The sequence below is a fragment of the Emydura macquarii genome, unplaced genomic scaffold, assembly GCF_026122565.2.
Source record: "Emydura macquarii macquarii isolate MOO-44397 ecotype Brisbane River unplaced genomic scaffold, CSIRO-AGI_Emac_v2 contig_1483, whole genome shotgun sequence".
Classification (NCBI taxonomy): domain Eukaryota; kingdom Metazoa; phylum Chordata; order Testudines; family Chelidae; genus Emydura; species Emydura macquarii.
The window spans coordinates 1,187,441-1,243,806 of NW_027131620.1; the positions used below are offsets into that span (position 1 = coordinate 1,187,441).

At 52.4% G+C, this 56,366-nt stretch overlaps 1 protein-coding gene across 1 annotated transcript; it reads right to left on the minus strand.

Annotated features, from left to right (window-relative positions):
• Nucleotides 1-11,300: 11,300 nt before the first annotated feature.
• On the minus strand, nucleotides 11,301-43,748 carry TGM2 (transglutaminase 2). The gene is made up of 13 exons (XM_067553951.1): nucleotides 43,607-43,748; nucleotides 36,874-37,053; nucleotides 29,487-29,729; nucleotides 28,068-28,186; nucleotides 24,566-24,694; nucleotides 23,068-23,245; nucleotides 21,353-21,488; nucleotides 20,880-20,983; nucleotides 19,989-20,228; nucleotides 19,344-19,616; nucleotides 15,148-15,308; nucleotides 13,993-14,129; nucleotides 11,301-13,405 (listed from the first exon to the last, which is right to left on the minus strand). Exons 1-13 carry the CDS (start codon nucleotides 43,614-43,616, stop codon nucleotides 13,249-13,251), a joined length of 2,067 nt encoding a protein of 688 aa, XP_067410052.1. The 5' UTR covers nucleotides 43,617-43,748; the 3' UTR covers nucleotides 11,301-13,248.
• Nucleotides 43,749-56,366: the final 12,618 nt, after the last annotated feature.

Below are 56,366 nucleotides of genomic sequence, written 5' to 3' on the forward strand. Positions count from 1 at the left end.
AGATGGTCAGTTTGGGGCTGGTATTTTAATGAAATGTTTTCAGTGTTTAGTGCCTTTCCCCTCCGGCTCCTAATTCCACTTTGTACCAGAGCCAGCAACCGAACTGCACGGCAGACTGCAGGTGCCTGCATTTCACTGCTCTCTCCTGGTGTCCTTGAATGAACTCAATTGCAGTGTGCAGAGCTGTGATAAAGGAGTCTGCAGCAGCCAACCCTGTTGGTCAAGTGACCTTAAAGGCCCGGCAGAGTCTTTGTCACAGGGCGTCAGCTTTAGGTGAGACATGCACGCTATGAAACCCCCCTTCCCATTCGCTTTCTCCACTTCATCCGAATCTGCCAAACCTCCTTGCTTTGCAAAGTGTGTCATGCTTCTAGTCCCGGGTGGGTTTCCCCCCCATGGTTGAAGGTGATGCTAGACTCTGATTTATCGCTCCAGGAACCAGTTTGTTGTCACTCAGCGATAGTTCCTCTCACCTCCCACCCCAGTCCTGTCCTGGTGTTTGAGGGCTGGCAGCTGCCCATCTGCTCGGAGACACAGAGGTGCAGTTCTGTACTTGTACAGATGATTGCATTAGCTGTGGCCTGACGCAAATCACTTTGGGTTGAGGGTTGGAGCCGTCTTCGGTTTCAGCTTGTTGCCAGAGGCTCGTGGTATTGAAGGAAACAAATCTTTGTGTTCCTCAGTAGATGCCTCCTGCGCAGGGGAGTGAGAAACTGGATATCTGCTCACAGCCTGTCCTGTCTCTTCGACATGGAGCTTTCCTGCCTATAGCGAGTTGTATGCGATCAGGGTCTTGCTGTGCTGGCTGTACATCACCTTCCCTTGTTAGCCAGGGCTGCCCCTGGGAATTGCACGACCGTAGCTTGCCTGGGTTCAGTGGTACCAGTGGAGGATGGCAGAGTTCGAGATGCCTATACTCGCTGTCCTGGTTGTGGGTGCACTGTGCGGACAGGTAGCACGCCCTGCAAAGTGTGGATTGTCACAGCTACCCCACAGTGCCTTGCAGAGCTCCCTGGAGCAGGGGCAGACTGGCTAACTTAGCACTCAGTCTCATTTCTGGTTGGTTCAGTGAACGACTCTGCCCCTCATCAGGGGCTGTGTGTGTTGGGAAGGGTCGGGCCTTCTCTCCTGTGGCTCCGATGGAGTTGGCAATGTGCAAATGCCGGAGTATAGGCAAGACTGGTGCCAGCATAACGCCTGCTCCACTGGGACTGAGAAACGCCGCATCTCCATGAGCTAGAGCATCTCCTGTCACCATTCAGACTCTGCCCAGCAGCCATGTGCAATCTCAGCTCGGGGCTATCATTGAAGGAAAACATGTGTTGTCTCATCTGGGCACCAGAGAGCATTGATTTCCATGAAACAAAGCAGCCCAGGAAGGGAGAACAGACCCTTGGACTTCTTCAGGATTTCTCTTGGACTTGAGAACTAGGACATTTTATCTTGGGGCTTGTTGTTTTGGGTCTCAATAGCTGGTGCCCAGTCCTCTGGATTGTCAGAAATAGTCCAGCGTTCCTGACTGCAAGATGTACGTCCCGAAGATGAAACCCTCCCTTACCAACAGCTCCCTGCATTGCGGACTGGCTGGTCTCCCAAGGATAAGTAAGGATCCAGCGAAAGGGTCTCCCCCCTAGGTGGCTAGTTCAAATAAAGCGAAGGGTTTGGGATGCATGTCATGAGTCAATGGAAACGCTCTCGGTTCCTTGGCTGAAGGATGGATGTGGACCTAGGTCACTGGCAATTGCTGTGCAAATGCTTGTGATGTGCACATGACAGGTTCAGGGATGATGCATATCTTTCTGCTGGATTGGCTGGCTGGGGGAGCGCTCAGGAACTGTTTCAAAGGTCTGCATGCCACTGATTTACTGAAGCACATTCATAGGGATTGCTCCCTGCTGTCTCACTCTTCCTTTTGTGCGTTCATGTGTTTAATTCCATCTCTCACTCCTCCTTCATTCCCTTTATCTGGCTTCAGGTTTTTTAAAAAGCTATTTTCCTTGGACCAGAATAAAAGACCAAAAGGCTCTGCATGAATGCTAATCTGCAGATAGTGCTTTGCATTTGTATTTATTTTCTAGGTTTAACGTGCTTATCACTGCACCAGCTAGCCCAGAAATAATCCTCTGCTTGTGCACAGCACCTTTCACCTGAAAAGCTGGAGAAACTTTACAGGCTTCCATTAACGTTTGCTGCTCGAGGGAGGCTCGGTCCCCAGTTGTGCAGGGGGATTGTTACAAGTCAGGCTTAGAGCTTGTGTCTCATCTGAGAGCTCGACAGCTGCAAAGGTCTCGGCTCTTCAGGAACCCAATTGGCAAAGGGGTTTTGCAGCGATCAGTGCCAGATGGAAACATTAGACGCAGCAAGGGAGATACAGGAGGACTGAATGTACAGTACAGGGGACTGGTGAAGCGACATGATCTTTCACCTTTAAGCTGCTTGTTCAAATCTGGCTCCGGTTGGTAGTAACTAAAACCAGGGTTGTGTTATTGGTCAGTGTACAATGAGCTGGTGCCCTGAGACTAACTCCTGCGAGCTAGAAAACCCCCACCGGCTTAATTCTCCCCTTTGGCAGCCCTCGAGAGGCTAACCCCCACCGGGCCAAGGGTGCTGACCTCCACTCTCCTGCTAAATCCCTCCAGTGCAAGGTGAGGCAGGGTCAGTTTGTCCTGCTTCTGCCATTGCTGTACCGCTGGTGGCTGAACAGACGAGTCCTGGCACCAGGGCTATCCATCGGGCCCTTTCCACAAGCGCTGCATCTGCCTTAGAATGAGCCATGCTGGAGTCCGATCACCGCAGTGAGCGCCGTTGGGCCAGAGCAGAGGCTGGCGGTAATTGCGATTTGCCCCTTTCCCTGAGGATTCTAGGAAACCCGAACGTCTTGTGCCAAGCCAACATATTAGGCAAGTTTTACACGAGTCTGTGTGTGCTGGAGTGGAGAACTCCTGAGCCAGATGCCTTTGCTCTGCTCTTTGCAAAGGGTCTTCTCTAAAACACAATAAGGGGAAATGATTTTTGGAAAGTCTGTACCGTCTTTGGTTGTGCTTTTCAAAACCTCACCGTTGTTCTGGGAAGCAGTGATGCTAATCACGTGGGGGAGAGGCAAAAACTCTTCCTTCCGCGTTACAGGAAGAGCTGCTCAAAACTCAGAATTGCCGTTTCACAGGACACTTGGACATTTTCAAAATTTGTTTTCATTCCAAAGCAGAATGAAAACAATTGTTTAAACATTCTAAATGAATTGTTTTCCGGAACATTTTCTTGCAGGAAATGTTTTGGAGTTTTGTTTCAGAATTAAGATTGGAGTGTGAAATTTTTTTCATTGTTACATTGTTACATGACCTCATCATATGTTAGACTTGCATAGTTATGTCCTGTTATAACAGGATAGAAATAATAAAATAAAATATAATCATTGAAAGAGTCGAACAAAAATGAAGGGCAGCTGCTCGTTGAGATGTTTCAATCCGTGTTGGTTTCTAGATGAAAGATGCTCATGTCTGTGTTGTAATGAAATAGTTTGACACTGGCGCATTCAGCACGAAAATATGATAATCTTTCAGTATACTAATTAGAAGAGCAGCTGTCTTTAATACCCTTGCAAAATGATTCCAGGATTTCCAGCTGCTCCTCTAATCAGTACACCAAGTGTTTAACTTATTTTGTTGCTGAAAGTGTCAGTGTCAAACTGGTTCATCACAACACATACAGGAGACATTTTCAGTAAGAAAATAAGAGGTTTCAATCTGTTCTAAACAACAGCCACCTTTTAATAATGTTAAAATACGTAGATATTTCAACTATTATTGAGTTGTCATATGATGACTTGATACGTCATGACACAATGTAGTGCTCCTGACATCATGAAATAATGTAAAAAACAAAAATATAATTGAAAATAAAATAAATTGACACATTTTATTTTGAAACTAAATTTCATTTTTTTCCCAAACAGAAATTTTCAATAACTGTGGGAAATTGTCACCCTCTGCAACTTCATGAAAAATTTCAGTTTAAGCAAAACCGTAGTTCCAGCAGAACAGCCTATTGATGAAAACTGTCTGCCAGCTCTCATTACAGGCCTAGAACTTGGGGGAAATGAATGATTTGTCTAGATGTCTCTGTTGGAGTCTTTGGCACAGGTCCATATTGTACACATTGACATTCCTGTCATGTCAGAACAGAGCTAGCCCCAGACAATGTGGGGAGGGTGAACTAAAAAAGTGCTTTGGTTTTATCCAGAGCAGCAGTGCCCAGCATGCAGCTCAGACTAACCCATCCTCCAGAATTGTACAGCAGGGTTGCTGCCTCCCTTCGTCTTGATAAATTCATGGATTCCAAGGCCAGGAGGACCCGTGTGATCAGCTAGTCTGCCCTCCTGGATAACACAGACCATAGGACTTCCCCAAAACACTTCCTAAAGCGGAGCTTTTAGAAAAGCATCCAGCCGTGACTTTAAAATTGCCAGGGCTGGCGAATCCTCCACCACCCTTGGTACATTGATCCAGTGGTTAATTACTCTCCCTGTCAAAGATTCATGCCTTGTTTCCAGTCGGAATTCGTCCAGCTTCAGCTCCCAGCCATTGGATGACGTCCTACTTTTCTCACCTAGGGTGAAGATCCCATTATTAAATTCTTGTTTCCCACATAGGTACTTACAGACCAAGTCACGCTGTAACCTTCTCTTTGTTAAGCTGTGAAGCTAACAGCACCCCCGAGTAGGAGGGCAAGGGCTCACTGGGAACTGGCAGGGAGTTTCAGTTGTCCTGACCAGTTCAGGGCATCCCAACTCATTAATGTCATAACGTGTCTGAAAGGTGTGGTGTCAGAGACCAATAGCCAGCCAGTAACGTACTGATCGTTAATATTGTTGTGTGGTATATATACACAGAGGACAAATTCAAAATGATAAACCTGCTGGGAACGGTGGTGTTAAAGTGTGGCTGCCAGGCAGGGCTGAAGTTACTCCCCCCTAGACAAAGGAATGTGGTTCTGTCAGCTTGAAGGTACTTCCAAGCTAAATAAAAGACCATGGGAATACCTGTATGTAAAAGGTAAACACAGTCACCAAGGGGAGGAGATGGGGAGGAGACTGCGGGAACAGCTCAATTTGCATTTTAGCAAACAGCAGTAGGAGAAGAAACCAGTGTGGAATTTTCTTCACCATGAGACTCCATATCTCCTTTCTCACAGCTTGAAAGAACTTCACTTTGGGCTGGGGGAGGAGGGTAACCTGCAGAAGAAACCACTTCAAAGGTTCACTGGACTATAAAGAGAGGCAAAGGCCCCAATTTATCTCTCACCTGAGAAGACAAAGGAACCAAGTACTTTAGTCTTTGTGGGAGATCTATCTTGCTGGAAAGTAGTGTGACAAGAATCTGACCTGGAACCAGAACTGTAGCTGTCTTAGTCTCTTAGTCACTTTTTATTTACTTGAAACCATTTCTAACTCTCTTTTACTGTCCTGAACTCACTCATGTTCCTATCTACTTTTGTTAATAAACGGATTTTACTTTCAATCTGAGGGCTCTGATTGCACTGAAGTGATAGTTCACTCCAGTTAAAGTGATCAGCTATGTAGTAGAGGAGCAAACATGCCGCCTTCTTCCTCTGAATGATCCAGGACAGGGCTGCACAGTGCGGAGCACACAGTGTCGGGGAAATCTGGGTCAGGGGAGTGTTGGAGTCATCTTGCCAGGTATAACCCAGGCTGCTGGAGGCGAGAGTGTGGCTGAGGTGTAACAAGTAAGCTGCTGGAGACAGAGCTGTTGGTCCAGGACAGCTTATCACACAGCCACTCAGGGCATGCTTGTTTGCTGGCTGGAAGCATCCAGATAAGGGAGACCCAGCAAGAGAATGTTTTAAGGCCCTGGAGGTTACGAGACAAGTGCTGACACCCCGGAACGTGCCATATCCTAGCTCGATTGTGCTCTATGTCTGTCACTATGAGGCATAGTTTTCTAACCCTTTAATCAGTCTCGTGGCCCTTCTCTGAACCCTCTCCAAATGATTAACATTCTTCTTGAATGGTGGGCGCCTGACCTGGACCCAGGATTCCAGCCGTGGTCTTATGAGCAAGTACAGAGGTAAAATAGCCTCTCCACTCCGCCTCGAGTCCCCTGTGTATACATCCCAGGATCTCATTAGCTCTTTCAGCCACCGTGTCACACTGGGACTCCTGTTCAGGTGATTTATACAGCACGACCCCCACATCTTTCTCAGGCTCTGCTTCCCAGGTTAGCATCCCCTGCACTGCGGTCTTGGAGATCAAACCAGCTTTGCTCCAGCATCAGTTCTGCACTCAGGGTTAGCAATGAGATGAGCGCTACGACCAAACGAGGTGCTGGCACTTTTACTGCTGTGTTGTCTGGCTCTGCTCAGGGCAGGGGTGGATGGCAGAGCCGAAAATGCCAGCGGTTTGTCAGACCAGTCCCCATCATTGCTGGTAGCAGTGGAGCTGCTGAAAAAAGTCTGAGCCAAGAGACAGAGTCTGGCGCTTGCTGGCTCCTGGCCTGGAGCTGGGCAGGCTCAAAAACTCTCCCAACAGAAGCTGGTCAATAAAAGCAATTACCGCCCCCACTTTGGCTCTAGATTTTTCTCAGCAGTTGGTGGATTGCATTTGTGCGCGGCACAGACAGGCGCTGAACCGATGCAATTCATGGGCAATTGGGTTCCAGAGGCTAGGCCAGAAGGTTTAGGATCATGGAGTCTTGGAGGTCTGGGGCGGAGGTTTGTGGAAGGGGGGGAGAAAAAGGAAATGACAATAATCCCAGGGCCTCGGGAAATTCGTAACTGACACCAAGGTGCCTGCACCATCTGCATGGCCTGTTTTGTGTTCTCGCCCTGGGCTGCTCTACTCCCTTTTATGCCCTGCAAAGGCATTTCTAAGTTGGCATTTCCTTCCAGGCTGGTGACTGATACAGACCTCCAGAGCAGCTGGGTCAGGAACTGCCTCTAACTAGAGCAGTGGCGACTCCTGTAACCAAGAGCAGGATTTGCTCCGCTGCTTTCCCTGGAGCTGGCTGTCTATGAGCTTCAGCCATGTGTGCATGAACTGCCAGGGTGACCAGATGTCCTGATTTTATAGGGACAGTCCCGATATTCAGGACTTTGTCTTGTATAGATGCCTATTACCCCCACCCCAGCCTGATTTCTCACACTTGCTATCTGGTCACCCTGTGAACTACTGAAGTGTGAGTCCCCATATCGGGTGTTGGCTGCGTGTTGTCGCCCCAGCTCTGTGCAGATAGCCGACACAGCAAACCACGCCTGAATTACCCAATAAGACCAGAGATTTGTCTCAGTAATGAAGGCAGCAGGCCAGGTTTGTCACTGACGATACACAGTAAAAAGTACACTTAGTGCATGTAGGCCTGTGACACTGGGCTGGCTCAGAAAACAGCAGGACTTTCCGTTCCTCACTTGGCCAGACAAAGAGACTCCCTTTGAGACCCTCTTTTATACACTGATACAAACAAGTTTTATGTTGCCTCTCTGACGTGCATAGTGGCCACCCTTGAATGTGGCAGGACCCCACCCTTTCCTTCGTACAGAATGGTTCGATTCAAACATTTCTAGTTACTCTGTTGTTATCTTGACCTCGGACGGGGCAGTACCTCCGCGTTATCTTTGCAGCGTGAGCGTGCGCCATGCCTGGTAGCAGGATGTTCTGGCATGTGCTTTGCGTGTTCTGTGCCTGTGTATTTCTGCAATACCAGCTCTGTTCTTGCCACTTTCTGAGATTGTTGATTTCTGCCAACTGTCTTTTATAACAACAGGGCTTAACTGCTGCCCTGGCCCTGCCCCTGGCCCTGGCCCATCAGATGAGGCCTCGTGGCTTAGATTCTCACTTGCTGCTACACCCCACACGGGCGCTTGTCTCCAGGTCGGAGGTCTGCATTTTGCTTGTTGTCGGTTGCATTACGCTATGGTGCATGCAGTGCTTCTGCCCAATGGGGAGCGACTTTGAACTGTAGCTGGGAACTTCAGCAAGGGAGCTGCCATGCACCTGGCTAAGCATCAGCACGGGCCTGACGCCACTTACGAATGAATTGAATTTTTTTGAACAATGCACATGTTTGGCCTCACTGAGAGAGAAGAAATTCCCTGTGGACTTTTCTGTGGCCTGGAAACATGGGGAAGGGCAAAGGCTGGTTGCCTGCGTGTACGCTAGACCCAGCAGTGGGGTATGCAGAGGGGAGCACAATCCTGCCGGGGCCCCAGCTGTGAACCTGCTCCGGAGTTTCACACTCCTTTCCTCTGACCCCAGAGACCCACTTTTATTCTGTTGTGGTCTAATAGTAAAAAGTTCATTCCTTTTATTTCCTTGCGGCTTAGCTGCTGTTTTCTTCTCCCGAGCATCTGGGACATTACACCTCCCGCTAGCCCTGGAAGGTTTTAATCATTGGCCTGTGCTTTACACTTCTCTCCAGGGACAGGGGTGCGTGAAAAGCACAGCCGTGGGCATTGGAGGGGTTTCTAAACATAACTTCCCTGTAGACAGAACACGAAATACACAGATTTAGGCAAAATGATAAAACCCACCGTCTATCTCTGCCTCAGTGTCCCCACTGCGCTGGAGTGTTTGTTGGGCAGAGTCCTTCCAGGAGGCCAGGATCCTCCTCCCGGACATGGAATCCCTCCAAAAGCTGGTGGGAGAACCTCTCTTTTACAATCTCCAACCCCCTTTGTCAGGTGATCAAAGTCCCACAGCCGGGGGATCTGTTCCTCAGTTATCGCCCCGCTGAAAAGCTGGTTTGCCCGGGGCAGTAGCCATCTCTTCGTCCAAGTGTGCGCCACGTAAATGGACACGCATCACCGTTTAATGACCTTCCACGTGCTACCGCGGCTTGGAATTTTGGTTCAAGAGGGAGGTAAGGAGAGCAGGAAGGCAGAGGGCAGCTTTACACTCACGCTGGGGGTTGCAGGCTGCTGAGGACACATGGAGGGAGTCCCCAGGAGCACACAGAATTCAGAGGTTGTACTGACACAGAATTCCCAAATCATCACGAACGCTGAGGAGTCACTGCCATTCACAGGGCCAGGGGCTGCTTTGCAAAGCCAGCTGGGATCAGCGTCAGGCCTGGTCCTAGAAGACAGGTGGCTGTTCTCAGCTGGTCTCTGGCTAGGAAGCTCTGGGCCATAACGTGTGTATAAAACAGGGCTGTATCTGCACTAGGATGGCTGGCCTGTTACCTGCGGCTGGGGCAGCTCCACAGTGTTCGCAAGGCTGGAAGCTGCAGCATGGAGAGGATGCTGGTGTTCCTGCCACTGTGTTTTCTAACCCCCGACTTAGCGCAGTCTTGGTGGGCACAGGGTTAAAAATGCCCGTGGCCAGGCTCTGCTACAGCCCCCTCCACGGCTACCCCTGGAGAGAATTACAGGGCCCAATGCTCTCAGTAGAGGGACAAGCTGTAGACGTGGCGTGTGACATAAGAGTCAGAGCTGCCACAGAAAATACACGTCCCCACGGCAGCACTCACGCTCCGGGGGCAATGCTCCCACAGCACAGGTATTTAGCCTCCCTGCAGGCCAGGCTATGCTGTTATCACTCTTGCATAGAGACAGAGCCAAAGCACAGCGAGATCAAGCTGCTTGTCCCAGGCCAGATAAGGCAGCTAGTAGAGCAAGGCATTGAACCCAGGTTGCCGGAGTGCAAAGCAAGCAAGCAAGCACCCTACTCCGTGGGCCAGGCTTCTGCCTAGTAGCTGGTGGGTGGGAGCAGTGACCTCAGCCCAGCCTTGTGTGGTGCTTTCCTGAGCGTCTAGACCTGGGCTAACGAGCTCCACCACCTGGACATTGCCCCGGGTCCCTGACTGGCTGAGCCCTGCTCCCGGGGTCAGCAGAGGAAGCCATTTTGAGTAACTGCCTCCGGCAGGGGCGGAAAGGGAGAAGGCTCCAGAGGCAGGAACGGGCCTGGTTTCCTCCGCCAGCGTTGAGGGGGTTGGTCCTGTCCCCACAGAAGACACCAGCAGGTAGGGGACGGGTGTTTTCTGTTGCAGCTGGCTACTGTGGTGCATTTGTACGGCCCGGATCCGCGTAGCTGCTCCCAGCCGGGGCAGAGCGGGCTGGCTGTGGGGAGAAGGGCTTTGGGTTTCGCCACAGGTCTGGCACTTGTTCAGAGACGCATGAGCTTCGGAGGGTCCCACGCCACTGTCCCGACTAGTTCTGCAGGGCAGGCTGCTTCCCCGGGGAGCCGAGGTAGCCGGGGCAGTGGCTTGGGCGAGGCCCTTATTGAATTCCCCGAGGCCTGGGTGGGTTTGTACTCAGGGGACGAGGCCGAGCCATCGCCTGCGCGGCTCTGGTGACCCGGCGTTTCTCAGCGTGCTGGCCAGAGCATGGCTAGCATGGCTAGGGTGATCTGACAGTCGCATCTCAGAGGAAACCACACGTCCTCGTTTCACAGACGTCTCTACCAAGCAGGCTCGGCTCTTGCCTCCACCTAGCACGCTGACTGCACCCGGGCGCACGCCCACCGTCCTCACTGGCTGCTGCCGGCTCTGGAGGAAGGGAGGGAAGCCGGCAGGAGCAATGTCCCCCCCGGTTTTGTCCTTCGGTAATGTTCGATGGAAGCCGGGGGCGGGGAGGGCGAATGGGATGTAGAAGGAGGAGAAGAGCTTGTCTGTGTCAGCCCCTGTGGGCAGGGCGGAGTGAAGGTGCGTGTGTGTTACTGGGACGTACTGGAGCATTGCCTGGGCAGAGGGAAGGGTGTGTGTGTGTGTGTGTGTGTGTGTGTGTTAGTTACTGGGACGTACTGGAGCATTGCCTGGGCAGAGGGAAGGGTGTGTGTGTGTCTGTGTGTGTGTGTGTGTGTTAGTGTTAGTGTTAGTTACTGGGACGTACTGGAGTATTGCCTGGGCAGAGGGAAGGGTGTGTTTGTGTGTGTGTGTGTGTGTGTTACTGGGCCGTACTGGAGTATTGCCTGGGCAACCTTCATTCTGCACTGGCTGGTTTTCTGAAGTTTGAGATTTGCTCAGCTCAGCGTGCTGCGAGGGGACGACTGACCACCACGCGACTGTACCGCTGTGTTCACATACTTCCTTGGCTATGCTGTGAACGAGGCAGGGAGAGAGCTATTGAAGGGGGACTGAGAGAGTGGCTTTTTTGGACTCCTGTATGAATTGATGTAGAAAAAAACATCCACGGCCCCAGCATTTTACTGGGGGCATTAATTCAACTAGGAAGGACAGAAAAGAGCCATTTCATATGAAGTTTGGTGTCAAAACACCCCCGGTCCCACTGAGCTGTAACACAGACAGTCCCGGGAGCCTCCCTATGACACAGGATGCTGAAAACGCAGCAAGTCTCATTTTGGAAATGAAAAATGAACTCTTTATTCTGTGCTTACATCGTTACTTCACGTCCGTGTCCCGTCCTTTCCGCAGCACCCGGTATTTGCAGTGACATTAGTAGAAATGGTTAGAAAAGCGAGCACACGCCCCTCTCCGTACAGCCGAGGTTATATTGAAAACAAGCGGGTTTGCTCCCGTTATACAGTCCTCCTTCCGCCTCGCTGGTTTCAAAGGCACTTTCCCGGCATGGATAACTGGTGCAGAACAGCGCGGCCCTCCTGCAATACTGGTATAAAGTGTCTGCCTGCCTGCTGGTTAGTTCAGAAATTCTGCTCAGCTCCCAGGGGGAGTTTACAGCGGGGGCAGGAGAGGTTCTAGCCGGTGTCTAGCTCCAAAAGAAGCTTTTGAAACTGCAAACTTTTCAGGCCTGTTTAAATGCCTCCTGCTTTGCCTGGCTGCCAGGTAGGGCAGCGAGGAACGTCGGGGGGGGAACTCTTCCCACACCCCCCATTATAAATTTAAAGGGCCAGTGTGAGCATCCTGAGATCATGTTCCCACAGGGCAAAGCCACTGTTTGTTCACTGCTGAGTGCTGTAGCGGACACGTCCCATGGCGCTGCGCCAGCAGGAGCGTTGGATCTGCCAGGGGCACCCTGCTGCTCCAGAGGAGTCTGCTGCCAAATACAGCAGCGGCGTTAATCCCACAGCCACGAGATGCTCCTTGAGCAGTAACCCCCGCCCTGCGGCTGATGGAGGGATATATGGGCAGGGGGAAGGAACTGGCTGTTAGGACGCTGGGCTGGGTGGTGTGGGGAGGGTAATGAATACAGGGCCTGATACTCTCTAGGTCGCAGTGGTTGCTCCAGACCTGGGACGTGCTGTGACCAGCCAGGTTAAATCGCCAGCCTGTCCCCCTCATGCATTACAGTAGTGGGAGTTCAGATGGGTCTGACTGCCCGGCCGAGCCAAAATCGGCTGGCTGCTCTGTTCATTTCTCCAGCGGTTTTCCACTTTGTTCTCCAAGTGCCCCCGCGCCGATCAGCACACCGAGACGTGCACAGAGGGATCGAGGGGGGTGGATGATTGTCCAAAGCTATTGCCTTTGGCCCTGCCGGCTCCCAGGCTGCGCCGCAGGGAGGCAGGGGCTGGCGGCCAAGGCTTTGCTATAACCGCGGGGGACTGAGCGGAGGTGGAACGTGACCTGGGCTCACAGAGGCTTGAAGGGCCGCATTTTCAGAGAGCGCCTCTGAAGCTGTGCTCGGAGCACCTCTGGCCGGCCACACCCCAGTGTATGTCTGCGCAGCCACACAGGGAGGTGCAGATTCCCAGGCAGGCTTTGAGGCCAGCCTCACACCCAGCCAAGAGGCAGGAAAGGCGTGATGCCAGACTGTGGGACCTGGAGGGATTCCAGGGACGGGTGAGGAGGAGGAGCCTGCGTTCTCTGCAGCATGGCTCTGTGCCCTAGACTGGCCCGGTGCATTGAGAGGATCCCAGCTCCCTGGTAAATGCAGCTCCTGCAGCTGGGCACGGTAGGACAGGGAGCGGACTCCTACTTTGGTGTCCTCTCCAGCCAAGGGGGCCCTTGGTAATGCTGCTGAGCGTTGCATCAGATGTGTGGGAGGAGGGCTGGGACTCAGGCCCCCACTGCACCCCACCGGCTTTCTCGCTTGGCTGGGGTTGATATCCTCCTCCCTCTCGGACCGTGGCCGACGGGTGAAGTGTCTGATGCGGAAGGTGGGGGGCTGCGCCGTGCGCCTCTGGCAGGAGCGGCCGAGGCGCCGCTTTTGCAGCCTGCCCCTGGCGCGGTGCAGTAAAATCCCTCCGAAGGCAGCGAACGGCAGAGGCGCCGGGTGTCCCAGGTCTGGCTGTGCCGGGCAAGGCTGGGTCTCTTGCACTAAGGAATCGTGGCAGAAGCTCAGGTGGGAGCAGGGCCGGGCCGGGTGGGCACGGGTCAGGCGGCTTCACTTCGGCAGGGGAGCGATGATCACGTTGCGAAAGCCCTTCACGCCCTTCAGCTTGTCGCTCTCGAAATTCACCACGAGCTTGCGCAGGCCGGACTGCAAGGGCACCAGGTCCACCCTGGCCTTCGCCTCCTCCCCGGGCTCTACGGGGCTGGTGCTGTGGGGGGGGGAGACGTAAAATCAGCAAACCCCAGCACCAGCTGGCAATGTAACCCGCCCGGGCCCCGCTGCGTGCAGGCCTGGGGGCGTCACTAGCCAGGACTCACGCCGGACCCAGGCGTGCCCTGGGGGAGCCCATCTCCTGTGCAGCCATGTGGACACTGGTCCCCGGAGGCAGCGCCGCCCGATGGGGAGATCCTTGGGGAGCAGGGTTTGGGCTGGGGGTGGAGGGAGCGTTTCCTTTAATATCGGAAAACTGCTTCTGAGATGAAAGCGAGGGTCAGTCGACTAACCCCACCCTGCAGCTGAATGTGCCCAGACCCTTCCCCCCAGCTCCTGCTGGCGCTGCCCCCCACCCCGCAGCAACTCCTGCTGGGGCAGCTCGGCTGGAGCTGCTCTGACCCCCCCCAGCCAGCCTCCCTGGCCGTCCCTGCAGGGACGTTTGCTAGGTCTGGAGCAGCTGCGACCTCTCGCAGAGGTGGCGTCCCCGCTGCCTTGCTCAGGGCAGCCCCTGGCTGAGGTGGGACGGGGCCGCAGACACCAGCTCAGCCCAACCAAGCCAGCGGTGGGAGTAGAAACACCTACAGCTCCTGGATCTTCTGTCCTTTGGTCAGCCCGGCACCCTCCACAGTGAACACGCAGCCGTGCAGTGGGGTCGAGAGGGGGTTTGTCAGGGTGAGATCAGCCACCAGCTTCCGCTTCTGCATCGGTTCCCCTAAAATCTGGGTTTTAAAATAAATGAGTTGGATCCTCCGTGAAGTCCCTTTTGCCATTAGTGTGCGTGCACGCGCGTGTGCACCTGAGTGTGTGCACGTGCGTGTGTGTGCGTGCGTGTGTGCATGCTCCGTTCCATTGCCGTGTTAAAGCTGGCTTGAAAGTGAGCGTCTCATGTTCCAGGCCCCTCTCCTCCCCGCACTGGCCTGGAGTGAAGCCATTCGACTGCCCCAGTCACGCCAGGCAAGCGTCTGCTTATTTGCTTCATCGGCTCTCGTTAAACGGACCCGCTTACGGCTGTTCCTGGCCTGCAGCCTGGCTGCCTTGCTCGGCCGCTGTCTGCGCCTGGCCTCTGGCTGCGTGTGAGTCACTCCGGCGTGCGGCCATGCACCCTGCCTGTCTGACAGGGCAGCAGCTTTAAACTACCTGCTTTAACCCCCGCTGCTACCCTTATACACCGACCCCTTCCTGCCCTTCGCCCTCCCGTCGTCCGCTCTCAGCCCACACCTGGTCCGAGCCCGGCATCGCTCAGCCACGCTCCAGCATCCGCTCTGCAGGCTCACGCCCTGCCCTGGCCCCTGGCCTTCTTGGTGAGAAGCGCGGCCAAGCGGCTCCCGCAGCGGGCCCCTCCTCTCTCTCGCTGAGTGAGGTGAAACGGGAGGCGCTCGGCGCGGCTAGAAATGGGACGTGGCTGGCAGCTGGGTCTCGGGGTTTGGGCCCCGTGCAGTGTCGATGCTCGTGGCTTTTCAGTTCTGAGGTGGCCCCACCCCCGAACGCTGGCGTGCTCGGGGCCGCGGGACAGGCCTGCCGGTGGCATGTGCCGTCCCCGTGCAGTGACAGAGCCAGTCTGCTTGTGTGTGAGATTTCAGGGACCGCAGTTCAGCACCGGGCATTGGGGGAGGTGCATGTTGGAAGCTGCGTTCCTTCCACCGTTGCTGCCCGGCAAGCGGCCAGGAACGTGGCCCAGCCCCACAGCACCCGCCCCGGCGGGGCTGAGACGGGGCGGTGACCTTCTGACGCCCTTACCCTAATCTTGATATCCGGGTTCTTTATGTAGATGTCTCGGACCCCGAGGACGACATCTCCGGTCTGGTATTCGTGGAGAAGGGCCACCAGCTTGATCATGTTGTCTTGGGTCAGGCAGCTGCTGTACTTCTCATACAGAATGCGCAGCGGCACCGTCTTTTCTGGAAAGGAAGATGACCAAGATCAGGATTAGCTGCCCCCCAAAAACTCAACTGCCGCTGGCTTCCTGGCGCCCCAGGATCATTGAGCGTGGGGCTGGTCCATGAGCTAGTTGGGGGCCAGCTGTCTGTGTCATGGACATGGCAGAGAAAAGGGGGTGGTTTCCGGCCTGGCACAGCCGTCAGTGGGAGCAGCTCGGTGCAAGGTCTGGTTTTCCAGGGCTGTGATTGTCTCCAGAGACAAGCTGGTGCGACAGTGGCAGAGTACGAGGGTGATACGCAGGAAGGCTGAGGAGAGAAACTGGAAAACCTCAGGTGGCGTGTCCAAGGCAGCTGGCCTTTGGAAGCCGGGCGCAGGCAGGATTTGCAATGGGAAGGGAGCAGGGGATGATGCTGAGAGGCAGGCAGAAGAACAGGGCATTGGCTGGCTACAGCCAGCCTCCCAGGCCCCCAGAACGTGGGTCGGGGACGCTGTCAGGGCAGGTGCACCATGGTAATGACTGAAACAACTGCCATGATCCCTGGGTTATCTGATGAAACACAGGCTTGTGTTGTGCCTTGACTCTTCATGCATCACTTCCACTAATCCCCAGGGGTTTATATTTAGCTGCTGTTAACCCCTACACCTCTGGCCTTTTCCAGACACAGGCCTGCTAGGAGGACATGCAGTCTCTGGAAGGCTATAGACAGAGGCGCCGAGGGCCTGTGAGCCCAGCTGGATCTGCTGGGGCTGATCCAGTTCTGGGTCTGCGGGCTGCTTTTGGCGAGGCCGACAAAGCTGCACGTTTCCATCCTGTGTTGGGGCAGGCAGCGCGCCCTGGTTGGCGTCAGCCCGGGGCGAGCCCATGGGGCTGATCCGTGGCAGAGCTGCACCACCCCAGGAACGGGCTGGATGAGCTGTTAACATTGTGACTGGCACTCGGGGCTCCCCCGGGGAGGGTGCCGATGAGAGGCGGCCTGTTGAATGGTTACTCGCCCCTCACTGACAGAACACGGCGCACCGGGGATCCCGGCACAGGCAGGCAGTGAGGGGCAGGGGAGGGAAGTGTTACCACCGCGACGCGGCACGAGAATGAGAAACAACCACCCGGAGCTGCCTCGCTCGCTGGGGCAGGCCTTGGGAACGTGGAGAAATTTGCTATTTCACAACATACGTTTTGGTTTGCTGCCCTGAGAGCTGAGGGGACTTACAGGTCACCAATGGCCACGAGAGTAGACAGGCCTGCAGGGTCACTGGCAGTCATGCAAAGAATCCAGCTCTCCTGAGCGCCAGAGCCGTGCTTTCCCCACTAGTCCGTGCTGCCTCCTCCCACCAAGTGACCTGCTGGGACCACGGTTCCCCTAGCGTCAGGGTTTTGCAACTTCTCTCCAGGTCCCAGTGTTGCTGCTGGAGCTGCCACCGCCCCAGAGCAAAGGAGAACAACTCCAGAAGGGTCCAAAAGCACTTCCCAGGCTAAAGAGCTTGTTCTGGTTCTTTTTGTCACTGAGTGATGAGGGAGAGCAGAGGAAAATGATCGGAGGTTTAGCAAACATGCCCTATGGGGAAAGGGAAATGCTGAGGAAATCCAATTCACTTGGATACAGGGTGTTCTGTTCTCCACTGAGCTTTGTTAGTTTAGCATTTTAGATCGAGCAGAAACCTTTGAAAAGAACCACCTTATGCTAACCTTGCTGCATTAAGCATTTTTTAATCTAAAAGGCATCTGCCTTTTGACGGAATTTAGACCAGATGTAAAACCAAGGTCTTTAAAAAGCCTCTTGCACGTCTTGTCAGAGCCGGGGAGTGCGGCCCATGTATCCTGGCCAAATGCCAGCTGGAGTAAAGGCTCCCTGTGTAAGTCTCTGCACACTTTCAAATGGATATTTCAGGTCGTCTTCACTTCCTGTCCTTTACTGTTGGGTGGCTGCCATGCTCCACTCCAGAGGTAGCTACATCACCACAGGCCCTGATTCTGATCTCACTCTGATAGTTTTACAGCGGTGTAACTCTTTGACGGAGGTGGAGTTACTCCCAGTTTACACCAGAGAATCATAGAAAAGTAGGCCTGGAAGGGAAATCAAGAGGTCATCTAGTGAGTCCGTCCCCCGCGCAAAGGCATCTATTGCTTGGTTATGCCAAAGAAGGGAGCGGCTTGAGTCTGAATTTTCAAAATAAAAATGTATTAATGAGAGAGGATAAAGAAATAGTGAGAGAGCAACTTCTTCAGTGAGTGCAGGAGAAGAACCTAGGAAGAGGGATCAATGTGGAGACACCCAGCCCGTTTTTTCAGTAAGGAGAGAGTGCAACAGGCGCTGCTTTTCCTCATCTCCCTGTCCATTTCTGGCAGCTACCTGGCTGCTATTCTTTAGCCTTTCATCAAAGATTACAAATCCACAATGGCACATACATAAGCGGAAAAGCCGCATCGACCACAAAGCAGAAGCCCAAGAGAGCCAGAGCCGATAAAAGAACAGCCCGCCTGTGCGGCGCGTGGAGCAGACGGTGCTTTAGTGCAGCACGGCCATTCCAGAATCCTCTCTGTGCACTAGTGAAAGTGGCTAATGCAGCGTGAGGGCTCCCCACGAGGAGAAAGCTCACCCACGCGTCTCAGCTGGGAGCCGACCTGGAGAAAATCACACACTCTAGGTGCTGTTTATCTTGGTAGTTTGCTCCAGGGTATGATCGTACAGGATAAAACACAAAGGCTGAATTCTTGCACTGCGCCAGCCCACAGTTTGTTTGAACTGATGACCCAGATGGCTTGTTATATAGTCGAATGAAGGAAAATAACATCTGCAGGCTAAGACTGGCTGTGGCACGAACTGAAAAAGCCAGGAAACGGACGTTCAGAGTGAAAATCTATCCTCAGCTCACACCTTGCTTAGCAGGGCATGAATTCAATGCAAAGTGCCAGTCCTGACTGAGATTTGCATTCCTCTGGGTTGATTTGAATCTCAGCAGTAAATAAAGGTAATAGGTTGGGCCAAATTGTCAAAAACTGGCTCCAGCTTTGAACAAGCTAAAATCAGACTCTGCACAAGCAGACGGGATTTGCGGGAGCGGTCGAGTTATTGGATTGTGTCCATGCAACGTGATGCCTGCTTGATTTGCAAATTGTGTATGCAAAAGTGTGCATCTAAATGTAGAGGCTGGAGTGTGGCCCTTTTGACAACACGGTGACATCCAGGTTAGACCTGGCTGTGAGGTTCCTCTGGTCCGTGACGTCCTGTCGTGCTGCTGGCAAGTTTCTCCCTGGAAGTGTATTCTTAGCCAGCGTTTCTGCCCTATGCTGCCCACGAGCGCTAAGCTCACCTGAACCAATGGCGCTGTCACCACCAGGAGGAGATGGGTGAACATGAGGGCACAGCTACCTTGGCAGCTGGCCTGCCAGTGGGCAGACCTGGCCGTCCCAGCACACATTGGAATGACCATCATCTCGCTGCCCGCAGGCCCACTCATTTGCCTTGGCTTTCCCGGAATACTGACCACGAGACAACCCGAACAGGTGGGCAGTGGCAGGAACAGGGATTTTAAGAACATCCGATCTCCATCGGAAAAACGACCGTAAGTCTTCCGAGCTTCTTACACGCTCGGGTGCTGAGCACCTAAACTCCTGGGTAGATGTGCCCCATTCTGTGCCCTGCCTTAAAAATCAGGGCCTCGTACCAGTCCCTCTGCACCACACAGACAGTGCCCCCTCCACAGCACAAAACGCTCTTTGAGAAGGAGCTTGGCAAAATGCCAGTCCTACCACAATGGAGAAAACACTACAAGATCTCTCTGCAATCTTGCCTGTTGTTCAGACACGCCGTCGGATGCGCACAGAACGGTGAGCCGTGTAGCGCTTTGCAATAGATACAGCGAGAGATGGACAGATACCGAGCGCCGGGTTGTCAGCTGGGATAAATCACTGAAGTTCTGCTGGGTTTAAAAGAGCTCGGCTGGTTGATATCAGCTCAGAGTCTGACCCAGGAAGTAGAGAGAATGGTTTCTCTGCTACGTTCTCCCTGCTTTGGTCCCGGTATCACCTTCCTTCATTCCCGGAGGCAATCTCTTACCTGCATGGGGTAGGAGAGTGACATTCAGAAGATCCTTCATCCCACACTCAGGGCCCACGACTCCTTTGTAACTGACGGTTCGGGCACAGAATATGAGCCTGCACAGCCGCTCGGTCGCAGTGCTGTTGCTGATGACTGCGTAGACGTCAAAATCGCAGCCATTGTTCATGCCCTCGGACACCTTGATCTTGATGCTCACGCCCTTCTCCTCCTCCGTCAGGTCATTTTTCTGGAGTTCTGCTTTTGCAAACACTTCCCTTTCTTGGTCGGATCCTGCAATGTGTGAGAAGATCATTGTTACCAGCCCGAGTGCCCCAGCTGCCTTTGCCCTTCTCCCCAGAACCGTCCTGAGTGTGACCTCTGCAGCGTGAGCAATCAGATGCTGTATTAATTAGATGATTCTTGCCCAATCCTAACTTCCCCATTTTATCCCCCAGCCCTTGGCTTTCCTCTCGCCGGGCAGTGACCAGCTGCATCGTGCTTTGCCCTTCCTTCCAGTCCCTATTTCGTACGACCTCACGAGGTCTCCTCCAGTCCTATCTTTCTCTGATTCTAGGAACTCAGTGGGAATTAGAGGGATTCCTGCCCCCAAATTGGCAGAAGTAATGACCATTGGCAGCACGTCCTCCGACAAGCTGTGCGTACCCTCGGGATACTTGTAATTGTGGGTAATGTCTTCTCTGTTATCTCGACCCACACTCTTTGTGCTTATGTTCTTTCCTACGGTGGAGGTGTAGATGGTCTTCTTCCTGGAGCCATCCTTCTGCAGCACCCAATACACCACATCTGCATTGACCTCCGCAAAGACAAACGGGATGTCGTACTTCAGCTGCAGGTCACCTTCCTTGATGGCTTTGACTGGCGCTGGCCCGCAGCAGTATGCTCCTGGGAAGAAAGGACTCTGCATTATTCTTCGGTGTGCAGCTAGTGCTGTCAGTACACATGGGAGCGTGGGCTGGGTGAACCGTGCGGGTCAGTATCTGGGATGTGCTGGGCATGTGCCATACACCATCTGGACTGGACTGAAGTGAGTATTCAGTGATTGGCATCTGTAACAGGGCAGCCTGCCCTTGACAAGCCGGGAGGGCTGGAGAGCCGCCAGCTCTGTTCTGGAGACAAACCCGACAGGCAGGTGCTGGGAATCATCTGACCCAGCTGGGCAGCGCCTAGTGCCTGGGTCTGATGCTTCCCAGCTGGGGGAATATAAATGCAGGCCCAGCTCGGGCAGGGGGCTGAAGGGCCAGGAGAGGGATGGGAGTAAACTCTCTGGGGCTGCAGAAGGAGACAGCCCTGGGAACCCTTGTGAGAGGGCAAGCAAGCCCTGGGAACCCCTGCCGAACCTGGGGAAGGTCCTGGCCATTGCGCTGCCAGAGCCCAGAGGGCCCCACAACCCAGGCTGGGAGCAGGACTTGCATGTTCCATGTTTCTGTGTTAGCGAATACCCAGGGTCCGGAAGTGAGGGCTACAAACAGAGCTGGGCGTGGCCGATTGCCTTCGCAGGCTGGATCAGGGCCGCTGCCCATAGCATCTCTTTACCTTCACTCTTCTCCTGCGGAGTTGGATCCAAAACCTGCCATCCATCACAGCCAGGTGAAAGGTCGGGCCGGGTCATCCAGGACTCCACCCAGCAGTGGAAATTCCTGCAAGGAAAGCAAAGAGGGGCAGAAGGAGTTGAACGTCATGTCTTCTGCATCGCGGAAGCAAAGGGTGTCCAGCATCCTGCCCTAGGGGATCGCAGCATTCCAGTGCTGGCTGTTGGCAACACAGGCTCTGTCCTCCGCTCCTGGCAAAGGGCTTGCTGAGATGGACGTAGACAAGAGCCATCCCTGATATCACAGGGGGCCTCAAGCCTGCATGAGATCTGCCTGTAAGTGAGGGGGAGCATGGCCTGTGTCCCTGGGCAGCCCAGCTCCTGGCATACCATGCTCAGCAGGCGTCACGTAGCAGGGGATATTCCCATGGGCACTTCACCCTGAACCTCAGCCCTTCCCGCTGCGGTTGCCACTCACCATATCATGTCTTTGGTTCTCTTCTGCTGGTTGCCCATTTCATCGAGGAAACGGTCAATGACCAAGTTGCGGTTGGTATCGTGGGCAGAGTTATAATTGGTCACCACGCGGCTGGGAATTCCCAAACATCTCAGGACTGAGGAGGGAGCGAAAGGGGGAGAGGTGAAGCCTGGTGCATTTCGTGGCTGCATATTGGAATCCCTTGCACCTGTATCGCACTTTCCATCCCCAGCGCCCCGAGTGCTACCCAGTCACGGAGCCTCTCAGCCCTGCTGCAGGGCCAGGGCGCGTTGTCCTGGCAGGTGGGGAAGCCCAGAGAGGCCGTGTCACTGCCCAAGGTCAGGCAGTGGTTGTGGCCACAACAATCCCATTTTTTTTTTCTTTTTGCTAAATTGTCATGCTGTCTGGGCTCCCCGGGAAGCAGCAACGATGGTGCCAGGCGGCCAGCGGCTTCTAGTCTACCCATGCAGAGAGCAGGTGCGCGACGTGGCACCTAGAACGCCAGCCCCTGGTTTGTGCTAGCGCTCTCCCCACGGCGCTGCTGGAGCTGCAATGAGCAGTGAGTCAGTGCCAGAGCCCAGACTCGCACACGTGGGTCTCCTGACAGACAGCAGCTGAAACACAAGGAACAGCTTCTTCCCGTCCATCAATAGACAGCACCCTCTCTGCCTCCAGCTTGGACCCAGAATTGCTCTCTTCGCCTACACCCAGGGGATTGGACGGTGACAGCGTAGTCCACTCCCTCTCTGAGGCGGTGCCAGAGCGCCGGCCGGTGGAAGGGTCAGGAGCGACAGCCTGTCCAGCCCTGACACTTCACTAGCAATAGGGCACGAAAGAGACTGGGCAACTGCTTTACAGGGATTCCGGGAACGGGGAGAACTTAGCATCCACCATCTCCTAGCTGCTGCTTGCAATAGGTGGGGCACCTCTGGGAAGGCGCCGCTAGTTCTAAAGATTTGAAGGCCACCGGTAGGGGTGGATGAGACTCAGAAATCCACATATGTGTCTAGCTATTTTCTTCCTCTCTCTATGCCCAGGAGAAGAAAGCCAAACCCTACTGCACTTTTTCCATGAGACAAATGAGTGTAGGTGTGTCTTGAAAAATGTAAGGCCTGATTCTGTTCTGATTTGCACCAATGTAACCCCCGCCCATTGGTAAAGTTACCTTTGATCTAGACTGCTGAGAGACAAGACTCTGTCTCTGTGTGTGCAAATGGGGGATGCCAGGGAATTTTCTGTGAATCATTTCACTAATGTTTCTCGACTGTCTGTGTGGATTAATTACATTATTTTAAACTATTCTGTTCCATTCATGCAGTAAATTGCACTGCTCCCTGTGGCAGGGGGTGTTATGCGCGCGCAGGGGGGAAGAAGAGAGAAAATTAAAGGAGAAATCAAGGTGCTCTTTTCTCATGTTTGCAATTTCCTGACAAATGAGACTAACAGAGAGTGTAATTGCGAGGAAATCAGCACAGAGCTGATTGCAATCACCACAGAGCTGACTCTCTCCTGCTGACTCTGTGAGGTGCAAATCTGGTTTCCCTTGTGCTGCCTTTGCACTGGCTTAACTCCATTGAGCTCAGCAGAGCTACTCCTGACTTACACCCATGTCAGGTAGGTCAGAATGCCCCCGAGGGGGAGGTGCATGGGAATCGGATTTATCCAGTCCTGTGAGGAAGGCAGGAAAGTCTGCAGCTGTCATCGGGTCCCCTTACCTGTACATGCCACCGCAGCAAAGACCCAGCACTGGCCATATCGGACTGGCTGGCATCCGTAACTCCGCCACCTCCGGAGAATGTCCACGCTGCCTATCCAGGCCATGGGGCTCACCCCATCATCGTACCGATTGTCCCAGCGCCCTGCCAGGACCCCCTGATCATCGTTGCAATTCACCTGCACAACAGCAGAGAAGATTCCCGGTGAGCACAGTGCTACTGCACAGGCCGTGACGGAGCCGTCTGGGCCCCAGAGGGGGAAGGACTGGACTGAAGAGAAAAGAAGAGCATCTATATGAGGTCCTAGGCACCCCAATTCAACAGCACAGTGTCTCCCTCATTCACCCACCTGGAGCTGGTGAACAGCGAGCCCAGACGCCCAGGCCAATGGAGATGGGACACGTCATGAAACAGACACTTGAGAACCTATCAGCCAGTGAAGCCAGGGCGTGAAAAGGGCAGCCAGGAGATCGGCTGCTCTGGGTGTGAGCAGGGACCGGATGCAGAGATCAGTGGAGAAGCGGTTTCAGGGCTGATGAGCGGTTGGATGGATGCATGGACTGGCAGAGGAATCGAACAGACCAGTGGAAGGGGGGCTGGGCGGATTCATGTGTAGCTGGGGTGGACGAGTGAGTGGATGGGTGGAGATTTTATCCCTGAGAGGAAGGAGAGCCATGCGATCCCTCACCTTTGTCCCCTTGCCTGCTCTCTGCCTGCTAACCCGTCTCCCTGGGACTCATCCCACCTCCCAGGTAGCTTCGCACCATCGCCGTTTACCAGGAAAATCAGCCTGCCTGTAGCACTGGCTGTTGGCAGCCCATGCAGTGGCATGGACAAAGGAGGGCACCACAGTAATCGCAGGGGGCACCGAACTGCTCCAGCCTCGGGGCGGCGGTGTCGGGGGCAGGGAGAGTGAGCTCCGACTGGGCCGTGTGCCCTCCCCCCCCAAAGGGGTCAGAGCTAAATTTCCTTGCACACCCCTGAGCCCTTGGTCTTCACCTCTTCCACTGCAACCGTGGTAGCCCACAGCCGTATGCACGTTATGCACGGTGATCCCATTGGCAGGACCGCCGATTGGGGGTAAGGCCCCCCGGGGGGAGAGAAGGGCCTGAGACAAACTAGCCCTTTTACCCACCCATGTTAGCGAGGGCCCCCAACCTGGATGGCTCTGTGACCCCACGTACCAGGCGGGCACTCCCGGAGTGGAGCGCACCCACCGCTGTGGGTGAGGGGGTTCAGCTGTGCGTCGATGTGAAAAATTGCTGGGGTACCCCGGCAGCTCATCTGCACCGAAGGGGCCGGGCTGGTCAGGTCACTGGCGGGAGGGCGGCGGAGTACACGGGCTGACGCTGGCTCAGTAGGGCTGCACTTGCGGGATGTGGTTTACCAATGAACTGTGGACGGGCGGGTGGAGAGGTGGAATGGCCCCTGGGTGGGTGGGTCGGCCAGAGCATGCCCAGCTGCCTGTTGGCTTGCCCCAAAAGCGTCCCCGACTCACCATGGCGCTGACGACCCTGCCGATGTAAACGGGGTTGTTGCGGCGGGAGCAGTCTCGGTTCTGGTCTCTGAGGAATTTGGGGTTTGTATCCAGCAGCTGAAGGCAGATGTCCACAATTTCATCTTCAAACTGGGGCAGTGGAGAGGAAGACGGGAGAAAAGAGAGGGCGCCCACGTCAGCCGAGGGGTTTGCACTCTGGGTCCTTCCTGGGGGCTGGGAGCTAGCCCAGCATGGTTCATGCAGTGGGACTAGGTTTGGGAGGATTAAAATGAGCTACATCCTAGGGCATGCGACGTGGCTGGGGCACACAGTCCCTCCCTCGCCTCAGGTCTGTCTCACGGTTCCTCTGTAAGAAAGAGGACACAATGGCCAGGGTGTGTGAGCATCCTCCATAGCTGATGGCTCCTGACCCATACCCCATCCCTTTACGCTGGTGGCAGGAGTTTACCCCGTGGCGTGCGGTCTGTGGCCAGTACCCACGAGACCTTGGACCAAGACAGGGGTATCAGGCGCTGACTGTCTCCCTGGTTCAAACCTCGGTGAGAGTGCACGTCCCTGGCTATTCCTCCAGAGCCGGTTCCCTGTTGTGTTGGCACACGGCTCCGTGACAAAGCTCTTGAGAAACGCTCGGGGTGTTTACTTGGGGAGGCAGCTTTGGGGACTTTGAAGGAGGAAGCGAGAGCCCGACGGGCTGAACGTGACCAGTGCCCTGTGAGAGCAGGTCTGCAACGGAGCGGGCTTGGCACGTCCGAATGGTTCTCTCTGAAGGCCTGGAGCTTGTCCAAAGGGGAACTGGAGGGGAGCAGGGAGGCTGAATGCCTTAGCTCCATTTGTGCAGATAAGGAGCTGGTGTGTGCAAAGTTCAAGGCTAAGAATGGAAAATGAAATAGTTGGCCTCCCAGTCTCCAGGCCGAGTGGAGACTCCTGGCAGGCAGCTGGGATGCCTCTTCTGCAGACAGCAGATGAGGAAAGCAGGGCCGTCGCAGGGCACCAGGCATCCATGGGAACCCAGCGCTTATCCCCATCCTCATCACATGAGTCACAAAACTTCCTTGGAGAGGCTCAGATTCCCCCAAGGCAGCGGTTCCCAACAAGGGACACGCGTTCCCTCGGGAGGACACAGGTCTTCGGGGGCACGTCAGCTCATCTAGATCAGTGTTTCTCAACCTGGGGGTTGCAACCCTCCAGGGGGTCAGAGGAAGGGTTTAGGGGGTGGCAAGCAGGGCAATTGCCCAGGGCCCCATGCCACAGAGGGTCCCGCAAAACTAAATTATATGCTTCAGGGGTACAGGAGTCTGGAAAGGTTGAGAACTACGTCCCAAGGGATTAGGGTGCCTCTCGCCACTTTAGGAGCCTGAATCCACCATTTGGATACCACTGACACCTCAAAACCATTGCTCAGCTGCTGCCCGACCCTCCAGGTGCCTAAATCTCCTCGGCACCCACTTTTTTGGTCTAGGCTCCTAACCATGTGCCGGTGGGTGCCGCCCCGCCCTCAGCTCAGAGCCTGGCTCTGGAGGTCCTGAAGTGGCATGCCCTGCCCATCTTACCCGTAGGTCCCAGTCCCTCAGGCATGCTCTGAGCCCCGCAGACGAGTGGGGCTGTGTGTCCCCCCCCTTGGCAGTCGAGTGGCTACAGTACTCACCTGGGACATGGGGGACCCGTGTTCAAGTCCTTGCTCTGCAGCAGGAACTTGAATGTCAGTGGCCGGCTTCCCACGGGACTGCCTGACCCGCTAGAACATTGGGTCTCTCTGCAGGTGGGGCTCGGTTCTTGGCTCAGAATCCCCAGGGGAGGGAGGTGCCTGTCTCGGGCCGGCCAGCCGCTCCCGCCACCTCCCCTGCCTGTCCCTCCTGGCCGGCTCAGGCAGCTCCCCACTCCGCTGGTTTCTGAAGATCACTTAGGTTTTGTCGGCACGGCAAGGCAGGCTGTGAATCTGCTGTGCACCGGCTTGTGTGGGCAAAGCCCATGGCGTCTAACTCCCCCTGCATTGCACAGGGAACCTGGCCACCCAGCCTGGGGCTGAGCATCGCGCCAGGCAGCCCCCGGCCACCTTGGAATCAGGCGCTGCAGTGCTGAGCACTGGTGCGGCTCTGGGTGGGCGGGAGTGACAGCTGCTCTTCTGCACCCAGGCCGGGAGCCAGGGCCGCTGGTGGCACAGGGTGGATCCCGTAACGGTGCAGGCGGCATTAGCGGCGCTCAGGGGTGCGGCAGAGATGAATGCTAAGAGGTAGCAGCCTGACACTCTGTTTGTTGGAAAGCCAGGGCTGCCTCCAGGGAGGGGCTGAGAAAGCTGCAGCTCCATTGTCTTCCTGAATGCTGGGGAATGGCAGGTCACGCAGCCCCGCTCGGAAGCAGCCCCAAAGGGATCCGGAGCTCATGTGCGGGGAGGCATTGCTGGGAGCCGGCTGCACTCCCAGCCCCAGTGTGGCCAAGGGCATTTTCAATGCAGACGTGACGTGCTCCTGACCAAAATACAGCCGGGCAGAGCTTGTGGCGCGGGCAGCCCTTTATCAGCACTGGCGCTCGGGAGCGGAGCTGGTTATCTAGCGAAGGCCCCTCCATATGTTTCCCCAACAGAGGTGTTTTTGTCATGATTATGGAGAGGCCTGGCCTGGCCTCCCTCCCAGGCCTCGTTGTTTAAGGATTTATGGGCTGCTCCCGGGTTTTGAACTCAGCATTTTCCCGTCTGGACATGAGATTTGAACGTGTTTGCCTCTGGAGCCAGGCGGCGTGAGCTTTCCCCTGCGGTGTTATCGGCGGACACAGAAAGTGACACCTGCCAGGCACGTGGGAGAGGATGTGCTGGGGGAACAGCGAGCTCTGTCCGGTGTCTTCATGGGCCGGAGCGTCTGACCCACCGAGTTCACTCAGCGCCGCGCACGCGAGACGAAGGGGCATTAGGCAGGCCAGAGCTTTGCACTGGAGACCTCCCGCCTTTACCACCCAGCCGCTTCTCCGCCTGCCCTCGGACCGCTCTCCCGCGGGCAGGGGGGGCACCTGGCAAGCAGAGGCTTCCATGGGCCTGCTTGTCTGCTGGCAGAAAGTCCCTGACAGACTTTACACCAGTGGCACAAGTTAAAGCTTTAGTTTATGCTGGGCCCCCACTCAGCTGTGATCGGCCCCCAGCTGTCTCCAGAGCAGAGCCTGGGCACGGGGAAGCAGCCTGGTGTGGTCACGGCGTTTGTTTGTTTCCACACTAGCGACTCTTCCCAGGATCTTCCCATCCCTGCCCCTCCGATCCCCCTCTCCTGCCCGCTAGCATCTCGGGTTGTCACCCTTCAGGGGGAAGGAGGGGTGCTGGGCACCCCACTCCCCTTGGACGGCAAGACAGACGGACCAGCTGCACTGTGGCGCTACTCCTGGGAGGAACTGCATGTGTGTGTTCCCGGGGGGGGGGAGGATTCCAACCTGGGCCCCAAGAGCCTTTAACTGTCTTACTGAGCAGGACTGCAAATGCAGGGCCGGACGGTCAGGGAGGGAGTCAGGGCTGGAGACTCACCTGCCCGAAATTCCAGGGGCTAGGGACGATATACTTCTGAGATCCCTGGTAGATGAGGCCCTGCTGAGTCAGCACATACTCAGACCGCTGGTCTTCGAACTCAAGAAAGACGGCGTCGTCTGCGCGGAGAAGGGAGAAGACACAGTGAGACGCTCGCTCGGCCCATTCACCAGCAGAGACCGGGCAGCCGCAGCCCTTCTGGGAAAAGTCCTGCCATGATGGTCAACCCCAAACACGAGGAGTGACCCTACTGCAAGCTGCAGAGCGTGGACCCTTGCTGGAGCAGCACGGAGCCTAGGACTCCTGACCCACGGATGCAGGAAAACCCTTCTCTGGGCTTTGTCCCATTGCTCGGACCCCACTGGGCCAGATCCGCAGCTGGCAGGAATTGGGCAGCAGAGGGGAGAGCAGTTGTGTATTGGGGCCACTGTGAGGATGGCAGCTGGTTCCCAAGCGCAGAGCTGAAGGAAACGAAACGGAAGATGCTGCAGGCAACGTTTTTCATGGAATTTGGTGAAAAATTTCAATTCAATTTGATTTGAATTAAAAGGTAAAATGCGGGGTTTGCTTTGCTTGTGTGCCCTTCCTCCTGGCCCTTTTTTTCTCCCCACTGGAAAGGGGAGAGGAGAGAAAAAGGGGGCGGGGGGACCCAAGAAAATGAAAACTGAAAATACTCATGTGGATTAGATTTTGTGTTTCAGTAAAACACCGGGACCAATGTGGCAACACGTCGTGTGTCTTTGGTTCATGACAAGAGCTTCCGAGCAGCCGCGGCGTTCCCTGGGGTGGTGGCCAAGTGGCGCTTTCTAAACTCCTGATCTCTGGAGACTCAGCACAGCACGCTTTGGGATCCAGGAAGTTAGTCATTTTAGGGCCTGTGATTCACTTGGGTGACGTCAGGCCGAACTCGGCTGGGGGCTATGGTGGGGGCAGCCACCTCACAGCAGTGGGGGGATACAAACACGGAGAGGGCAAGCAACCTGGCTGGTCACTTGCCCAAGCATGGCCAGACATTGGCCCCTCCTGCCCCGTGCTGCTGTCTGATCTTTGTGCCAGGCTGGCTCGTTAACAAGCGGCATTCAGAGCGGCGTGTTCTGCCCCATAACCTGTGCCGTGCGGGCAATGGCAGCGGGGAGCGCAGGGCGCTATTCAGCCCGAGTGGGGGAGCGGGTTTGCTGGGGGCTGTGGAGAGGGATGCTACGCAGGTTCCTGTGGTGTGGGAAGGGGAACCCGCTGTCTCTGGGGCTGCTGGCTGCTAGGGCAGAGCTGAAAGGGATTCTGGCTCAGAGCCCAGATCTCTAGTTGGCTCCCACGCCAAACCTCGCCACAGCTCTGGGCGTTTGGAGCTGGGGTTCTGGTTCAGCCCATCCCCGTTTCGGAGAGGGCCCTGCAACATAAGGGGATGAATGAAAACCTCACCTGGACACCAAGGGTTAAAGAGCAAGATGAACTCCCCGAGCCTGGAGCTGGTGCCTTGGTCCCCCGTCGAGGCCTCCAGGGTCAGGCTGTAGCGGCCGATCCGGGCATCAGGAGGGGAATAAATCAATACGGAGAGAGAGGCTCCGTCCTGATGGTCCACGATCGCGCTCCATGCTGACTCCTGGAGCGCGTCGGAGATGGGGAAACGGGACTTGGTTCCTGACGTCTCGATGGGGCACGGCCCTGCCAGAGCAAATGGTCTCGTTAGCATCCTTGCCTCTGGCCTCTCACTCTGATAGCCCTGGGGTCCTACGACAATACCTCTGGGGCCACGGGGAGGACAGTGCTCCTGGAGTCCCACCCGTGTGAGTGCACCACCAGGGGCTATTCCAGCGTCCCATACTAAACCCAGCGCCAGGCTCCACGGCACAGCCCCTCACCCTTTCTGCTCTTTAGACATGTCCCGCTGGCCCCTGTTCTCCCTGCATTGGCGTCTAGGTAGTTGTGGTGTCCTGAGCTGACCAGCAAGCGAAGGGCAAGTGAGGCCGAGTGGCTGGTGTGCTGTGTGCGGGTGACTGCGCCTCCTGCAGATGATTCTCTGCTCCTGTTACGCAGGAGCCTCTCGATGGGCCATTTGATTGGGTGACAGAACCCCTGGTTCTTTCCAAGGGTGGCTGACACAGGTCAGTGAGGTGTCAGTGTGGAAAGCAGGCAGCTGGGGCCCGTTGCTGCTGCTGACTGGATTGCTATGTGACGTCCTGACCCCTGCGTGCTGTGATGGGCTGTTGTCTCCTGGTACTATGGAGAGGCAGGGGCCCATAGCCCTGGGTAACCTTCAGGCCCAAGGAGATGGACTGGTCTGGAATTTTGAAGCTCGCTGGTGCAGTGTGCTTTGCATTGTCTGCGTGTGTTGTCCTAGCCGCAGCTGTGCACCTAGGACCCTTTTCCTGGTCTGCCTTTTCCCTCTGCTGGGATTCTGCACGTGGCTGTCTGCCTCTGCTGCTGAGAGATGGATGGGGCATGGCTGGCGTGGCCACACCAATGTACCTGAGCAGCTGCCAGGCACACACCCTGGGGAGCCCAGCAGTCAGATGTGGGCTCCCCGGCCTGTCTTGCACTTGTCAGCGCCTACGAGCAGATCCCCAAATAACAGTTTTGGGATCTACAGTGAGTAAATGCCAAGGAAAGCACTCTGAGAGCAGACAGCGTGAAAGCATCTCCTGCCGGAGGCACCCAGCCATCCCATAATAACGCACCACAACTGAGCATCACCAAGCCCCTTTCACACTCCGTTTCCATGTGTGGACTAGAACTTCCAAGTTCTCATTCAAAGCCAGCGTCTCTGGAACCGTGGGCTGGTCCCTTTGCAGTAAAACACACCACGGCGAGCCGAGAGCCCGCACCCCTGGGCCCCATCTGCACTTCCGGCGTCTAGCGTGACACCGGTGCTCCCTTGGAAGGAGCGTGCAGCAGTGTGGACAGAGCCGTTCTTTCTCTCTGCTCTGAGTGTGTTGCTCCAGGGAGCCCCTGAGTGCAAGGAGAGGTCCTGGCAGTCTGGCTCCAAACACTGCCCCTCCCAGAGAGACAGAGCAGAAACTGATCAGCCCCGGCCCTCAGAGCTCAGCTGTTACTCCCTGTGACTCTGCCCAGGGGCCCGGCAGCCACAGTGACTGGCAGATTTCATGTCAAGCGATGTTCTGTGGGCAGGCTTCCTCCCACACAGGGAACTCTGTGTTATGCTGGTCCCTGGCCCACACTCCACAGTGCCAGCGCCCCGCCCTTGTTGTGAAGAAGGACCTCATGACCCGAAATAGACATGAACTAATGAGAGTGACACAGTTTCTCCTGCTGGCTCCATCCGGGAGGCCGGGGAGAGCTGACCTGGTTTGTGCAGATGCAGCTGACTGAGCTCTGAGAAAACCAGGAGCGCACGGGCAGAGAAGCATTTCCCTTCTCAGCCCTGCTCCTTACTCCTGTCCCGAAGGAAGCCTCCTCCCCAGACAGAGGGAAACGGCTTCCTGCCCTTTCTCCTCCTCCCCCCCATTCCCACAAAGAGCCAGGGGAAAGGTCTGCCTCCTCTGACCGAGATGCTAATTCAGGGTTGCAAATAGCCGTGGGGCAGGGATGGAAGGCCGTTATTGGATCTGTCACACAAGATACCCGACTGGAACTGTCCAAACAGCTCTGCTTTAAACACACCCACTGTCTGTTTGCATTGAAATCACCCTCCTCCTGCGCAGGACAGGGCTATTTCAGGACGATTAGCAATCACTCAGGGTGGAGATGACTTGGTGGCAAAGGCTCAGGTTTGGAATACATGGACTCCCTGGAGCCCTGGGTTTGAACCTGGCAAGGTAGACACAGCCCTGTCATGCTAACCAGACAGGTAAATTGCCGTCCACGCAGCTGAGCCCTGATCTGCTCTGTACAGATTTTAAAGAAGCCCTAGCACTTTTCTGTGAGAGTAGCCATGTTCATCCCTGTGTCCTTGGCTAAAATTTCAGCTCCACCCCAGAGGGAACTGCATTCAGTGGTGCTGTATGGACATACTGTCGTTTGTAACATCACTTGGGATGAAAGACACTAGGTAAAAACCAGACTGATGACCAAAGGAAACGGAGGCAGCGAGCAGCTGGTTGGTGGCAGCTGCGTCTGTGTCCAGAATGGCCTGGGTCACTCTGGCAGGGAACGTGACTTTCAGCGTACGTTTGCAGAGCACTCCGCAGGTGTGTATCCTCTGTGTGTCTGCAGGGAGTGAGGCAGAGTTTGGAGGGTCCCAGGAGGTGTGAGTTCTGGGGGTCGGGGTGAGTGCGCCGAGCCTGGTGTGAGGGTTGTTGATTCTGGGCTTTGAGCCAGTTACGTCTGTTTGTAGAATTTGATGCTTACACAAAAGAGGAATGTAAATAGGCAAAAAATACCAGGGCAAAAAACCATTTCTAGGGAAGGGCACATTTCCAAGGGCAGCCTTTCGTAAATCTCTGGTGCTTCAAAGAAAGGCGAGGCCTTCTAAAAGGCACAGAATTGCCCACCTGGGTAGATGCATGGGAGGAAAAAAATCCCCTCCTGTCCCCTACAGGATGTTGGTTTGTGCCCTGAAGCCTGGTTGATGAACTAGATCTTGTGTGTGTGGCTTTGAGACAGGCCTGCACCAAAACTCCAGCTCCAAACACCCCTGAACTTTACCTCAGGATCCAAGCGTTGTAGCTGGTGCCTGTCTCAGTGCAGGTTTGTCTCAGCCCTGTATAATCTCCCCTGCTCCTTGGGTCCACCCTTAAAAGCGTCAGCGGTAGTCATAGCCCTGGCTCCTTGGGACACAGAGGTGCGGCCCATAGTCACTGACACAATGGTTTCTTTTTAATATCCAGCCCCTGTATGTGATTCAGTGGCCTCCTGTATCCATAAACCGCACAGGCTGACTCGTGTAGGGTTCTTATGTGTTCTAAATGTACTGGCTGTTTGATTTGGATGAGGCACAGTGGGTGTAGCTAGGACACTGCTCTGAACGTCAAAGACAACAAACTCCCCTCCTCCAGGGCTGTTCAGAAACGTTCTGTCTCGTGCAGCAAACACAGGGACACTAACCTTTCTCAGCCAGCCTTACAGGACGGGTCGTACACGATAAAAACCTGCCCTCCCACAAGGATCTGTTCCCAAACGCAGCAGGAAGACAAGCTCCCTGGGGGAATTCCTCGTCCTATCAAAGCCAAGGGCAAAACTCCCATGACCTCAGTGGAGTTGGGATTTCACCATCTGTGCCTAACCTTTTGGAGGCTCATCTAGATTCAGTGACTTCTCTGGAGAATGCAGGGTTTTGTGGTTTTTTCCCCCTACAGAGATGCTATTACATACTGGCAGGGGGCTCAACCTAATTTTGCATCTCAGCTCTGAGGCTCTAATTCCTCAGACACCTAAAATGAATCCTGTGTCCTCCTGGCATCTGCTCATGGGGATTCCTTGTTCTTGTGTTCCAAGATGGGGAAATAAAACCAGCCAAGCCAGTGGTAAAACCAGAACTCGGAAATAAAACCAGCCAAGCCAGTGGTACTGCCTCCTTCTCTGGGCTAGGTCTGAAGCTGGAGCAGAAGGTCCCAGAGCTCATTCTCCGTCCCCTGGGCCAGCCGGTGCACCTCCAGGTAAAAGTTTGTTGGTAAAAAGGATTGGAAAAATAAGTGGCTGAAACTATGACTAGAATCTGTGCTGCATTGCAGGGAGCTTTCTCCTCCCCACCCCTTCAGCAGCTCTTCCCGGCCGCAGGCGCATGGTTCTCTGCTTGGAGGTGGGGGGCACTGGGAATCAGGGAAGCCACACAGGGTGCGTCTGCACATCAGAAACACCCTGCGGTGCTGAGTCTCAGGCAGGGCCCAGGTCACCTGCCTTGGGCTCGTGCTGCTGGGCTAAAAATTGCAGCGAAGCAGATTGGGCTCAGAAACTTGGCGCGAGGGAGGGTCTCCGAGCCTGGGCTCCAGCCTGAGTCTGAACATGGACATGGCTATTTACAGCTCCCCAGCACAAGCCTGGCGAGCCCACATCCGTTGGCTCGAGACTCACTGTAGCGGGGGTGTGGGGGGTTCTGTGTAGACGGACCCATTGTGACTAACTCCCTGAGAAATTCCATACGCACTCTGGGGGAGGTCAGGACCTTTCCTGCCTTGTGAAGTGATGCTGTATTGCTAAGGAAGACGGGTGTCGGCCAGCGGACAGACTTCCTTGCTTTGTTCCCCTCCCCAGCCCTCTTCGCTTCTCCTTGTAAGAAACCAGCTGCCTGATGTTCAGAGATAACACAGGAGCCAAGATCTAAGTATCTTTCCCCCCCTCACCCACTCAGGCCTGTAACGGCCCAGCTCTCGAATAACTAACTCTGCTGTGTCACTGCGGATGGGTGGTGTTTAGCTGAACCTGAGTTGGAATATTCAGGCAGGGATCTGTGTAGGCTGCTACAACGATGGACGGCTAAAGGAGTCCTTCTCCGGCGTCTGAGTCGCTGTGGGCTGGCGTGGAGTTCGGTCCTTGCTGTAAAATCCTGTGTGGAACCTGCCACCTCCATCCTAGCTTTGTTCTGTGTGTGCGCGTGTATCAGAGGGGGGGAAAGGAAAGGAATCGCAGCATCCTAGCGGCATTCTCCCCGATAGCCACTTCAGGACTGGATTGGTGGGGTACCCAGCCAGTGAAAGTCGGATCCGGTGCGGGGAGCAGGCTAAGCAATAGAGTTAGCCCATCCTAAGCACTCACAGCGGGGCTGGTCTTTCTCACTGTGTTATACAGTCACCCGGGCAGGACCCAGCTAAACAGTCTGACCCAAAATAAATCTCCTGCCAGCTGTCCCTCTGCTGGGCTTCTGTCCATAGGCAGACCTGGGGCTCCTGCTCCACTGTGCTGGGAAAGGAGTTCAGTCTGTCTAACCCTGATCCCTCCAACACTCCTGCACCAGCACAGCTGGCCTCTCTGGCAAAGGCCCTCTCTTTGGAGGTCGAATTTTACTCAGCAGTTGAAAGATGGAAATTCCCTAGATAATGGCCCAAACCCAGGAAAAAAAAATGGGCCCAGGCTTTGAGACTGCTCATAGGGCAGTTTGCCTTAGGGCAAACCCACATCTTTCTAGGCTGGGTCCACCACCATTGTTCCTTCATTTCTGGTTTATCCCAAGATTGGGGATAGATGTGCTTTACCCTGAGCAGAGGGCATCTCCTTACCGAGTCACTAGAAGGGAACTGGGGTCTTTACACAGAATCAGTCCTGGCCCGCACACAACGTTAGAGCAGTTTAACTAAAGATGTGATTTTTATACTGATTTAGTTAAAATGGTGCAGCTTTGTGTGTGGACACTCTCATATCAGTTTGGACCTGGCTTATATCAGTTTAGCTTGCACGGGTAAATGTACAGGTGCAAGCTAAAGGCACAGAGCCAGTTTTAAACCATTTTATGAGAGCACACCTACAAGTTGTATGATTTAACTAAACCAACTTACATTAAACAGTTACAGCTTCCACGTGCAAACAAGCCCTTCACCTCCCTTCTGTGCCTCAGTTTCCTATCTGTAAAATGGGGATAACAATGCTGCCTTTTGTCATGCTGGTGAGATGAGGCTCAGTTGATTGATATTTATTAGCTACTTAAGATTCTCAGGTGGAAGGTGCTATGGGATATTACTTTATTATTATACGTGTACTGTAAGTACTTATTATTTTATTCTGAATTCCTTAAAGTACCATAAAATAGTTTGTGGATGAAACTTTTCTTTGGCTTCTGAAATCTTCTGGCCAAAGTACCTCATATTATTTGTAGTGCTCGTACATTTTCCCAGTTTTGGTAATGTAAATCCCAGTTGTGAAATGACTGCTTGGATTTTTGGAACGCCTCGGTAGGAGTCTATAGATGCCATGGATTCCAACTCAGACGTTCTAATGTAATAGATGGGCAAAGACCAAGTCTGTCAGCTCATCTGAAATAATCCACCAGTAGCCTTAGCACAGTCTGCTTGACTTGTCTTCATGCCCAAATGCTTAAGAAGTGTGGAACGTGGCAAAAATGCACATTATTGGCGATGTGGAGTTAGCATTACACTCAAGCAAATAAAACTCACAAATACTGGGGTTTCTTTCTTTCTTTCTTTCTTTCTTTCAACTATTATTATTTTGCAGAGTTTCTGCTTTTATATCTTTCTGGCTGGGACCTTGAGGAAAAACCACCTTTGACCCCAGGATCAGTGCCAGGGAAATGTTACTTTGATGTTGGGAATAACATGACTGAGATAACAGACTCCTGACAGGAAGAGGAAGCCATCCTCTGAGAGCTCACAGTGCACCAAGGGCTTTTCAACCAGCTGTGTGAGTTGTAAAAACAAGCAAAGGCAAATCATGGGGGAAGCAATTAGTTTTCTTGAACAAAAACGTGAGGGCTGTTCATGGGCTTGCTTATCTGTATGGTGACAGGCCCCGGGATGGATGTCTGAAGTGAGTGGGGCGGGTTGGCCTCTTCCTGAGGTGAGGGGTGGAGAGATGAGGTGATGGGGGTGGAAACTGCGGATGGCTTGCCTATAAAATGATTGAGGGGGAAGCCTGTCTGTGGGGTGACAAGTGTGGCAAGTGCTTCTTTGAATGGGCTGGGGCAGGGCTGGCTCTCTCCATGATGACTGGGGTAGAAAGTGCCCTTCCCAGATGTGGCTGGCTGGTTCGGGTTGGCTCTGACTGAGGTGGCTTAGCTGGGAATGGCCTCTCTTTGACGGGAGGGAGGGTGGTGTGTCTGTCTCTGAGGTGAAGGAGCAGGACGACTCATCTCTGAGATGATGTGACAAGAGTGCAAGTTGTGTGTCTCTCTGAAGTGAGGGGATGGAGATGGCTCCTTTCCAAGGGGACTGCAGTTGAGTTTAGTGAATAGCTCTGGACTTACCTGTCTCCACGGTGAGAATAAGTCTATCCACTCCTTCCTCGTAACCCCTTCCCTGGAAGAGCAGCGTGACGGTGAAGGACTGTCCTCGCCTCACAACGAGCTGCTGGCTGCCCATGTCAGCCGTCATGTGGTTCTGACTGTTGCTTTCACACTCCAGGTTGCATTCTTTCAGCACCAGATCTGCAAAACAAATAGCACCTAAAGCGCTCTTCCAGGAAGGCAGCAAAGATACGGCACAAATTGACCCAGCCTTCACCCTCTCCTCCTTTGATTCCATTTACTGGTTCAGAGGCGGGGCACCAAAATCTGATGCCCTGACTGAGAAGAGATCAGTTTTACTCTGACAGAGCCCTTGCATTTGCCTTCACTCCCATATGTGTCTCATGTACACACACGTGGCCAGTTGTTGTTCTGCTGCATTTAGGCAGTGCAGGTTGCATCTCCATGCATGAGCAGGGAGCATTGAGCCCCAGGCTGAAGAGGGGATTCACTAGTTGGGAATCCTTCACCTTGGTGTATGTTGGTGTAACACAGACTGGATCTAGCCCCCTTATCCCCCACCCACCACCACAAACACACACAGTCATGAATAGTTATCTATGAATAGTTAGTACAAGTTTAGTTGATCAAGGTGAAAGTATTGATGTAATATACATAGACTTGTACCTTGTTACCACGTGACATTTTGATTAAAAAACTAGAATGATATAAAATTAACATGGCACACATAAAACGGAATAAAAACTGGCTAACTGATGGGTCTCAAAATGTAACTGTAAATGGGGAATCATCATCAAGAGGGTGTGTTTCCAGTGCGGTCCCTCAGGGACCGTTCTTAGCCCTACACTATTTAATTTTTGTATCAATGACCTGGAAGAAAACATAAAATCATCACTGCTAAAGTTTGCAGATGATACAAAAATTGGGGAATGGTAAATAATGAAGAGGACAGGTCACAGATTCAGAGAAATCTAGATTGCTTGGTAAATTGGGTGAAAGCAAACAATATACATTTGAATATGGTTAAATGTAAATGTATACATCTGGGAACATGGAATGTAGGTCATATTTACATGAAGGGGGCTCTCTTCTGAGAAGCAGGGACTCTGAAAAAGATTTGGGGGTCATGGTGGATAATCAGCTGAACATGAACTCCCAGTGCAATGCTGTGGCCAAAAGAGCCAGTGTGATCCTGGGATGCATAAACAGGGGAATTCTAGTAGGAGTAGAGAGGTTATTTTGCCTCTGTATTAGGCACTGGTGCAGTTGCTGCTAGAATTCTTTGTCCAGTTCAGGGGCCCACAATTCAAGAAGGAGGCTGAGAAACTGGAGCGGGTTCAGAGCAGAGCCATGAGAATGATGGAGAATGATTAGAACGCGTGCCTTATAGTGATACACGCAAGGAGCTCAACCTATTTAGCTTAACCTTCTCTATGTTAAGACTTGATCACGGTCCGTAAGTACCTACATCAGGAACAAATATTTAATACTAGGCTCTATCAGAAAAGGGTCTAACATGATCCAATCACTGAAAACTGAAGCTAGACAAATTCAGACTGAAAATGAGGTGAACATTTTTGACAGTGAGGGTAATTTACCTTAGGAACAACTCACCAAGTCATGGTGGAGTCTCCATCACTGACAATTTTAAGATCAAGATTGGATGTTTTTCTAAGAGATCTTCTCTGGGAATTATTGTGGGGCAGTTCTATGGCCTGTTCCATGCAGGAAGTCAGACTAGATGATCACAATGGTCCGCTCTGGCTTCGGAGTCTCTGAGTCCATGCACACGCAACGTACATACAGACATATGTACCCTCCATATACCTCCTCTGCATTCTAGCCTGTAAATGGCTTCAGTGAAACCTGTCTGAACTCCTGGAGTATCTGACCTTTTATTAAAGAGGCCAGAAGAAACATCCTGTGTACTGTGCATCATCAGGGTTGACTGCCTCAGCTGTTAGGAAATAGATCGGCGCTTCCGACCATCGCCAGAGCTCCCAGTAGCAAACTGAAGCTAATTAACTAGTTAAAAAGTCTGCATGTGGGGGAGAGAGAAGCAGAATCCTTGGGGTCTGTGGGCCAAAATCTCTCTTGGATCATCACTGGGGAATGAGTTTGATAATCTCCCCCCAACAGAACAGCTCCTCTCCCCTCTCCCAGACACAGACAAGTCTGACATAGCCACAATGGCTGTGGCTCTGCGTGCTCAGGGCAGCCCCGGGTTGGTAGCACCAGTAGAACTTACACGGTGCTCTTCGTGCATTGATGTCAAAGAGCTCGGCGGAGACACGCACGTTCCGTTCCCCGTTCTACCAGTGAGTGAACCGAGGCGCACAGAGAAAAAAGGCTTTGCCTAATGTCACGCAGCAAGTCAGCGGTAGAGCAGGGAGTGGAACAACGGGCCATACCCCTGGCACCATGCCGCTGCTCCTAATGATACGACAGCGGAGAGGACTGAGGTGCATCACCGAGCTGTGTGGGGTCCTGTGAGTGGAATTACAGAGGGCTCTGTCCATCAGGATTTCAGTGCAGGAGAGACTCGCACAGGGCCCGCAGCAGAGAGGGCCAGCGCTCCTAGCTCCGAGAATGCTTGGTCTTGGATGTTCCCTGTGCCTGCCTTCGGTCAGGCTGACAGGAAGTTTTGCGTGAGGCTTTCCTGTTTCCGACGCGGTGACAAATTGGGGAGATTGACCATAGTCTGAGTGACTGGCCCCAGGCACTCTGCTGGGCATGCAGAGGCACCCATGTAAGCAGGGCCTGGGCGAGAGAGCCGATGATAATCAGACAGCACCATTCCCTGTTGTTTCAGCACGGTCTGCCGGAGGCAGTGCAATATCGTTCATCATTGTTCAAGGCTAGCGACCCGTGAATGCATTGCAGTCAGGCAGATTAGTTGCCAGAATAAGTGAAAGTATTTAATGTAGGAGAACACATAGCTAGTTCAGTGCCAGACTACCTGAGCTGGAAAACCAGGGCCTGATTTATGGAGGGAGAGCTGACAGGCTGCTCAGCTCACTGCTGCTTTGGTCCCGTCCTCTCTCAGCGCTAGTTCACCGAGGGAATGCTGGCCGGGAGGAAGCTGCAGAAACCCGCTTCTGTAAGTTACCCCTTGCTAGAAGGAATGGTGCCGGCTGAAAAAAGGAGGCCCCCTGACCCTGCTGCGTCCAAAGCGAAATGCTTCCTTGCAATGGCTCCCTCAGGCTCTTGTTTACAGATGTGCCCCCAAAACCTCACCACAAAGTCAACCCAACAAGGAAGAAAGTGAGAGAAATAATTGCTTTCCCTGGTGGGAGGCGACCGTGATACGGGCTTTGTAAGACTTACGCTCTTTAGATAGATGGAGTTATGGAGAGTTGGCGTGCCCATAATCAAATTGATTCCATTGGGCTGGCGAGCTGCAGGAGAGGGACCAGCGTATAACAAACTGAAGGGAGAAGGGAGAGTCCCATTTTGCACATCTCCCCCTGATTTAGCAAAATCTGCGCCATGTTACATTTGTGTGGTCTGACACCACGCAAGACTCCTTCAGAAAGTGTGGGCCAAGTCGGAAAAGGAGAGGAGTTCTAAAAAATGATTTTTGGCTCCAAAAACCAGCCTAATCTGGTAACTCCAAATTCGCTGTATTCTGCTGGTCTCAGCGAGGACTGGTGTCTTTGATCAGTAACAGCTAGCTATAAATGGATGAGCACATACACGAGGATGTTTTGCAGAGCTCTGCCAGCAAGCCTGCATGCTACTCACTGCCGGCATTACAATGTTCACAAGGCCACGAGTGGAATGAAAGGTTGGCTGAAGTATCTTAACGTTCCATTGCCATTTCCCCTGGGTTTTAAAATCCTTTAACGTAACAGGGACACCAGTTCAACAGTCATATTTTTGCCCGCCAGACTTTTATTTCCTACGGTTATAACCGACTCCTAGGAGAGCTGACACAAAAGAGATTAGAAGAGGTTTTCACGTCTGGTTTCTAGAGTCGTGTTTGCTTTGTGCATTGGACTCTGGAGCTAAGATAAGATATAAGAATGGCGAGATAAGAATGGCCACAGGACTTGCCGCATTCACAACAAACCATATAACTCCCTTTTCCAGCCCTGCTTTCCCTAGACACACTTGTACTTTAAACATACACAAACCGCCTCTAAACTAAGCTCTTCCTGGCTTGTAGGAGAAGGAGAGACAGAGAAAGATTGCCAGTATCTATTTTGATTTTGAAAGACATGGGAGGTGAGTGGACACACCATGAGAGGGGCCATTTAAGCACCAAGACCGGAAGAGGAGCTCATGGAAAACTTCAGTTCCATCTTCTCTTAGAAACAGCACAAACCGACAGCCCAGATATGGTCCCTCAGGGAAGAAAAACATCAGAAGCAACATTCCCCGGAGATGGCAGTGGGCACCATTACATCGACCTCAGTAGAGTTTTCCCCATTTACATCCACGCATAATTTAGCCCAAATTCTGATGTAAGGCATCATCTGGAGGGAAGGATTGGGGTCTTCAGATTCTGGGCTCCAAGTCCTGCTAGGCTGGCCCGGCACACTCAGCTGGTTCCGGGAATGGCAGGGAAGCAGAAGGAACTTGTTTTCTTTAGGGTGCAGTCTTTTCAGTGCCGTTGCTGGCGGTGCCTCTTTTGGTTTTGTTCATTTTTATTTTGTCTTGGGACTCGATTGAAAAAAAAACGGGTCTTGTCACTGAGACCCCAGGGGGCTGAGCTGAATTAACTTGGGTGACTGCACTGGTGGTGTTGTTGTTGTGGGTGTGAGATGGCTCGCATGTGCCTATCTGCACCTACATAGCCATAGGACTTGGTCCCTTGCTTTAGCATAGTCTAAGATGCCATATAATGTTGTTGAGCCTATATTGCCCTGTCTGATTGACCACGCTGCCCATAGTCTGAACAAAGAGGGCTACACACTGATCAGAATCTGAATGGGAAATATTATTTCATAAGAACAGCCACACTGGGTCAGACCAGTGGTCCATCCAGCCCAGCATCCTGTCTTCCCACAGTGCCCAATGCCAGGTGCTTCAGAGGGAATGAATAGAACAGACAATTATTGAGTGATCCATCCCCTGTTGTCCAGTCCCAGCTTCCAGCAGTCAGAGGTTAAGGGAGACCCAGAGCATGGGAGTGCATCCCTGGCCATGTTGGCTAATAGCCATTGATGGACCTATCCTCCATGAATGTATCTAATTCTTTTTTTGAACCCAGTTATACTTTTGGCCGTCACAACATCCCCTGACAACAAATTCCACCAGTTGACTGTGTGTTGTGTGAAGATGTACTTCCTTATGTTTTGTTTCAAATCTGTGACCTATTAATTTCACTGGGTGACCCCTGGTTCTTATCTTATGTGAAAGGGATAAATAACAATTCCTTATCCATCTTCTCCTTACTCATCATGATTTCACAGACTGCTATCATATCCCTCTTCAGTCGTCTCTTTTCAAAACTGAACAGACCCAGGCTTTTAATCTCTCCTTGTATGGAAGCTGTTCCATACCCCTAATCATTTTTGTTGCCCTTCTCTGCATTTTTTCCGATTCTAATATAGCTTTAAGATGATGTGACCCAAATCGCATGCGGTATTCAAGGTATGGGCGTCCCATAACATGATATTTTCTTTATTATTATCTATCCTTTTTCCAGGGGTTCCTAACATTGTTAGCTTTTCTGACTGCAGCTGCACATTGAGCAGTGAACTATCCACAGTGACTTCAAGAATTCATTCTTGAGTGGTAACAGCTAATTTAGACTCCATCATTTTGTATGTGTAGCTGAGATTATGTTTTCTAGTGTGCATTACCTTGCACTTATCAATATTGAATTACATCTGCCCTTTTGTTGCCCAGTCACCAGTTTAACGAGATCCCTTTGTAATGCTTCATAGTCAGCTTTAGACTTAACCAGCTTGAATAATTTTGTATCATCTGCAAATTTTGCCACCTCCCCACTTACCCCCTTTTCCAGATAATTTTTGAGTATGTTGAACTGCACTGGTCCCAGGACAGATTCTTGAGGGATCCCACTATTTACCTCTCTCCACTGTGAAAGGTCAAGTGAAGAAAATATTCTTTCCCCAGCGAAAGATGGCACAGAAAAGCCAACTATGTGTCAGAGGGATTTCTAAGGCTTAGAAGGGTTTTTTTGAATGGCTTTATTTAGATAACTGTCTTTAAAAATAGGGTGAGACTTAAAGCAAATATTTTTAGAGCAGCTCTCTACAGAATCCTTTTAAAAGGGAGCTTGTGATTGAAAATGTTTTAAAAAAATGTAGCTCTTTACAGCCTGGGTGTTATTAAAACAATAGCGAGTTACTGCAGTTATGGTAAAGAAGAAAATTAACTCAAAAATAGTTTTCTCCTGGTCATAACAATCTTCTATTTTAATTTTTGGCATGTCTGATTACTCTGCACTTGAGTCAGGAGTTTGCAATTCAGTTTCAATAAGTTCCAGAAATACAAGCAAGTGCACTTGAAATAAAGGATCTTGCTTAATGTTCCAGCCTGAGCTAAATGAACAAACTGTAATGCTACTCAACTTTTAAAGTGGAATTTATGCCCACAGACACATACCGAACTACTGATATCTATACACACCCTTACACAGATCCTTTGCAAAGTTCTCTATAGCCAAGCAAAAACATTTTCTGATTTAGAAGAATTATCAAAAAGTTGCCAGGTTTTGCTGAAACGCAGTCGCTAGCAATGTGCCATGCTGCAGCTTTACCTTCTGCCATGGTGTCCAGCAGTGGAATCCTTTTTGTTCTGCTTGGTCTCTGCTTGGAGTGCCTTCAGCTATGAAAACAGAGCTGATGGTTTATCTTCTCCTGCCTTAACTAGTTGGTCTCTCCCTTTATAGAGGCAGACACAGCCCACACCCCCTCATCTGGGTGGATGTTGAGCAACCTTACTGAGAACTAGAAAAACCCATTCTGTTTGCAGGAAAAACTAAGTCCACCTATTTTTGAACCTCTGAGCATGGATTTTTGACAAAAGCAGGTCTGTAATCGCTCTATGCCTCAGACACATGGAACATTTTTTAATAAGTGACATACACAGAAAGAGCCAGTGTGGACGTTTCAGGTAAATAGCCCCCTCTAGCTGGTCAGTGCTGTGAAATTATTTCCCCAGCTTCAGAGAAGGAATTCCTAGCGACATCCTATGAAAGGGGGGCTCATGGATTACCTACGGGGCTAGTCACAAACCTGGGGCTTGGCTCTCTCTCTTACTTAGCCATTCTTCCCCCCCACTCCGCACAGCTGTGTGTTCTCAGCCATGGAAACACCCTTGTAAATACATTGGGAGGATACGGGCTCCCAAAACCTTGGATTCCTCATGGCAGAAACCCGCCTCCACCCACCACCCAGAGGCTAGTTGGGGGAAATGGCAAGGCAGAGTGAGGAGCTGGGGCTGAACTCTTTTCAGACTGTGACCCCACATTCTCTCCATCAGCTACAGCCCAGAATCCTTTGTGCCTCTTTCTGTGGCCTTTGGCCAGTGGAAATGGGCAGCTCTCGGTACCCAAGGAAACCCATGTGCAAGCGGTGAGCCAATCTGCGTCGCAGCTGAAGAGAAGAGAAGGGGAGGGGAAGGCTCGTGACCATTGGTGCTGAACCCTTGGAGGAAGGGAGGGCACTAACCCCAGAGTCGTGCCCCTGAGGTGAGGGGATGTAGGTTCAACATTCCTGGTTCCCCAGGCGTGGTTACTCCTGCACTTCGACTCTCAGTATCAATCACAAGTGGCAGCTTCAGGGCCCCTACGTGAACAGAGATTGCAGGACCCATTTCTTGTTGGGTAATTTCCACCCCTTTCCGAACCCTCTCCAGGTCTGGCCCTTTGGGAACCTGCTCCCCGCTCCCCGGGGCTGGGATAATTCCCCATGAATTAGTCCTTGGGGGCATTTTGCCTCTTTCTCTGCTCACCAGCCACCTGGGACCAGATCACCACTTTTCATTTATTGCTGTCTCCCTCTCATTTGCACGGGGAGGTAGTTCATTCCTGATCCCAGCATCGGGGAGGGGCCTGCTCCAGGCCAGGAGAGACCCCATTTTGCCTCTGGAACTGGAAGATGTGTCCCCTATCTTTTGCTGAAAGGTTTCTGACACTTGATGCTTTCCACTCAGCGCTATTGCCCACAATGTCTGAGCTGCCCTGTAATGGAAACCAACCCGGGCCGCCCTAACTTCCACAAGCCCCTCCGTGCACTCGGCTGATTTGCCATTTGCGAGCCGCATGGCAGATAGCCTGGGCCTCCAGCAGAAGCTGTGCAATAGAGGGACTACTTTCCTCATCCTCCAGTGGTGGAAGAACCCCACTGTCACAAAAGCTGTGCTGAGTCAGTGCCTTGCCCTTTTCTACACTGGTGCCGACCGCTGACCGCACTGCCACTGCAAAGCGGAAAAGTGACTGAGTTGCAGTCCATGAATTGACCCGGGCGGCTGCAGAGCCCTGGCATCCCGCTAACGGGCTATCTGCTAGGTGGCAGGTGGACGAACGCCGGGCATGCTCTCCCGTGAGGTTGGGGGGAAAGCTCTCCTGCCAGGGAGAAAACAGAATGACTGCTGGATTCAGTAACACGCCAGGATCTGGGTTGTTTTCACAGCGGTGTGTGGGGTTGTCCATTGAGAAAAGAAACCCTTGCTCTAGTGTTCGATGCAGCGTTCAGGCCGTGCAGTGGAGGAGCAGCCCCTGGTAGGAGATTCACTGAGCAAATGAACTCGGATGGATTTAGGGCTCAGTCAGTTCAGGTTTTTGTATTCGCAAACAGCTGATTGCAGCTGATCATTCCGGAGACAGGGCACTATTCCGCCGCCCCTGGCCAAGGGCAGGCTGGGGCCTCTGGAAACGAAATTTCCCAGCTCATGAAATGAAGCAGGCAAGAGGAACCCAGCACGGATGTAATGTTCCAAGTGCCCAGCTGTGGCTGGGACGAGCCAGGTCATTCATCATAACCCACAGGAGGGGAGGCAGGGAACAAGGTTAATTGTGCAATAAATCCTTGCTGAGTGGAAGCCTGGTGACCAGCTGTGTTTAATTCCAGTGTCCTGGTGAACCAAGTGGGGGAGCCATGTCTTGAGCTGCATTGCTGATGGACTAGAGGAGGAACACATGACATATGGGCTGCACTTTTCATCCTGTGTGATGTGAATCAGCCACCTCGAGAGTATTTGCCTTGTCTTCCCATCTCGGAATGGACCAACTAATCATGATACATGCGCCCTTGGGCGGCAGAGCTCATTCAGCGCACATGGAAGGACAATACAGGGTGGTCCTGAGTCTCCTCTCTGATACGCCGGAGTAACAGCATTAGCTTCGAGGGGCTTTCCTCAGCACAAAAGCTGATGGAACAGGCACCATGTGTTTTATGTTACAATTAAGTGGTTTATAGGAGGTTCAAAACCAGTAATTCCCAGTGAGTGAACACAGTGAATAGGTCTAGTAAACATCCAGCTATATGACTGCAGTAGTGTACTCAGCACCCTCTGCATCTGCTTTAAGTCACCACCCTCACTGGCTACGCGTCTCCTAGAGGGCATGGTAGTAACACAGGGTCATTGTGGGAGCTGTTTCCTGGGACATCGTTGGGATTAGAGAATTGACTGATTATTAGATCCTATTTCTGGATGCTCAGCTGCCTCTGATCTGAGCACCTGCCTGTCCAGTGTTGATGTGATTTACTAGTGGTTTGAAATGTCTCACATTGCACTTTATCTCTTTGCTAGGGCTCCTGTTTGTCTCCCAACTCTTTATTTACCTCTGTTGCTGAGCCTTTTTCTAGTTGCGCTCTTAGGTAGTGGAATCCACTCCTGCGTGATCTTAGATCTTGCACATGTTGTAACATTGGGCCACCTTTTCAAAGCATTCTCCAAAAATGCACCCAAAAAGCTGCAAGTTGAACCCATTTATAGAGTATTTGTGTCTGAAAGCACCCGATTTCTCTTGTATGTGGCCATTTGTGTACGTGTGTACCAACTGGCACACACCAATGCAGGCTTTTGCATCTGCCAGGGGGTGGGGCACCCCTTTGGTTTTTTAGACACATTTTTGAAGTCAGATTGAGAATACACCTTATTACAGTTGTTGCATCAGTGCAGCCCACATGCTTTGTGTCCATACTCAGGAAAACTCCTGCTGACTTTGCTGTTTTGCTGTAAGAGGGATATAAAGAATACCGGAGCAGGGGTTGTCAATAGGTGGACCACGGGCCAAATCCAGACCGCCAGACGCTTTTGAACAGACCGTGAAATCTTTTTATTTACTTATTATTGTAATTATTTTTATTCTTTTTGTATTATTTTCTTTGGGGTCTGAACCTTGACTATGCCTTGGTCAAGAAATTTGTGCCTGGATGAAAAATAATTGATTACCCCTGTACTAGAGTAACGAGCTCAGGACGTGGCCCTGTCTGCTGCAGGGCATTACAGGAAATCTGTACTGTCACGACAATTCAATACTGCTCTCGATCACTGAACTTTTCTCATGCTCATCACTCTGAGATGATGTGCTTAATGTGCTTTGTGTAATTTACAGCAAATAGACCAGTAATAAGGCTCTCAGCAAAGCAAATCTAAAACACATTTAGCAGATTTCTCTCTCTCTGCTTTCATTTTGCTCAGAAAGTCAAGCTGTTCATTAACCAGTAATGTGTGTGTGTTTGTGCATCTGCTTGAAAGAAAACAAATTGGGTGGGCTGAACAGCAGTGAGGACTATTTACTGACTATGGCGAATTTCATCTTGATTTAGATTGTTGGGTCAAACATCCTCTCAGTCAGCAATGACCAAGAGTTGCTACTATCCATAGGTTGTGGGGACGTCTTTCCTTGCTGTGGCCTATCTGAAATGAGCTTAGAGGAGTCAGTCCATGTCCAGGGCCCAACCACCATCCTCACAGATTCAGAGGAATGAGCAGCTGATTGGTCACCTCAGAAGTGAATGGGTGAGAATCTGAGGGCTTGTCTACACTTACTTCTGAGATTCGGTGGCAGTCGACTGGAGTTACGCAAGCTACTCAAAAAACTTGTGTAACTCCCGTCGACTTCTCTGCTTCTGTTCTGCACGCCGTCTTCACTGCACTGCGCCAACAGGAACCGCGTTCCCATCGACGCAGCGTGACGCCACTTGAGATGGTGGTCTTAATACCTCGATTTCTGGATCTACTGAGCGGGTCATCTCTGACCGCTCAGTCGATCCAGAGAAATCGATCTGACGGTGGCGAATTTGCCGCCGTCAGTGAAGACCTAGCCTGAGTTACTCTCTCATGCCTCAGAGGGGAGCCTTTTAGCTGTGGCACATCAGGACTTGAGTTTTTAGGGACATTTATAGGCATTAAATTCACCCAGTGATGCCAGCGTTGCTGCATCTGATGTTTTGCACACATTCCTTGAGTTTTTTGGGTGCCTAATGCAAGTTTTGACAGCCTTATGTTCCAAGACTGGTGCAAAGTTGAGTGTGGGCAGAGTTCCTGAGAGATATTGACTAGCTCTCTGCTGTGGGAAGAAAGTCAGGAACACGGGGGGATGTGGGTTTGATCAAAGTATCTCGGGAAAGAAGAAAATCCTCATGTTACTGTCCTCTTCGTCCAGGCTCCTGTTGCACTCTAGAGTGGTGTCCGTCATTCACGGGACAGGCCAGCGGAGATGGAAAGCAAACCACCCCATGCTTGTTAGTTTTACTTTGCTTAGCAAGCCAAGAGCTTTCAGGAGGCGTTTGCACTGCTGGGCGCCAGGAATTTGCTCAAGGTGGGTCACATACAATTGTAATTTCCTCTCACACCCGCCTTCGAATCTGGCACCTTCTCAAGGCATGCACATTCCTGGCCTCTGCAAAGCACGGCACTGTCAGGTTGAATAATAGTTGCATTATTGGAGGTGTGCACAGGTGCACTAGACAAACAGCTGACCTCCACACTAAGTCTGTTGTACCCAGAGATCCTGACTCAGCCTCCAACACAGACAGGGTAGCGAGCCCATGAGAAGAGACAGTATGTTAGTCATTTCTCTATGTTATCCACCCTCAGGCAAAAGGCTCTCTGTTTTCTTAGATTATTTCATGTTACATGCAAGTGCCGTTAAACAAGGTGAGTGAGTGAGTAGGGCCAGAAAAATTTCAGCCCCCACTTTGCAAACCGACACATAGAGTGTCTCTGGAAACCCACAATGAATGAATAACGTCTTTTATAGAGGGCCCCCGAGCACTGCACAGCCAAAAGAAAGAGCAGTACAGATGAGTAGCAGGGGAAAGGCAGCTTTAAAGGCGGCTGTGCTTCCTCAGGTTTCCGGTAGTGTCAATACTTGGACCGGAAATCTTCAAGGAACATCGAAGAACACAAGAACGGCCATACTGGGTCAGACCAATGGTTCATCTAGTCCAGTATCCTGTCTTCCCACAGTGGCCAATGCCAGGTGATTCATTCCAGAAGGAATGAACAGAAGAGGGCGTCGTCAAGTGATCCATCCCCTGTTGTCCAATCCCAGCTTCTGGCAAACAAATGCTGGGATATAGGGCATGAGGACTGTATTACGTTAGGGTGCCAGGTGTCTCAGCACAGACTCCCCCATTTGGCCTAAGAACAGCAGAGAAAAGTTCTTGTGAACCGGAGCCAGGCTGTACTTGAGTCCTCTTCATTTCTGCGGAAGCAGGAAACACAGTCATCAAATTCTTGGGAAAACCATGGGGCTAAGACTCTGGAATCTTTTTTAAATGTAAAGACGAATTTGTTGTTTCTCAGTCTTTTTTCTTAGGTTCAAGGTCTGTGGTTTTTATTTAAACAAGCACAAACCTTTGCTTCCAAATGATTTCCAAATTCTTTCAGAAACAGCTGGGGGCAGGGAGCGTGGGCGATTTAGCCGCAGTTCCTGTATTGCTGCATGTTACTGGCAAGGGCAGGGGGTGATGGGAAATTACTTTTCAAAATGCAGACCACCAAGTGTGGGGCTCATTCAGGTGACAGCCTCAGTGTGTGCTGGTGCCTGGCCTGAGGGGAACAGAGCTGTCGCGGGGTGACACAAGCAGGTTTGGAGGGAGTGAGGATGACTGGGCTGGTGCTGCTCTAGGAGTCAGCAGTGCGGTCCTTAAATCAGCCGCAGCGAGAGCAGGAGAACTCTGGAGTTTCGTGGGTTAAACTGGTGCAGTATTGTTTGCTGGGCACTTGCCTTTCGAAGCCATCTCCTTGTGTGCGGAGTGTAACAGCCATTTTGTTATGTGGACTCCGTGCAAAGGGTCTCACACACACACACACTGTGCTCGCTCATGGATACTTCACTTCTGTTCTTTACTGGTCTCTTTAAGATCAAGTCGAGTCTGCTTGGGAGACTTCTGTTTGTACAGCAAAACCTGTCATCTTCTAACTGTAGATTCAGTTACTTCAGTTAAAATGAAATCTTAGATCTCAGGATGTTGAGAATCGTCAGGGCCTCCTCCGGGACCCTTCTCCTCTCTCAGCAGTGGCTGCATTTCAGTGGTTGGTGAAAGAATTCTTGGCTGTGTGCACATTGCTCTCTGGTTTGCGTTTGATGATACAATATCCTTGGGGAATTTGAATTGTTCATCTCCTTGGTAAGCTGCTAAATTCAGCCCATTGCAATGGGTCTCCCAGTTATTAGTGTGATCTAGTGAGGTTCTGTTGCACCTTTGCAAATCCCCAGCGTCCACCTGGGATACTTTGCTGTTGCCAGAGAGCTGGCTTTGATCTAAAAGATGATGTATTGGCCCCAGCAGAGACGTGCACAATGAGGAGCAACAGGGCGACTGGCCTTCCAATTGGCAGGGGCACAGAACTCCCCTGGGTCCAGTGCGGGGACAGCGAGCTCCTCCTGCCCCAGGCCCAGGCAGCAGGACCCTCTGGACCTGGAGCCATGGGGGGAGAGCCCGCTCCACTGGCTAGGGGGCTGCAGTGGGAGGTGGTGAGGAGCCAGCTCCTCCAGCCATAGGGGGCACAGAAAGTGCCCCTCCAAAAGTGGCCAGATTTTTATTCTGTGCCAGCCCCTGAGCCCTAGTGAGAACAGCCAGCTCTTGGTGAGTCCAGAAGGGAACCTGCGGCAGCCTTGGCTGCGACTGGCTTTTGGAAATGTCAGCATTGGCAGCCGGCTAGTCCCTTAAATTGGAGGGAGTGCTCCAATCCAGAAGCATGACTGACTGAGTAAGCCCCTGAGGATGCCAGGTCTGCTGTTTGTCAGCTCTTCCAGGTGCTGGGTGGACCAGAACGATTGCAGAGCAAGACAAACAAGCGGCAGGTTGAGTTATAAAACCGGTCCAAGGTTTCTTCTGAAAACTGAAACACATAAATCTGACTTAGGTCAAATTGCAACCTCCCAAGTACCGCTTTCAAAACCGTTTGAGGCACAAAAATCCAACTGGAAATGGGCGTGCTCAATTCTGCTTGGCACCCGGGGTTTGCACCTGTTTATCCCTGAGGAATTTGACAGCTCTGTGGTGTTTGAGAGGAAGTCCCTAGGAGTCTGCTAGAGAAAACAAAAGGCCTCGATTTGCCTACGAGTTACTTTGATTTGTAAGGATACTTTTGCACTTCTCCTCCAAGGATCTCCAAGTGTTTTCAGACGTGAGTGCATTGAGCCTCACAACTTCAGCACATGTACAGGATTTATTAGCCACAGGTTTCAGACGGCCAAAACAGAAACAGAGAGAGGTTAACATGACTTCCCCTCTTCCGTTAGCCACTGGCGTTTCAAACAATGGGCAGCACAATTCAAACTTTTCAGCAGCAACCAGAGATTGAAGCTTTCCCTGGCTCAGCTGATTTTGTGGAAAACCCAAACCTTGGCTTCCCCTCATTGACTGAGTTCAGACTGTGTCTGAGTTTGGACCTTAATCTGCCCTGTAGTCTCTATCATCGTTTCCCAGATCTGTGCTGCCTGCCCTTTTTATGATATTTGAGATTGCTCTGTTCCTGAGGGGAAATAGCATCGAACAAAGTCTGATCCAAAGCCAGAGGCCCCATCTCAGCTTGTAATTGAAAAAAAAAACCCAAAAATCCCTGAAGGAGATTTAAAGGCTGTTGGAGGCTATTTGAGGCCAAAGTGGTTTTCTGATCACAGTTTAGCCGGCCACGGTGTTGAAGACTCCTTAGTCTATTCATTCATCATTTGATGTGAACCCTGTGACTAGCCCCTCTCCTTATCATGAGCAGAATCAAAATCCTGGGTGCCAACCTCCCTTGCGGCCCTCCGGCTGGGTGTGCCTGGCACCTGGCCCTTAGGAGGTGGTTGCAGCCACAGCAAAAATTATTGCAACCCCAGGCTGCTTTCACTTAAACCAAGGGCCAGGCTGCCCCGAGGAGAGGGGCAGCAGTTGAAAGCCCCATTTGCCTCCGCTCCATTACTGCACCGAATGCAGGAATAGACTACAGAGAACTGGGCTATTCCCGCCACTGCTGGCCAAGGGATGGGCATTGTTCTCTCCCCTTCCCCCAGCCCTGTGTGCATGGTGAGTCATTTCAACTCCGCAAAGGAGAGCCAGGATTGTGTTTCTGAAGCAAAAACGCCACAGGGCAGGGGAATGTTGTCATTTCTCAATCTTGCCGGCAGTGTCAGCGTGTGCGATACTTTTTCATTTGTCACTTTGTTGTGAGTGCTTCCCTCAGCAGTCCACAAACAGGTCCCAGGTGGAGGTCAGAAGAGATGCAGCTAGAGAACTTTGTCAGCTTTTAGGAAAATGAAAGGAGGAACGGTCACGGTGACCTTGACTCAACCCCATATAGCTGTCAGCGTGGTTTCTTGCAACAAGTTCAGTGCTGGGTGTTTGGCAATAAGCTTGAGAACTTCCACCGAATGTCTTACGCAGTTGCCTTCTTTTAAACATCCTCTGAATGGGTCTGTAAGGTCAGTAGGTGCTGTTCAAAAGTCACCATGTATCCACAACTGCCAGACCTGGCTACTGAGAGATTGCAGGATTTCACGTTGCACGTGTATATTGGAACAGGACGAGAATCATCTCCAGGCCAGATTCTAAACTCAGATACATGCACCGATGTCAATCTAGTGCAGCTCTGCTGACTCCAGACTTATCTCTGTGATGAGTTGTAATTTGTGCTTTGTTCACTCACTTCTTCCATTCTGACTCTATATTGCTAGCTAATGAACTCGTTTGCCTTATTTTCTGTCTTGTTTCTGGACCTTAGGTCAAGCGGCTTCTTGTGCAACAAACCCAAGAAAATTGCCTATAGAGGCCATGACTCTTTCTGTAGCAGCAGCGCGTTAGTGGCATGTTTGCAGTGTAGTCCAGTGTGGTGAACAAAGACGTGTGCTTTGGTGCAGCCCAGCTACTGAAGGGAGACCGCTGTTTGGGTAGCACAATTCTTGAGTAACCGCATTAGACATCAAAGCCATCACCTGTGCCAGGCGGGATAAGCCCGGCACTAGTTTGCTACTGACTCAGTTTTGGGAATCTGGAAATATTCCCTGTATTGTGCTTCATTTGCTGTAGCCGGTTCGAAACAATCTCCAGGATAGTGGCTTCTTTTCTATAACTACAGAGCTAAGTAGCCCAGCCGGTGTCTCCACTTTGGAAAAGTACTTGTGGTCCTTGCATCTACTGCCTCTTCGCTGTGTGTGGCAATTTCCTGCGTGCCGTGCTGATGTTCCTGAAGGTGCATCGGTGTCCGTCCTCCTGCAGTGTGGCTTGATGAGAAATCCTGCTCCCAGGGCCATTTCTCGACAGTGGGCTTCCCCTAAGTCCCAGGGCAGATCCCCACCAAGAACACTTAATAAGAACTGGTTGTTCCATAGGGGAGAAGGGCAGGCTTTGCCCAGCGTGGGAGAAGGCGGGAGTTCCATGGCCAGGACCTGCATATCTTCCAAGATCTGCTAGACACTGATCATTGGCACTGCACCGGCTCTGGGCCCCTCACCTCACTTCCAGCCCTTGGACAGCCCAGTCCTGCAGGGCCAGGGATTCGCCCAAGGTGTCTTTCCATGGAGAGTGCCATTGATGGCAGGGGGAGTCTGGAACATGGGACAGGGGAGAGGCTGTACAACACTTCATGCAGATTCCCTCGTGAGGCAGCAATATGGGTCTCCACTGGCTCCATTCCTTCACTTGCCACCTGTCTCCCCTGCTTCCATCCCTGAGAGCAGAGAGAGCCAGCCCTCCACAGGGCTTGGACATTGTTGCTGTGGAAATAACTGACTCTCCCCCTCCTCTTAGAGACAGGGTGCGATGCAGGCAGAATGGGCCCCTCCAGTGCAAGAATCTTGGGGGGAAGGAGGACCCTGCCAGTGCTTGTAAACTGTGGCCATCGTTGTGTTTCTTAGTTTAGGCGGGTCCGTTTCTGTCGCTTTCTCCTCCTCTCATCTGTTTTACATCTCAGATTGATTAGCTTTTCCATTTGGGAGAGAATCATTTTCTCAAAGCCTTTGGAGGCCACCAGGCTTTGGACTGCAAATAAATCCATCTCAGCTTAAAATAACTGTTCTCTTGAAATATCTTCAAACCCCGTCCCCATCCACTTCCATGGCACTCTGCAGAGCTGCTGGGGACTCAGAAAAATTTGCCACCACTGAGACTTCACGCTGAAGCTCTTGACAAATGATTTTGCCATTTTAGGGATGGGGAAGAGACATTCATTAACTTCTGCACTTGGCTCCCAGAAAGGTTACAGCTTAATTGGTCAGACTGTCAGCTATAAATCAAGCACTGCAGGAGAAGGAGACCCAAGGAAAGGTTTTCGAAGAGGATGCAAAGGCTTTTCTTGGGAGGATCCATCCAAGTGAGTGCAGAAAACAAAAGGCAGGCAAGACAGTTGAGAATCTGAGAGCATGGAGCTCTTCTTAGAATAATGCTGCATTCTTCCTGGCTGTGCCGGCAGCTCTCCGTTCTGGTCTCAGTTACTGGCTGGTTCAGTGGGGGAAAACCCCCACGCACTTTGCTTTCCCACTGAAGGAGGAGTGAAGGAATGAGAGCTCGCCGCACCCCCAAAACCGAAATTTTCATTATTAAATGAAAAATTGACCAAAATTAAACCTTTTCACAAACAACTTCAGTTTGGTGGAAAAGGATTTTTCCATTAAAACAAAAAGTACCTTATGAGAGAAGATAAAGCCTTTGGAAGGAAAAACCCTTTGACTGGCCTTTTGCCTTATTTTCTCCAGGTGTTGCAAGACAGATCACCCCTCCGTTAAATTTAGGTTTACATTCTCCCTCTGCTGCACACGTGTAACTGCCATAATTACCTGTGTGCCTTGCGAATAGAACATTTTACCTAAAAGCCATCTTCTTCGCGATATTCAGGAGAGCAACAGCAATCAACTATGGGGGAAGCTGCCATCTATTGCTGCTAAGACATCTCTCACATTTCCATTAGTGACAAACTACCTGTGACTTAGAGTCAGGGCCCATCAATATATTAGCGATGTGACAAGAAAGGCATCTTTCCTACTACCACTTTCAAACTGCACGCTCTTCTGGGCTGGCAGAGCCACCGTACAGATCTGGGCCGTGCTTCGCCCATTGTGGCTACTAGAAATAAGAGGATCTAGACCCTTAACACTGTACAGTAATTGGACATTCACTCCACTGCAGCTCCTATGCACACCATCTCAGGACTTACCCCTGGCTCTGGCACATACGTTCCAGCATTCAGGGTGTTAAACTCCTGGGGCTTTTTCATCCACAATATAAAATAGTAAAAGCTGCTCAGGTTTCAGCCCAGGATCTGCACTGATCTTCATTTTGTCCCTTTGGTTCCAGTTTCCATCACCTTGGTGGCGGAAAGCGGAGTCCATGCCTCTCATACTGTAAGTGTGCCTGAACGTGACAGCTTTCTGGCAGCCAGAGAACCGAGTTCTCTGAAGGAATGTGTGCATGTGTGCGTGTTTCTGACATCCGTCACTCACCCTCATCCCCGGCTTGAATGGTGTTCACCTGCGAACGCAGGCTGTACATGGCGATGCAGGCACTGTTTCATATTTACTTTGAAGCAAGAGTATGTCAGAGAGGGCAAATGTTATTTATATAACAGAGCACAGTTGGCACGTAAAGCGAGTTGGACTTAAAAACCCTGTTCCTAGACTCGGCTTTGAGCCGAGGTGCGTGCGCCTTATCACCGCGCAGGGTGAGCCTGTTTGTCCTGGCCTATTTTCTTCATCGCTGGCTTTGGAGCAGAACACCAGCAGCAGCGATCCAGGGCTCATTTCAAGTCCAAAGCCTAGAGCGGAGCAATGACTTTGTTGCAAGAGGGGAGGGAGCCTCTCGGGTTGTCATCCAGGCCCGCTGGGCAAGTCAGTGGTGAACACCCATTGCCTGTGGCCTGGACAGCAAACGTCACCTCTCCTGGCTTGGTGCTTGCATCACATCAGGCACCAGTTACGTTTTTAACACCTAGGTCAACGGTTCCCAACCTGGGGGGGGCGGGACCCCCTGGGGGCAGGGGGAAGATACCAGGGAGTCCATGAGGCTTCAGTGATATGGAGGTCATTTAGCCCCCCAAACTCCACGCCAGGCGCAGCAGCCTCGCAGCCCCAGCCCCGCAGT

Excerpts from the sequence above, each read along its gene's own strand:
- TGM2 (XM_067553951.1), bottom strand. Across the intron at positions 29,730-36,873 it reads TATTCTCACCGTGGAGACAG|GGCCGTGCCCCATCGAGACG; the intron begins GTAAGTCCAGAG and ends TTGCTCTGGCAG. Across the intron at positions 21,489-23,067 it reads TGCTGCGGTGGCATGTACAG|TCCTGAGATGTTTGGGAATT; the intron begins GTAAGGGGACCC and ends CTCCCTCCTCAG.